We start from the raw sequence: 67,040 nt of genomic DNA on the forward strand, positions 1-67,040 counted from the left end.
ACAAAATTTCTCATAGCCAGTATCTTTTCTTGTGGTTTTGTGTAGTTCAGGTACTGTCGCTTAAAAACTGTTCTGAGCATGTAGGGCTGTTAACTGTGTCCTAACTACACGATGAAAGAACACTGCTTAGGAGCTTTTTGTTTTTGAGGGCAAAATTCAACTCTAACGAATCAGTGTTGGTTCTGGCAGCTTGCTTGCTTCTGCCTTAGGAAAAGGGGACCAAGCTGGCACAAAGTGGAAGCACAATTTTGTCCTTCAGTTTTAACACCACCACAGAATCTAGATGAATATAGGAAGCAGCAATCAGACTTACTTCTTAAAACTTGGATATATATCTATATATAAGAGATTTGAGGAGCAAGCTGCTATTCTGGTAGTTCTCTTACAATGAGGTTTGTGTTACTAACAAAGATTTTTATTGAATATATTTTTAAAATAAATTCTACTTGTCCTGTAGTGGAGATGTGGTCACATTCAGAGTTCTGACAGCTTTGCTGACAGGTGCCGTGAGCAACCTTGGTGGTGGCAGGTGGGATAGTGTTAGTTACAGCGTGGCAGCTGCTCCCACACACACTCGTGCTGTGATGAAGATGGAAGTATTCTACACGAGGTCAGTTAACAGAGCAGTAAACATGCTGCAGATCTATACCCTAGCAGACCCGTTTTTGTTAAGCAGCTGTACCCAAGACGTAGCTACTTGCAGTAGCTATTACCTTGGCACAAGTGACACTCCTTTAAAGAGCTAGGCTCTACTTAAATTCAGTAAAATCAACAGGACTCGCTCATCTACTAAAACTCAATCCATGGCACTTAATTGTATAGAATAGGGAAATTTATGGGAAGAGTGCAACTCTAATATGAAAACAGACAATCAAAAAGTAGATTTATATCAGTTGCTCCTGTATTGAAACAAAGCAGGGACAAGATGACCTGCCTAGGAAGGGTCTGTCTTTAGAATGTCCCCTTGCCCTGCCCTGCTTCTGTGGGACCTGAGGCCATGGGACAGGGTTCTCCCTGGTCATGCTGCTGCAGGCTGAGTGACAAATTGGTTTCAGTTGCACCTGGCTTGAACGGTTGCTGCTGTCCAGTAACGAATGCAGTACAGTCAGCCTAGAAGAAAGAGTGATACATAAATTTTAGATTATATTACTGACTAACACAACTTTAGTTTAGGATCCCAAAGCTCGTACTTACCCAAAGTTTGTTAACTTACCATAAACGAGTTCTCAAGTGTTGAATTTTCTTCAGATATCAGAGCAAGAATGGTGTGTGTGTGTATGTATATATGTACATATATATTAAAAAAAAAAGCTAATGCACTTTTCCTTGTACAAAAACAGTGGTAACACAATCCTTTCTATGGCTGTTGAATTTCTTTCCTTCTATGCTGTAAATATGGATTGTATTATGAAACACTATGACATTTGTGGTGCAATACATTTTGGATTGAAACTCTGATCTTGATTTCTTTCGCTTTCTTTGTGGTCCTGATTGTGTCCGCTGGGATGCTGTAGCTATTTGGAACAGTTTTAAAGCATGAAACAAAGCTTCAGCCTGTGCTAAGATTGGGTAGTCATGTAATTAAGGCCTGTTTCTCATAGAGAATTAGGCTGGGAATGAGGCAGGGTGCTTCTGCCTCCTGAAATTCTCTCTAGGGACAGCTGCTACTTGTGCTCTTAGCAGGTGCTACATACAGACTGGTTGGATTACAGCCTCCCTTTGCAGCTGTGTCAGGTGGTAGATGCAGTTGTGCCTAAAGGGAGCTAGGCCCAGGCTCTGTGCAGCTGCACTCTGAGTGTCAGAGATGCTGTAACCTGAACACTGAGCTAGGCTGCTGCAGCAGCCAGCACAGCTGCATTTGAAGACGAAGTTTGGAAGGAGTTGGAAATGAGTGCTCATGTAGAGGCAGGCACTTAGCTTAGAAATGCTATACTGGGGGCTTGATTTCGAGTATCGTGTTTAAGAGTAATCCAAAAATCAATGACTGACTTAACTTATATGACCCAAGAACTTTATTGATGCAGCAGGCACTTTACAATGAAACCAACCCCATAGTCCAGCTGTCCTCTGACCATATATATATATATATATACATAGAAAATCATCTTTCTAATAAACACTTCTCCCATTCATAAGCTGTCAGAATCTTGCATCTGCTGAGACCATAGCTCCCTCTTAAATAAGCAGTACAGACAGGATCTTGTATCACCACACTTTGATAAAGCAGCATCTGAAAATACCTGCTCACGTTCAGTAGTAGGAGGCAGGAGTTTGCCTTCTCTCTGCCGTAAAAGAAGCAATCAGGAGAACGTCTTGGCTCCTGTATGGGATAGTCAGAATATACAGGAATACCTTTACTCTTTCCCCACCTTTAAGGTTAAAAGCAGTCCAAGAGGAGGTTTCCGTAGTATTTCAGTAGATTGTAATCTCTAATCAAGAGGGACCAGCGTCACTTCAGCTATTCCTTCTTCTGGGTCCAAAACTGATGGTCGTCTTGGTTCGAGTTAGTAGTCTTTAAACAGTCTTTCTTGCTGTAAGAACTCTTACTATGGAACCTAGTCCACCTACTGCTAGTGCCTGTGGGGTGGGAGAAGGAGACAAGATTGGTGTTACAGTCACACGCAGCTCACACGTGGGCAGGCTGCAGCTCATCTTACCCTTTTTTATTCTCAAATCTTTAAAACATTTCCTTGGGGAAAACAAAGAGGTCTTCCCCAGAATATGCAGACATTAGAGACATTTCAAATAGTTTTAGATACTGAACTTCACTGCGCAGCATCAGGTTTCCATGATGAAACCTTCACTGTTCTTAACAGCCTGCAGGGCTGGCAGTGGTTCTGCCGGTACGACCGTTCCGTCACACAAACACGCGCTGTACTGGTTAACTCCTAAGCAATTTTTTTATGCTAATTGCTACCACCAGAGCAGGAAATTCAGTTCTCAAGTTGTTCCACCCCTCCATGCCTGCACTGCTGCCACCTCAGCTTCCTGCGGTAATGAGTTCTACGTTCACACACTTATTCCTTTGTCACATTCAGCTCCTTGCTTGTTCCTGTCTTGGGCCGTGATCTTGCGAGCTCTGTGCCCCCTACCCCCTCTGACCTTACAGACGAGTGCAATCTTTGACCCAGTACCCACAGTACTATTCTATAAACATGCTGTAAATGTAAGAAGTAAGTAAAGGGCAGACAAAACAGATCACGGTAACATGTCCCACTAAATCTGAAGGTTAAGGTACATTCTCCAAAACCTTACAAACTGACTTTTGCATCTAGTGAAGGACACGATGTCACTGGTGACACAGAATGCCTCACGTCTCTTCTGTTCCTGAATGGGGAAAGGAGGAAGGGCTCGGTTCGGTTTCATTTGCATCCTTAATGTAAATGACACATCCTTCTAAAGTATAGAAGGAGACGGATGTAAGGGATCAGCGCCAGACCTGACGGACACGGGGATGGCACTGGGCCTTTCCTGGGGACAGGCAGGTGCTGCTGCCCGCAGTCAGAGCGAGCTGCGTGTCCTACCTGTGCTGCTGGAAAGCAGAACACACACAGCTTTAAACACGGCAGACCTGCCGTGTTCTTTCAGAACAAAGGGGAAGAGATGCTTGCATGTGCCTACGTGTTCTGAGCACTGTCTTCTTTCCAGTCAGGGCAGTCTTGTGTAACATTACACATAGGGAGCATCAACCCACGGTGACCCAAAAACAGACTCCAGTGGGAAGAACACCCCAAAAAGTCAAGCAGAAACATGTTCCTTCTTGCGAAATTTCCTCCTCCTCCTGCCCATCAACATTCTGCAAGGCTGGGGACAGCTGCTAGTAGCTGGAGTCACTATTGCACAACTTCTGTCTTAACTCATCACAAGAAGCAAACATACCTCTTGCAAATGACATAGCCTCCGTGCGGGCTGTACTGCGCAGCACAGGCCACTCAATGAACAGCAGCATTCCTGAGAATCATTTTTCCTAGGAGAAGCACTGTCTGTCAGCACAGCTGGGAGAGACTGAAGCCATTTTACTGGGATTCCTGCCTGACAGCGGTGGCACAGCAACACAAAAGGAACAAAAGCAGCCAGCTGTGAGCACAGCACACCCCTCCTGCCTTGCTGTGACCATTCCACAGAAACACCACAGAGTGCCACTGTGGGTCCCAGTGGCATCTTTTCAGAGACATCCAAAGCCTTTACTGTGCAAACTAAACAGGTTTGCTATATCCTGATAAGCTTGGACGTGTACTCTGTGACACCACTTCACTGCTGAAAAAATGTCACACCTGAGCCATCCTGACCCCCAGGAGCCAAAGGGTTCAAACAGTTACACCTCCACTCCACTTTTGCTCCTTGTTGGGGGAAACCACTGCACCATCAGACAGAAAGCGTGATGCTTCCTGCAGCAGACGCTGCTCTGCCACACGTCCTGCCCCTCCTGGCTGAGGAAAGCTCTGAAGTACAGGCAGAGGCTTTGTAAGCCCAACCTCAAGGGACCAAAGACAAAAGGCAGCACCAAGCACTGCTCCTCAGGGAAGGATCGCCCCCCATCACACACTTCTCTTCCAGGGGGTTCTCCTGAAAGCACTGACAGAGACTGGAGAGCACATAGCAAGCACCCACCTTTTCATGCCATTGGAGTAATACTGCACTGCTATTTTCTGTTGGCTTTTCAAATCCTTTATAAATATACTTCATTAACAAGTCAATGCCGTTTCTGTCTAAGGAGTTCACTGCTTGTTCAATTTCACTGCTTTTAAAAGACGTGAGGACTCTGAGCATGGTTCCCTGTGCCTGCTCCTGCAGAGGAAAGGAAGATGACATCAGGACCAGCAAAACCAGACACGACCCCAAGAGCCGCGTGCAGCAAAGCGCTCAGGGCAGCAGCTGCGCTGACAGTGGCGCAGGTGCCGCAGCCGAACAGGAGAACATTTTACACTTCGAGTTTCAGTAGTGAGCAGAAAGAAGGGGAGAGCTCTTCAAAACTGGACTTATCGGTACTCCTACCTCAGGAGAGCCACCCAAAGTGCACTGCAGAACTGTCTGCTACGCTGCAACAAATCTACAGTCTGATACCAACATCGTGGTTCTGCAACACACTGCAAGATCCCCGCGGATGTACTTCGGGACTTGCTCTCTCAGCCATCAGTTGCTGCGCCGAGCGGAGCACGGCTGGGTTACAGCCCGGCGCGTTTCCCCACATCACGGGCCGCTCCCTGGGCGCTACGGCACGCAGCGGCACCGGGCTGTCCCCGCGCACAGATCACACCGCGGTTCCTCAAGAGCGGACGAACGGAAGGTGCGGCAGCGGAGCACGAGGACAGCGCTCTCACTGCCGGCGCGGGGCGCGCGGGTCCCGGGGCCGCACTCACCTTCAGGGCCGCGCTGCGCGTCTGCGCGGGGGCGCTCCGCAGGGCCGCGTGGAGTGCGCGCAGCGCTTCGCCCCTGCGGCGCGAGTCAAGGAGCAACGGCGGCACCGGGAACCCCGGACACGGCGCGACCCGGGGTGAGGGGGGAGGAGGGGAGAAGGGTGCTCTGCCGGGGGGACGCGGCAGCCGAAGCTACGGCCTCCGGGCAGCACCAGTGCGGGACGGGACGAGACGGGACCGGGGGCAGTACGGGGAGCAGCACCGGGCTGCCGCGGGCCGCGCTCCCGCCCTGGTAACGTTCCCGGGGCCCCCGGCGACAGCGCGGGCCGGGCCGAAGGATACTGCCTCAGCAGCGCCTCCACCTCGGGGCTCGCGTCGGTCTCGGCCGCCGCCGCCTCCTCGGGCTCCTCCACGAAGCGGTTCTCGTCGTACTGGTCGATGTCGAGTCGCCGGAAGCGGGACGAGAGCGTGCTCCGCGCCATGCCGCCGCCGCCGGAACCGGAACCGCTACCGCCGCTCCGCCCCGCCGGAACCGGAAGCGCGGAGCCCGCCCCGCCGGAACCGGAAGAGCAGAGCCCGCCCCTCCCCGCCCCGAGCGAGTGGGAGGGTAGGGCGCCCCCCGCCGGCCCGGCCCGCACAACGCCGCCCCCCGCCCCGGTCCGCCCGGCGCCACGGAGAGGACACGCCACTGAAAAATCAGAACCATTCCTTTAATGTACAAAGTGGGAGGCGGCAGCACGCGGCGCGGCCCCGCGCGGACGGCCCCGGCTGCGGGAACTTTGCTGCTGAAATCTCTTAAAATCTACAGAAAACGAAAAAGCCCAACAGCGCTCGGGGACCGAGCGGATCCCGTGCGGTACGATCGTAAAACGAACACGCTTCGCCTCCACCCAGCGGCACGCCGGGCTGCGGGCAGCACGCAGAATGCCGAGGGCGTGGTGCAGCTGCGCCGAAATCAATCCGGGGGAGGAGGGGCAAAAAGGAAATCGCTAGACACCGTAATGCACAATAAATTTAGATAATTTAAAAATAAAAAAGGCAAGAGGCAGCATTTCAGCAGCAAAGTGCTCAATAAAAAGTATATTGTCAAGGGGCAGGACGAGGGACGGGAGCAGCAGGCGGGGGGGGCTCAGAGGAAGTAGGGGGTGGTTGTTCTGGGAGGGATGACTCGTTCTGAATCTGGGACTGCGCGGAATAGCTTTGGTTCTCTTGTATTTACATCTTTAAAGACCATGATTGAAGCAATGTTTCCGCAGCGATAGCAGTAATTGGGAGCAGACCACACCGTTACCAATTTCTCATCAAACATGAATTTATAGCCTTCGTGAACCAGCTGATGTGCTCTGCAGATGAGTTTCAAGTTGTTGATGTGAACGAACTGCAAAGAAAAAAGGCACATCAGTACTGTGTGAGGGCCTGCGCACCAGCTCCTGCCCCGGCAGCGCTCCCGCAGCGCTGTGTGGGCTCAGCTACGAGCTCTGCAGCACTGACCTGCCCGCAAGTTTTTCCAAGATCTCTGTCAGGTGCAGGCTGTGCCAAGGACACTGCCCCGGCTCCCAGTGCAGCGCTGCTGCCCCCAGCCACATGCAAGGATCCCCCTGCGCCCAGCACCCCCAGCAGCACCCACGGAGCTGGCGCTAACGGTGCTGGGAGCAAACCTCTCAGAGCACAGAGAGGGCACTTCTGGGTTTTGAAACCTGAACAGAGAGAAACGCTCCTGCCCGTGACAGCCGTGGTGCCTATGCCTGCACTGCCAATGCTTTTCAATCCTTCCTGAATATGCTGCAGAGGACCACAGAGAACAATGCACAGCATGGGTCAGGAATTCATCTTAGGGTCGGTTCAGAAGCCTGGGAAGTTCAGTGGGTCTTAACCTCAAGAAGCCTGCTTACTACTTTGCAAAGTAACAAAAATTAAGTCAAAAATTGTTAAGAAAAATAGTATTTCTTCTTCCAAATCGTTAGAAAAGTATTCCACACAAAGCCTAGCAATACCAGTTAGTCTCACTGCATTATACTTTTTAAAAAGCAAGATCTGTGCCTTATCTCACTTGGCACTTTCTGAAGGGACAACAATAAGTCACAAGCAAACCTTCACCTCCACACCAACTCGCAGCTCCCTCACAAGGAAAGTTCCTGTCCCACAGTGCCCTTAATCCACTCAGCCCAGGGTAAAGCTAAACGCTTTATCTCACACCTGCAGTTATGGAATGCGGCACAGAACGGCATCATTACCTCATTTGTCACCTTAGCACCAAACAGCCAGCCCGCTCCTCGCGGACTGATCGCCCATGTATCTACATCTTCTGGATCAGACCAAACCAGGTCACAGAAGGCGCCTTTATGAGGAATTTCTTGATTACGTTCAATGGTTCGAATCTGATCGAGTGTCTTGATGTCTGGAGACAAGCCACCGTGCACACAGAGAATCTGCTCATCTATTAACTGGAGAGAAAATGAAGCACACAAAATACTCAGTATTCCAATCAAACCAAGAACTTCCCTAGCACGACCCTTAAAGGCCACCAATTCTAGAAGTCATATTTAGACAATCTACTTGTGTCTTTTTTAGTGAGGTGTTTACACTTACAGCTGCTATTGTGAGCATGTCAAAGACTTTGGTACAGTATCTCCAAGCATTAGCATTTCCGTATTTGGTTTGGCACTCATCTGTTAAATAGAGAATTTTTTTCTTCTTAACACACCGGAAGAAATTCAGACAATGTGATCAGAAACAAACAGAACAGAACTTGAAAAGTCAGATGTATAACAAAAAGCAAACAAACAAATAAAAAACAGCTGGGAGCAACCATTAAGTACTGGGTGGAAAGCACTCTTTTCATTGTTTCTGTGGTCCACCAGCAGGGAGAGGACCTCAGTATCTACTGCTCTTTCTTACTTCAGCAACAGAGAAAAAAGATCTCAAGCAACATGACTGACAGCGCCTTATCAGCTTCCCACCACTGGCTGGCTGGGAACGGACAAAGCAGACTTCAAAAGGGAAATACGAGATAGCTGTTTATGGCATGCTAGCCCCCATTCAGAAATCACTTGGATAAAGTCTTACCATAAAATCCATACACTTGCGTTATCTGCCTGCTTTCATGATTGCCTCGTAACAGCGTGATACGATCGGGCCATTTAGCTTTTAGTGCGAGAAGATAAGTGAAAGTCTCAAGACTATAGTAACCTCTATCTACAAAGTCACCCTGCAAAGTCAAAAAAATAATCATAAATGAAGAAACAGCGAAACTGAAAAATGCAAAGCCACACATCCATCTTTAACTCCTCGGTGCATAAAGAAACCTGATGCTGAATGGAACCTGCAGCCGACCGGAGAGGACGCGCTCTCTGCTCCCCGACAGGTGGTTCACAGCCCCCTGCACGGGACTCCCAGCTCTGCCGGCCCTGTGCTGCCGCCCCAGCTCGGCCCCGCGGGCAGCAGCCGGGGGAGGAAATGCACGGTGCTGCCGCCGGGGCTGGCACCCAGCACAGGTCCGGGCCCGACACGAGCTACGAGGAGTGAGGTGGCGCCGGCACGTACCATGAAGATGTAGTTGGTGTCAGGCACCTGCCCGCCAGTCCGGAACAGCTCGCACAGGTCATAGAACTGCGGGAAGGGGCACACGTCAGCGCGGGCGGCGGCACCGAGCACTGAGGTGTGTCCCGGCGCCGCGCCGTTACCTGCCCGTGGATGTCCCCGCAGACGGTGACGGGTGTAGAGACGGGCTGCACGTTGGATTCCTCCAGCAGCAGGTCGCACACGTAGTCGCACAGGCGCTGCGGGAGCACAGTGGGTAGCACCAGCAGCAACAGCACCGGGGTGCGCAACACCAGCAGCAGCACCGGGAGAGCAGCAGCACCAGCACCGCCACCGCCACCAGCACCGCCACCGCCGCCCGCCCCGCCGCGCCCCGCCCGCGCCCACCTTGAGGTCGTTCTCGGGCAGGTACTTGCAGAGCCGTGCGATCTCCACGTACTTGTCCAGGTCCAGCGGCGCCATCTTCGGACGGCAGCTCGGAGCCGGAAACGGAGCACTCCACTTCCGGGAAGCGGCGCGGGCCTCCGACGCTAGCGGAAGTTCCGGGCACTTCCGGTGGCGCACCGGAAGGTGGTGGCTGGAGCCGAGTGGGGCAGCTCCGTGCTGAGAGCGGAGTTCGGAGCGGCCCGGTCCGGCCCCGCTATGGGGCCGCGGGTGCTGCCGTTGCTGGAGCCGGGCTGCCGCCCGCAGCCGGGCAAGTGGTAAGCGGGCCGGGCTGGGCCGGGCCGGGCCGGGCTCGGCCCGGCTCGGCTGCCTCTCGGCGCGGCTGAGCACCGCCCGTCGCTCCCCGCAGGTACCGGCTGGCACCGCGCGGTGAGTGGCCCCGCGGGCGCGTGGGCCACGGCTGCCTCTTCGTGCCGGGAGGGCCGGGCCGCGTGCTCCTCCTGGGCGGCGCCGACCCCGCGGGCGCTTTCGCGGACGCCCACTTCGTGGAGCTGGGTGAGGGCCGGGCCGGGCGGGGCGCGGGGCCGCCTCTGCTCCCCCTAACCGCGCCCCGTCCTCCCCAGGCGCGCACCTCTGGGCCCCGGCTGCCTGGCGCGGACTGCGGCCGCGCTACGAGCACGCCACGTTCCTGTCCGCCTGCCGTCCCTCGCGCCTCTGGGTGTTCGGCGGTGCGCACCGGGCCGGGAACCGAAGCTGCGTGCAAGTGCTGGACCCTGGTGAGTGCCGGCCCCCCGTCGGATGCCGGACCCAGGCAGAGGGGACGTGAGTCCGAGTCGGTGGCACGGAGCGGCCCTGCGGAGCTCACGCGTGGCTGCCACGTTTGCTTTCTTAATTTAATGTCTTAATTAGAAATAGGAACCTGGGAGAGTCCTGAGGTGACAGGTGTTCCGCCGCTGCCCAGGACATTCCACACTTCCTCAGCAGCTATAGGGGACTGTCTGTATGTCTTTGGAGGGGGAGACAAAGGAGCAGAGCCGGTTAAAGACCAGCAGCTTCACGTCTTTGACACAGGTACCTCTGAGTGTGTCATGGGCTGTGCCAGCAGTGGAAATAACCACCCACTGTGCTAGAGGTCTGCCTCCCAGATGTCATCAGCCCCTGCCTTGGCTGCAGGTGTAAAGGAAGGGCTGAAGGTTGCTGCTGACACGTGCTGGGAGTCCCAGCGAGACTCAGGGGCCACTGGTTTGTAGAGCTGCCAGTTTTCCTCCTCATACACACACATTCCCATTTTTCAGTTGCTTTGACATGGACCCAGCCTGACACCCATGGTGATCCCCCTTCTCCTCGGCATGGACATGTTGTAGTTGCAGTTGGGACCAAGCTTTTCATACATGGAGGTTTAGCTGGTGATATTTTTTACAATGATCTGTTCTGCATTGATACAAGTAAGTATGGCCATAGGTACGCTAGAACAATAGCCGTGCTATGGTGTGTTTTGCTTTGTTGTTTTTTTTTTAATAATGCATAACAATATCTGTGTTCTTTGTCCAACAGCTGACATGAAGTGGGTTAGGATAGCAGCCACTGGTGATGTGCCAGGAGGACGGGCATCCCACTCATCGGCTGTGTTTAAAGACCACTTATACATTTTTGGTGGAATAGGTCCAGATGGGACGCTAGATACTACATACAAGTATCATATAGGTAGGGAGACTTCTCTCAGCTTTGTAATGGTAAATGCCAGTCTGTTTGAAAATACATTGTGGTTTTAGTTCCTGAGCTTCATTCTCTCAGCAATCAGTGTCACTGCACTGGAGATACACCAGTACAAGACCAAATAGTTAAGGCTGTATGGTGCTGCAGACTAGTGCATAATTAGCGAGGGTACTGTTCCAGCATGCTTTTTGAGACTGAAGCGATGTTTAAAGATGTGAATGTATTTTTGTACTGCAGAGGAGCAGCACTGGACACTCCTGCAGTTTGATTCTCCTCTACCTGCTGGGAGACTGGACCACGCCATGTGTGTCATTCCCTGGCGGGCTGGCAAGAATGGTAACACGGGAACTGTCACTGGGGAAGATAAAGCTGAGCCAGCTGCGTCAGCTAGTGACAGGGCTGACCACCTCTGCAGAGGCCAGGCTGAGAAGGGATGTACTGAAGACACAATGGTGCATCTGCTGTTAGTATTTGGTGGGATGGATACACAAGCGGAGATACATAGGGACTGCATTGTAAGTTTGATTGAATAGTCCAGCTGCAGTCCTTTGTGGCACCATCCCTTTCCTTAAAAGTTTTTGTAGCAGTGTCTGATTAAGTTCATTTTTCCCAATAAACAAATTCTTGCCCTCATAAGGCTGGCAGTGCTCCTCCATCCCTGTGGCATTCCTGCTTCGTGTGTGCAGTCATGCTTACAAGTAGGTATGGCAGACCCTTTGGAAGGCTGTAGCAGCTGTGGTTACAGCAGGTTCTTGGCTCATGTGTTGCTGGAATAGGAAAAACTGGAGGAGGTTGTAGTGGTTTTGGGCAGTTTTCTCCCTGCAGCCCACATTCCCCTACTTGACTATAAAGCCACTTCTACCTGCAAAGCTACATTATCTGCGAAGATTTGGGGTATAATTAAGGGGATTTGTCTTCTACCATTTTGAAAATAAGGGAATGAGAAACCTTGTAAGAGGCCCCTGCACCAGGAAGGCCACCTTTCAAGAAGGTAGAGCAGGTGCTTAGACCTGCCCTTAGCTACTCCTAGTACTACACTTGAGAACTGCTGTTGTCACATGTGAAGACTGACCTGCAGGGAACTGGTTTCAGTTTTTGTTCTTAAGAAAACTCAGTTGCAGGTGAGCTTTGTTCCCTTTCCTCCTGTACCAGCTTTACGAGCTCAGATCAACAACATACCTCTCCTTTTAGTGCTTGTTACTTATGAAGCTGCACACAGAAGTGATAACCCCTGCTAGTGGTTATCCACGTTAACTACCTTGCTTTTTGTTTTGCTCTGAGTGCATGATGTCATTAGCTTTAAGTGCAGTGCTGCACTGCAGAAACAGAATTTAGTACATAGAAGTACTTGTCATTCAAGCAGTGGCACTAAGTCCATGCTTCTGGAGCTGTTTGCTGCAGCCTGCTTGATGTAGAAAATGGCTGAGCAGAAATGGAGAAGGCTGGAACCATCTTTTGGCACCAAGGAGCAGCATAGTTGAGCTTTAATGCTTTTGCAGCCTTCTCTGCATTAGACTCTAGGATACCTAACCTGAACTCTGCAGACAAAGCTCACAGTTACATAATCCTGTTAGTCCTACCTTGAGGAGATGCTGTATCTACAGTTACTTGAACCTTAGTGTTTGGAGTATCATCTACCTTCTCCAAAGAACTAGAAGCTACTCATCAATACAAATTACAAGCTGTAACAAAAATCCAGTGTAAATAACAAATTTATTGTGGTCACTTCAGGTAGAAAAGTTCTACACCAAATTCACATGACCAAGCTGTTAAATAGAATGCTTCCATGGCCAGTATTTCTAAACCCAGTTCTCATTTACATTCCCACCCCTACTACCCTTCCCTCCCCAGACATCAAGCAACTGCTAACGAAAAGCAGTAAACAGCCACTTTGGGCTAGCATTTCCAGCTCCACTCACAAGTGAAGATTCAAAGTTACATTCCAAATTAAGAGTTCAATATTTTAACAAGTGTTCCTGAGTCCAATATATACACACAACATTCAGAGATGCCAGTATCTACAACTCATCCTTTTCTGCTGCTTCTTCTTCACCAGTGGGAGGGGGGCCTGCACTTCCATAGAGCTTGCTAACAATTGGCTGAACAACTTCCTCCAGCTCCTTCTTCTTTGATTTGAAGTCTTCAATGTCTGCATCTTGATGGCTTTCGAGCCACTCTATCTTTTCCTCTACTGCCTTTTCTATTGTTTCTTTGTCTTCAGATGACAGCTTGCCACCCAGCTTCTCTTTGTCCCCAATCTGATTCTTCAAAGAATAGGCATAGCTCTCCAGCTCATTCCGGGCATCAATGCGTTCTTTAAGCTTCTTGTCTTCCTCAGCAAACTTCTCAGCATCATTAACCATCCTCTCAATCTCTTCTGGTGTTAGCCGATTCTGATCATTTGTAATTGTGATCTTGTTTTTGTTCCCAGTGCCCTTGTCTTCAGCTGTGACACGAAGGATTCCATTCACATCTATTTCAAAGGTAACTTCAATCTGTGGGACACCACGAGGAGCAGGAGGGATTCCAGTCAGATCAAAAGTTCCCAGAAGATGATTGTCCTTGGTGAGGGGACGCTCACCTAAAAAACAATTGATAGTTTTTCTTTACTAGCTGTTGTTTGCACTTTGTGAAACACCTGACTTTGAGGTGCATGCTTTTCAAAAGCTGAGGTTTTAATTCCAACCTGGTGTCTATCTAGATGCCTACAGTATCTTACAGCCACAGAATAACCATTTGAAAAGATCCATGGAACAGCTTTTGATTGAGCTCATGCTGCCTGATTGGAGCTGTCCGAGTTGGTGAACAGTCTGTGCTAGCTCTGTTACCAAGCTTCTCCGTAAGGAGATGAGTGTAAGCTTCTAGGCAGCACCCACAGCCTTCTGACATGATAGCAGCAAGCATGAATCTGAATGAGAAAGTTCAGCTGCACTGCATGGTCCATCCCAGAGGGCACTTACCTTCATAGACCTTAATTGTCACAGTTGGCTGATTGTCAGAAGCTGTGGAAAAGATCTGAGACTTCTTTGTAGGAACAACAGTATTTCTTGGGATCAGTTTAGTCATTACACCTCCAACTGTCTCAATGCCAAGAGTCAGAGGACACACATCAAGCAACACCAAGTCACCTGCAATAAAGATCACACATCAGAGCAGGACTGACTTCAGCTCCTGTTTGAAGAAGCATAACAGCCCATCACTGTCAACAGCAGTCTGAGTTATTAGAGGTTTTAAGCTTCTTATCATTGCACAAACTCAGTTCTACCATTTACCAACAACAATACCCACTGTTCACTGTCATTTTCCAGAGACATTGGAGTTATTACCTGTATCTTGGTCCCCAGAGAGAACACCAGCCTGAACAGCTGCACCATAGGCTACAGCCTCATCTGGATTAATGCCACGAGAAGGCTCCTTCCCATTGAAGAACTCTTTAACGAGTTGTTGTATTTTGGGGATGCGAGTAGAACCACCAACAAGAACAATCTCGTCAATATCAGACTTCTTTAGGTCAGAGTCTTCCAGAACTTTCTGAACAGGCTTCATTGTTGAACGGAATAGGTCCTGGAAAGCAGAAGAAAGTTAGGACAGTCAGACTGTATTCCACATGCTTGTTTTCAAAACTAGGCAGCCTTAGAGTACCAAGAACTACAGACCATGATCATCAACAGGCCTTCCTAAGACATTAGCTGGCTTTTTTGTTCAAGTAGCAAGTTATTTTTACTTTGTTTACATATAACTAAGTTACAACATGAAACAGCACACCACCAGTAGCAGCAAGTCAGTAATTTAGAGCTGAGAGAATGTAGCTTTAGCTTTAAGCTTACCATATTCAGTTCTTCAAATTTGGCACGAGTAAGTGTCTCAGAGAAATCCTCTCCTTCAAAAAAGGATTCTATTTCAATTCTAGCTTGGTGCTGCGATGACAAAGCTCGCTTCGCTTTCTCTACTTCCCGTCTTAGTTTCTGCACAGCTCTATTATCCTTCCTGACATCTTTTCCTGTTTTCTTCTTGTAGAGTTTGATGAAGTGTTCCATAACACGTTGGTCAAAGTCTTCTCCACCCAAGTGTGTGTCACCATTGGTAGCCACAACTTCAAAGACTCCGTTGTCAATTGTCAGGAGGGAGACATCAAAAGTTCCACCACCCAGGTCAAATACGAGGATGTTCTTCTCACCTTCTCTCTTGTCCAATCCATAGGCAATGGCAGCAGCAGTTCTGTACAGGAATAAGCAGTTCAGAAAACTTCTGATTACCAGACCCCATTCCCAAATAACCAACAGGCAAGGTAGTTTAGGCTACTTACGGCTCATTAATAATGCGCATCACGTTCAATCCAGCAATAGTACCAGCATCTTTTGTGGCCTGACGCTGAGCATCATTGAAGTAGGCTGGCACAGTAACAACAGCATGAGTAACCTGAAGAAAACGAAACAGATGAAGGAAAACTATGTACCTTAGAAATAATCATATCAATGCTGAGACAGCAAGAAGGCCTATTAGCTGAGCCCATCCAATTGGGCTGCCTAAGAAGCCAACAGCACTGAACAAAGCCTGGGGACTACAAGGTCATCTTTAGTTTCTGTAAGGCTGCTGCTTTAAGTTCCTGTTAGTAGTATTCAGACTTACTTTCTTTCCCAGATAAGCCTCTGCAGTTTCTTTCATCTTTGTCAGGACCATGGCAGAAATTTCTTCAGGAGCAAATGTTTTTGTTTGTCCACCACCAACATCAACCTGAATATGTGGCTTGGCTTTCTTTTCAATAACCTGAAATGAAAAACAGACTGTCATATTGCAGAAATTCATAAACATGCTATCTATATATATCTATATATATCTATACTCTAGACATCACTGCACCCCTTCTTAGAACAAGCTGTAAAACCACATGCCTGTTCAGAACAGGACTGTTGTTTAACTACCACATCCGACCCCAAGACAAGAGATGAGCAGCTCCTAGAGCCCGCTCCTGACCACAAGTGGTAGGCCCCTCCAACCCCCCACTCCTAGTCATGAGGCACACCTTGAAGGGCAGATACTTGATGTCTTGCTGCACCGAGGGGTCATTCCAGGTGCGGCCTATGAGCCGCTTGGCATCAAACACAGTGTTCTCAGGGTTGGATGTCAACTGGTTCTTGGCTGCATCCCCGATCAGGCGCTCCCCTTCGGGAGTGAATGCCACGTAGGATGGTGTGATGCGGTTCCCCTGGTCATTGGCAATTATCTCCACACGGCCGTTCTTGAAGACACCCACGCTGAAAGAAAAGCGGAGCCGTCAGACGGCACAGGGGTATGCTCCCCCCACCCTGCTCTGGCCTTTCCCCTCCCCGAGGCCCACAGCTCTTTCATCCCTCCCGCCCCGCCTCTCCCTCCCGCCCCAGGCGCTCACCCCGGGACCCCCCACCCCCCGATCCCCACGTCCGTGGGGCCCGTCCCTCCACAGTTGATTCCCTACGCACCAAGAATAGGTGGTGCCGAGGTCGATGCCCACCACCGTGCCCACGTCCTCCTTCTTCTCCTCATCGTCCGCCCGTGTGCCGCCCAGCAGCAGCAGCGCCAATAGGAGGTGCCTCATGCTGCCCGCTCGCCGCTCTGCCAAGAGATGCCGGTCACAAAATGGAGGCGCCACATGCGCAGGGCGGACCGGCCCGGACCGGCCCAACCCGGCCTCATGGCCTCATCACCCCACCGTGCCCAGTACCCTCGAGCCGCCATCCCCCCAGTCAGGCCCCGCGGCCTGCGCAGCAGATCCCGCTGCCGCCCCTACCGTCACTAACGAACCGCCTCGCCTCCAACTGCCGCTGAACACCCAGGCCGCGCCGCCCGCCCTTATATACCCTCCGTTACTCCTTCGTGGAGGCTCGCCATTGGCCGCAGAGCCCTCGCTGGAGCGCGCCCATTGGCCGGCTGCTACTAAGCTGGCCTCCCTTGATTGGCGAGGAGCGGGTTGTCGCTCTGACATGCCTGGCGCGCACCCCTCCTGCCACCCGATTGGTTCACCCCGCCGGCATCGCGGGCCAATCAACAGAGAAGCGTGAGCCAAGCGGAAGGAGCCCATTGGTTGGGGGTGGCCGTGGCGGCGAGGCCAGAGCAGGGGACGGGGGGGAGGGGGACGTTCTGGAAGTTTCCATGGTAACCGACCCCGGTTCTGGGGACGGGCCTGGCGACGGCGCACCCTCTCGGCCGAGCGTAGCAGAGACCGAGGAGGCCGCGGAGACCCGGGCGGGGTGTGGGGGCAGAGCCCTGGCTGAACAGGCCCTAGGGTCGTGCCCGGCGGTCCGCCTCGTCCCTGCGGAGCTGTGGGGCCCCAGGAGACTGCGGGCCCTCGCTATCCCCGCAGAGCTCGGGTCGGGGCCTCGCCAGGGCTGTCCATGTCAGGAGTGCCTTGCTCAGTGCGCAGCCCGTGGGCTCTTGGCCTGGGCCCTATATGCAGCTGGCGCCTGGACACCGACTCACGGTGCCCTCACCCCGATGTTAATGCTGGGTTCCATCAGCCCCAGGCCAGGGTGGGGAACACCCTCAGAGCTGCCCTAGAGCCAGCAGGGCCGTGCCTCCACACGCCAGGGCCTGGGGCCATGCCTGCATGCTGACATCTACAAAGCTCCAATGTAAAGAAACAAGTGTCTTGATCAAGAATGACATGAGAAAACTGAAATTGTGAATTCATCTTTGGGTGATAGCAGGGCTGAATCGTAACAAAAATATTTCCAGGTTGTATAAAAGCGTGGCTCCAAATCAAGCACGGAGCTGTGCTCTGTCAGAAGACAGCTGTGGTGCTGCCCCTGTGCCAGGAGGCCCCGCAGCCTGAGTCCGTCACTGCTCCGGGGTGAGCGCCGTCCAGCACCGCACAGCAGAGCTGTAATTGCACTGTTCCCAATACACTTCTTTAAAAGCTGTTTTGGTCTGGATACTGTTCTTCCTATTCTGAAGTATATTTCAGAATCGTCTATATGTTGTTGTGGAATTGCTTTCTTTTACTCAATTATTTCTGCATTGAATTCACATCTTCTTTGAAAAATCCTGACAAGGGGACAGTTTGATGCTTCCAGGCCTCAGGCTCATTCCCCTCTGTTCTCTAAGGGCAGTCATGCTGTGTTCTGCGTTACAGCCAGGAGCACAGTGCGGCAGCTGGCTGTGTTGCAGAGACGTAGCAGTTTGCTGGTGTGGTGTGTGTTTGGGCTCAAGGAACAGTTTTTTGTTGTTATATTTCTGTTTGCCATAGTCATTTCTAAAATGTCATTTGGATATTTAAAATTTAATTATATAAGGCATTTTATCAGAGCAGAGAATTTGAGGCTGCACCTGCGTCAGCTAAGGAAAAGGCACATACATAATAGTTCTGAGATTGAGAGATACAAAGCATTGACGGATGGTTGCTGTGCTGAGCCGGCATTCAGAAGAGCTCTGCAGATGGCTTAGGCATGAAAAAGCAGGGACAGTGACTCAGGAGTGTTACTTTCCCACCCAAGTCACCGCTGCCCCATACTGCAGCCTGGATGCCATGCCCTGACCACAGCATGCTGAGGCTTGGATAATGCTGCCATTACGCACTGCAACAAGGTGCCCAAGCAAGACCTGGGCTGCAAATGGTGCCTCCAATTACCCCTTTTCTCCCTAAGAGAACAAGCTTAATAATTTTTCATGTAATAAATTATGTCCTAAGACGGAGGTTTCCCTGATATTTCTACTTAAGCTACATGTGTTATGAGGAGCATGGGTGGGTGAGGCTGGGGGTGGGTTTGGGCTCTGTACCTGTGCGTGCAGCTGTCTGATCTCAGCCTCCTGCTTCCCATGGTGAAGCTGTGCAAGGCCCCATCCTGCGCGCAGCCAGAGAGTTGTGTTTTCTGAGGATCCTGGGACAGCTGAAAAAGAAGGGCAAAGTTAAAATCAGTCTGTGACCATCAAGCAGTAATCACCTTTGATTGTGGAGTCGCACATGATGCTGGTTATGATTACACAGTGCTATTACGTGAGGCAGATTGCTCCACGCAGTGCTGTTACTCATTGCATACTCTACAACTTGTCACCGTGCATTTCGACCCGCAGGGCTGGCTGACCGCCACGGCCCTTCCTTGTAAAGCAGCTGCAGGAGAAGGGCAGCGTCTGTCTGGACGCAGCACAGGGAGAGGTGCCCATCAGTGCCACGCAGCGTGAAGCGACCGCTCCGAGCCCAATTTTTCCCCACGCCACCCATGAGCAGCCCCACATCAGAGATGCTCCGCTGTAATGCAGCCTTGGTGGGGGCTAAAGAAAGAATACGGGCCGGGGCCGTTTGGGCCGGGACTCCGTACCCGCGGGACTGCATGGCCGCGGGACTACATGTCCCAGGAGCGCGGCGTCGCCGCCCGCCGCCTGCGCAGTGCCGCGCCGCGCCTGGCTCGGGGCCGCAGCGGAGCCGGGCGGCGGTGGAACCGGGGCCGGGTAGGGGAGAGCTCGCAGCCCGCGCGGCGGGGGCCGCCGCTCGGCTCCCCCCGGCGGTGCGGGGGAAGGGAGCGGGGGAGGGGGAGGGGAAAGGGAAGGGGAAGGAAAGGAAAGGAGAGAGGAGCCCGGGCCTGACCAACCCCTCTCTGCTTTTTCAGGGAGCCGAGTGGGAAGCGCGGCTCGCAGCGCGGCGAGGAGCAGGCCGACGCCGAGGTGCCGATCTCGTCTGCGTTCCCTGGGTGGGGGGAGGCTCCCAGCGCCGGGCGGGGGCCGCGCTCGCAGCCCGCGCCGTGGGAGCTGGCCGGGCCGCGCTCCGCCTCGCTCCGCCCGCAGCCCGGCGGCCCTGCTGCCATGTTAGCACCCGGCGGCGCCGGGCTTCGCGGCGGTGGCCGCAAATCTGGAGCGCTTCGTGGCCGTGGCCCTTCGTGCTCTGCTGCGCCGGGACGGCGCCGTGCGTGGCTGCGGAGCGGCGTGAGCGCCGGGACCGCCAGGTTTGCGGGTTCCGTCTGACGGAGGTTTAGAACTTGTAACTTGGGCAGCGTCGGGACTTCCTTTTTTTTTTGTTACTGATAGAGGCTTCGTGCCGGAGGACTTTGGTCGGACGAGCGTCTCTTTTCTTGCAAAGTCATGACAGCGTGTTCTGAAGGAACGGGCCGTGCACGGCGGTAAGGCGGAGCGCTGCGCTCAGGTGCGGGCTGCCCCCGCCGCGGGGCCGTGCCTTCGGGCGCGCAGCTGCGCCTTGGGTAGGAGCTACAACTGGGGGGGCACAGACAGCGCGTGGGATCCGAGAGAACCACACTTCTGTAAAATTGGTGTCAGCTGCGGTGGTGGCTGCAGGAAAAGGGCATCAGAGCGGCTGCGCTGCGGTGGGTTCCAGGACGCTGCGGGCGCTGCGTGAGGGTTTGGCTGTGTGATACATCAGGTCCTGCAGAACTCGCGCTGCCCTTGGGAGCAGGCACCCTTCGTGGAGCTGGGATGTTTCAAGGAGTCGGTCTCGAGATAGGAGCTGGGAACTTCAAGTTCTGCACTTCTGCCTGAAAGTTAATTAGTGTGACTCATTATGTAAGGGGAACAACTCTTTCTAACACATGAGCAACTGGAGTAGGCTTTAGTGTAGTTACGTGCCCCTGTTGACTCTTGTGCACCACAGTAATACCACAGCTGACAATTTAGAAGGCAGCTGAGCCTGTGCGTTCCTGATACGCCCTGTTAATAAGGGACCCAAGAAGTGAAGTGCTCGTTGCACGTAGATCTTGTGTTCAGTGTTAGCTGTGCAGCAGCCACTGAGCAGAAACAAACTCAAGGTATGTGTTTCATATTAATGTTAATTAGATAGTTGAATTGCAGCAAATTGAAATGCATTTTGCATGTTGTGTGTGTTTTGATGCGGTGGGTATTGTAATGTGAGGGTTCAGCAGATAAATCCTAAGTCATGGTGAACTGAAAAATGTGTTTTTTTTAGCTCAACTTTGGGAGATAGGTTGTTAGCTTATGTAAAGAAGGCTTGTTTGTTGTTACTGTAAATATTAATGAATACGAGATATTTTCATTTGGGGTAAATTAGCATGGAAGCTATTCAAGCTTGTTTAATTCTTTCTCAGTAAGACAGAACGATCTCAGTTGGGCCTTACCCTCCCCTGCCTGCAGTAGATCTGCCCAAACTTGCTCTGGAAGTTGAGTCTCGCTCAGCCAGATGCAGGAAGAACAAATAACCCTGAGCAGGAAATGTTGGAGGAGGAAGAAGAATTTGGTGTACTGTGGCAGTATTTGCTGCTTTGCTTAATCTCTTTTCTGTCAGATGGGCTGCAGAAATGTGTAACAGAGGTGCCACTTGTTTCTGTGTGCCATAATTCAAAACACATGTTCTGTGTGCTGCTATTCAGCACCCAAAGATTAAAGGGAGTGCTTTACAGGACTTCTAAATACAAGAAGCAGTCTATGTCCCGTGTTTACCAAAGGCGTAGATTGCCTTGGATTCTGAAGAACTTAGGGCATGCTGATAGTGGGGCAAAACATCTTAGATACTGTCAGCTCACACAATCTGTTGTTGTGGTGGGGCATCATGAGGTGAAATTGTTTGAATTGCTGTGATAAGTTTTCCAATTAGTGGCTTATTAAGTGGTCTTACAAGAAATGAAGTATTTTCCTATCAAAATGAAGTTACCAGGGTTGAGAAATAGTTTGCAGATAGCAGGAGTTATTTAATATCTGTTGTTTCTTCAGATGCATCAGATAGTTGGATTTCTAAATTTCCTAAAACTTCTCCTTCATGCAATTACACATTAGACATCTTTTATTTCAAGTTTGACGAATGATCGTTATAAAGTAGGTAATTGGGTAATTATGGGTGGCTTCTTTATGAGAAACTGATAAACAGGAACTAGTAGCAGCTGAAGCTGCTGCCGTTCTCTGTTCTGTTACCGCCTGCTGCAGTGCATTACCAAATACGTAAGTGTGGCTAATTGCTTCTTAAAGCTCTTGTCCTGAGCGCTGGCATGGCGTGAATGCCGCGCAGCGTGGGAAGGGTAGAGAATGCAGCTGCTGTCTGCTTGTACTGATCGTGAAGGGAAGAGGTTTTTGGAGGGGAGCGGTTCATCATATGAGTATATTAACGATGGAATAGTTTCTCCTTTCAAATATAGGCTATGTGAATACGAGCGTGTGAAGACAGCAATAGCACGTGCATCTTGCTTAACTGGGTTGGTCGGTTTGTTTTTGACTGTGCTGTATGCTTTCTTCAGAGTGAGTCTGGAGTCTGCTGAAGGCCTGTATGTGTCACGGTTCCAGCTTTCCATCTCTAGTGTTCTCAGACATCTGCCAGACGTGGAAGGTGAACACCCACTTGCTTGCACTGTTATTTGCTGTGCTTGCATGACTTTGGAATAATTCGTTTTAAAAACTGGTAATAGGAGTGAATGAGGTGTTCCTCATCTGCAGAGGTATATTTTGGTAGCAATTGGTAGTTGCCAGCAAGTTTAATGTTTTGGAGGACTGTAAAGCCAAGGAAGCTGCTGATCCCTTTCTCGTGTACGTAGGGCACAAACTGCTGTCAAGCAGTCTGCATCTTGCCCTGTGGATTTTCACAGTTCCTGAGAAAACAGCCGTGCTTACTAACCTCCCACAGCTCAGTTTCGAAGCAGTTCTCCTCTCACTTTCGTTACGTTTGTGTTCTGCAGTGGAGATAGAGAAGAGACTCAAAGATAGTGGCAAGTTGATAGGGTATTGATAGGTGACATTACAGATTCAGCAGTGTTGTTCTGTGGAAGTCTTTTCTACTGTTCTGTTGCACTTTTTGCTTGCTGACCAGACATGTTGTATGCATGCGTATTCAGACTCCAGGCTATCTGGGTGTTGTACTTGCTTTCTGAGTATTAACTGATTTTTTTTTTTAATTTCTCCTTTGATTGATTGCCCTTAGCTCTAGAAGAAGTTATTGGTGATCTAAAAGCTGCATCAATGATTGCTTACTAAGAAATAGTGTGTTCTTTCCAGGCTGCTGTTGTCTTTTGTGCTGACTGGAATTCTGGGGGAACCACTTGAACTAACTTTCTGTTCAGAAACATAGAGCCTCCAAGTGAACACCTTCAGTTAATTAAAACCATTAAGGTTTGGGGAACTATGAGCACCTTTAAATACAGCCTTACACTGGAAAGCATCTGAAAAGACGGAAGATAGTTCTACAGATCTCATAGTAGGTACAGTTAAATGGATTCCGCTTCTTTTCCCTAGTTGATATCAATGGCTGATAATCCAAAACAAAAGTTATTTTTTTGCAGACAGTATCAAGTTTGGTGCTATTTTCCTGCAAGCCCTAAAATTCTGTGACTAAAAATAAAAATGAGTTGCAAGAAGTTATTGTTCGTTTCTCAAAGAACTTTAGCAGTGATGTCAGTGTTTCTTTTTTTCTAATCATTTGTCTGAGACTGCCCTAGTTAAGTACATCAGAATCACTGCATCCTTGAAGTTCCGTGCTCAGTCTCATCTTTGAGTAGCATAAATGCATGAGCTGTAACCACTGCTTACGGGGTCACTGTTTTTTGTTTGCTTGCTCTTCTTTTTTTTAGAAGAGCTTTATATATGGGTTTGTCTGTATTTGCTAGGAACGGCATTTGAATTATCGGGTGTAATAAGATGTATTTCTTTATGCATAAAGATGTGGCAGTATCTGTTTCTGTCTCTGCTAGGGTTTTTGTTCTTTCATTTATAGTTTTAACCTGACATAATTACACACCCAAGGAGCGGCCATCACTGCCAGCGTGCCTGTTTATCAGGCTCTCACACTGGGGAAAAAAACCACCAGCAAACACCAACAAATGTAAAACCTTGCCTGATTAGGGAACTAATCTGTATTCTTCAGAGGAAAATTATCTCCTGCTCTGCTGAGCAGTGAACCACAGATCTTTAAAACAGTAAAAAGAGAGGTAAATTATTTGTAGTTTCTCAAGCATGGAATAAATGGTCTCGTAGAGCTGGGCTTCTCTAGGATGACTGCAGATTACGGAAGTAAGTTTTCTGTTCAACTGTAGCACAGCTTTCAAGGGTTCTTCACCATGTCCCTCTGACAGCCCTGACGTATAGCCATTGCCAGTGTATCTGACAGCTGTGTATTATATCTGGATCAAACCCTTTTTCTTCCCAAATTATCTAGTATTGCTGTTAATTGTGGTGATGAAGAAGCCCCGTGGCCTACTATTAATTCTATGGAGACATAATTTGATCTATGGGGCTGTACCCTCTCCCATGTCAGCATTATGCAGTTGATGTTATTTTTCTTCAATGGAGTTAACTTTTAGATGGATTTGCTGCTTGAACTTGTTTTGCGTGGTGTGGAACTCTTCTGCTCACGTAGTGGTAACAGGCGTAAGCTCTGACTGTACAATTAGAAAACACTGAGACAGAACAGTGGCTAGTGTTGATTGATTTATTTTGTCACTACTGTGATAGGAAAACCTCTGGTTGTTTCAGTTTCTCTCTTTAAAAAACACTCTTGGATTGGCTCTCCAAAAATACTCTTACAAAAAAAGTATTTGAGGAAATTTTTCTGAATGAGACCTACAGCTGAGCAGCATCCCCAGACTTATTTCCGGCTGCTGCCTTGTCTAGCTATTGATGCTCCTCAGTTTCATTCATTAATTCATCTAGCAAAAAAAGTCCAGTTACGCATAGGTGAGAGGTGGTATTTGTTTTAGCGGTCTAGAGATAACCGTGCCTGCGTGCTTGCATAGCGCTATGTTATGTGGCATGCTTTAGGGGAAAGTAGAAAGCACAAAACTTTTTTCCCATCCGCCACGCAGGTGGCACAGTGGGACTCCTCCTCTCCATCTCCCTGAGCTTGCATCACCCAGGCTGTGACACTGGGCGCTGCTCTCCTCGTGCCCATTTCTTACCCTGTGTGCTGGAGTGAGGTGTAAGCCTCGTGGCGTGGCACTGTGTCGCTGCTTCAGTTGGTGAGTGTGAGCTGGAGATACCATTGGCTGCAGTGCAGGCATCCCTGATGTGCTGACGTGACAGGGGTTAATGAAACTGACAGCCAGGGAATCTTGCGTGGAGGCAGAATGGGCACAGAAGTATCAACTGCTAAGCTTATGGCCTTCTTACTTCATTACTTATGCTTATTACTTCACTGGGGCTGACAGAACTTGTGTCCATTACTGGTGAAATTCACCGATTTCATTCCTTTTTTCCTTTCTTTCAGCAAGTACTGTGTAGTCTGCTGTCAAAGATGGTGAAGCTGGATATACACACGCTGGCTCATCACCTCAAGCAGGAACGACTGTATGTAAACTCAGAAAAGCAACTGATTCAGAGGCTGAATGCAGACGTATTGAAGACAGCTGAAAAGCTGTACCGCACAGCATGGATTTCCAAGCAGCAACGGATTAACTTGGACAGACTGATCATAACAAGGTGACTTGGAGGGGTGGTGGCCCTGGGGATAACAAATGCCTAAACTTCTGTGAATTGCAGCAAGACTACCAGATTTTTCATGCTTAGTATCTGGAGTCCTTTGCTGTACTAATTCTAAAAATAGTACCTTTTTAAAACAAATCTAAACTGGGGTATCTGACTCACCAGAGACTTGTTTGTTGTCTGTTTAAACTACCATCTTTCTAATATGTGTATTGGTTTTGCTTCTCTTTGTGGTTTATGGGAACAAACTGTTCTTATTCCTGAATTTGGAAATCATTTGAGTTAACTATATGGAAAGACATTTTTCCTTTGTGGTAACAGATTGACTATGTGACATCTGGTAAATTTGTTTGCTTAAGAGTTACTTAGAGTGTTTCAATGTTCTTCTTTAAGTGCGGAAGCTTCTCCTGCTGAATGCTGTCAGCATGCTAAAATCTTGGAGGATACGCAGTTTGTGGATGGATATAAGCAGTTGGGATTTCAGGAGACTGCTTATGGAGAATTCCTAAACAGACTGAGAGAGAACCCTAGGCTTATTGCGTCCTGTCTGGTTGCTGGAGAGAAGCTCAACCAGGACAACACTCAGAGTGTCATTCACACGGTCTTTACCTCCATTTATGGCAACTGCATTATGCAGGAGGATGAGAGCTACCTCCTGCAGGTCCTTCGTTACTTGATTGAGTTTGAACTTAAGGAAAGTGACAACCCTAGGCGGCTGTTGAGACGAGGCACTTGTGCTTTCAGCATCTTGTTCAAACTTTTCTCTGAAGGACTTTTTTCTGCGAAACTCTTTCTTACTGCAACTTTACATGAGCCAATCATGCAGCTTCTGGTCGAAGATGAAGATCACCTGGAAACTGATCCAAACAAATTAATTGAGAGATTCTCTCCAGTCCAACAGGAAAAGTTGTTTGGAGAGAAAGGCACAGAAAAATTCAAGCAAAGAGTTCAAGAAATGGTTGACTCCAATGAGGCGAAGCTGGTGACCTTGGTGAACAAATTCATTGGCTATCTCAAACAAAATACGTACTGTTTTCCACATAGCTTGCGATGGATCGTGTCACAAATGTACAAAACGCTCTCATGCGTAGACAGGCTGGAGGTTGGGGAGGTCAGAGCAATGTGCACAGATCTCCTTCTAGCATGTTTCATCTGTCCTGCAATTGTTAATCCAGAACAGTATGGGATAATTTCTGATGCTCCTATAAACGAAGTGGCAAGATTTAATCTGATGCAGGTATGACTCTTTTTAAACTAGTCTGAAAAAGACGTGGAGAGAAATGTTCTTGGTGTTTTTTTCTCTGCTGCAACAGGTGGTACTACATTAAAAGGTAAAGAGTATTGTCCATCCTATATATATATAACACAAATGCTAATATAACGTTTGTGTCATCATTGCTCAGAAGGCATGTTTAAAGTTAATGTGCATGTTTGCTTAAAATATTAACTTTAAAAACGCTGTAGCATGAATTCCTTTCTCTCCTACAAAAGTCGCAAATATACTTAATGAGAGCTACTCTGAGGAGTGGAAGCTAAAGTGTAAATGTAACTGTAAGATGAATTCTGGAATGTGTGTGAAGTAACTTTGTACTATGCCAGGTATTTAACAAAATAATATTTTGCCAGCAAAAAATGTTATCAGGCAGTAGCAGGCAGTTTGTCTGCTGGTAGTGATCTCCTGTTTTATTAGACCTTAGGGCATTCCTCAGCCCTCATGAGAAATGTTTGTGTAAATCTCAAACAATTTAATGACAGAATATAGAACTGTTGCCTGATGGTATTAGGCATCATTATATTTAGTGGGGGATATTCCCCACGCATGTAACAGAACCTACTTTTAAATGTCTATGAACTGGACAGTAAGTGGTTACCACAGAAAATTACTCTGGCGAATTTCACTTGCTACACTTCTACTAACAGGACCTTGCAGTATTTTTCAGAGATACATGAGTAATCTTGTCCAGTGTTGCTGTCTGCGTGTTGTAACAGAGCTTGCAATTGACAACTCTTTAAAACAGAGAGTGGTTTGCAGTTGGTGATTAATAAGGATTATTTTCTCTGGTCTTGACTTGGCTCTCTTCCTATTTTTTTTTTTCCTCCAACTTTCAGTTAATAAAATATATACAGCCATTCAAAATGTCTAGGTTTCAGATGTCAGAATTGAGAGTTGAATCTAGGTCATGTTGTAAAAACAAATGTGCTTTGTTCCTAGGAAGGAGTTATGGATACTCATAGTATACCGTGTGTGCAGATTTTCTAGTTAAATGCTACAACTGCTTTTGATTTTTTTATTATTATTGTTTGTAGAACGGAACAGTTGTCTTAACTGATTGCTATAACAGGGTCCATCATGATGTTGTTTTGAAAGGCTTATTCCACACAGTTCTTCTCTTTCCAGGTTGGGAGACTTCTGCAGCAATTGGCAATGACAGGTTCTGAAGAGGGAGATCCACGTATGAAGAGCAACCTTGCGAAATTCGACAAAGTAAGAGTCTAGTCTAAAAAAAGCTAGGACTCCCAAGCGCGCCTCATCCTTCTGCAGCTTCTTTGTTCTGACACTGCAAAGGACTTGCTGAGCAGTTGATTTATGAGTTACATGTACTGAAAAGCAGACTAAATCCTGCACAGAGCTGGGAACAAAATCTTGAGTACTAGATTCAAGGTTCAGGGATTCTCAATTCTACTCTGGCATAATGCTGCTTTTTAAAAGGAAGTACAAAAAAGACATTAAAGCAAGTTGCATTTTCCACTGAAATGCTGAATTGCTGTCTGTGTTTTTCTTCTGAATCTAAAGGAAAACCTCAGATCTGCAGGCAACTTCTATGTAAAATGTAGTGTTGGAAAAAGTAATTTGTTAGCACAGGGAACTTCTGTTCCTTTCTTGCTTTTTTTGTTCACCTTTTCCCCTGCCAGTGTCAGTCCTCTGTAGCAATTCTGCAATTACTTCATCGGGACAGTGAAATGAATGGGTTTTGATTTACTGCTGTATAGTTTACATAAACAAATCAACTTTTTTTTTTAACTTGAAGGCTTTCACTAATTACAGTTGTGCAGTCATCATACAAAGTGACACATTTATTATACAAGTAACAGGTTAGACAGCGATGCTGCATGGTGTTTCCTTGTTTCACTTTTAGTCTGTGCTTAGCACTTTCTTCAGGAAAGGTGCCATAAACAGTGTAATTCCTATTGAAAATCTGAACCTGCTCCTATGCGATGAAACGCTTCAAAACTGTAAAAACACTTAACTGAGCAGCACTTCTGAATGTGGTCAGAAAGGGGAACTGAAACTGCAGGCTTTCCTTACGTTACTTTCAGTGGTTTTAATGATATGTGGTATTTTATCCTAAAGTCTTAAAAGTTGGAAGCAAAGCTTATATTACTGTGTAAAATATTTAGCTCTTGTGTTAGTGAACTGAAGTTCTTTTCGATCTCTGGTAAATGGTCTTTCGTTTCCAAACTTCTTCCCTTGCAGAGCTGTGTTGCAGCTTTCCTGGACGTCGTTATTGATGGGCGTGCAGTTGAAACTCCTCCCATGTCTTCAGTTAACCTTCTGGAGGGGCTGAGTAGAACAGTGGTTTACATGACGTACAGCCAGCTAACTACTCTGGTAATCTCTTAAGGTTTTAAATAGAAGTAATATAAACTTGCCCCCGTATGTTTGCAGGTAGTCGTCAAACAGAGCTGATAATTTACTCTGTAATTCTTAACAACACTAATTCTAAATTTGTAGGTTGGTTTTATGCGAAATGTAATGTTGAGCGATCAGCTTAAGGAAGATCGGATGGCTTTGGAAAACTTGCTAGCAAACTTACCCCAGAACAAACCAGGGAAAAGCAGCAGCCTTGAGATGACTCCGTATAACACCCCACAGCTCTCTCCTGCTACCACTCCAGCTAACAAAAAAAATCGATTACCGATAGGTAAGGACAGCAAGCAGACTTCTTGTATGCTTTTTGATACCATGATGCATTCTTCTTTCCTGTTTTTTCAGTCTTCTTTTAGGTGTACTCTTTGCCTGCACCTTCAGTTCTACTTTTTACGTGTAGATGGTGAAGTGTTTTCTTTTGCATAGACAGGCATCTGTACTACTTTCTGATGCAAGCATGGTGAGCTTCTCCACGCTGGATTGAGCTGGAGAAAAATGCTGACATAGCTGTTATTCAGGCCAGTGCGAAGGGTAATAAAGGGAAAATTTGAAGATGGGAAGTTTGCTGAGGAAAGTGGTAAGATGGAAGCTCTGACACTTAGTAGGACAGAATAAGATTAAAATGATTGACTCTTAGAAGGGAGCTAATGTGAAGGAGGAAGAAGGAGTAGAGCTTTTGGAGTATGTGTTAAGAAGACTGTTAAGAGACTGTCTCTCTTTTTTTTTTTTTTTCTCCCCTATCTGCCTGATCTAATTCTGGTAGTATACTGTAATGTAATTTTATATTGTTTTTTTTTCCCCTTTTTCAATATCATTTCTGAATCTTGAACTTTTCCATTTCGGTAATGTTTTCTGTTAAAATAGGAAGTGTGGTGCTCTTCTCTGGTGTAGATTAATGTTGGTATGACCACATGGGATATTTTTGTTCATTTGATGGATTTGGTGTTAGTTTGTAGTCGGATCCAACTATATGGAGCCAGTTAAGAGGCACAGGAACCCAAACCCCCAAACAAACCTATCCCATGTTGTTTTAACTCTGCATCTGAATGGTTCTGGTCTTAGATATTTAAAGTATTGGCACGGTAGCATTTATTTTATGGTAAAAAATAGTGTCATTGCTCAACATTTTGATTTTTTTTTTTGTTTCATTTTAATGCTTTCGAAATCCAGGACAGCAATTGGCAGCCATTACTGCCTGGGATACCTCTGCTACCAATCTTTCAGCTCATATAACTCTAGTAACCCCTTTTGGTGGGTAATGCCCTCTTTCCGTTCTTTTCTGTGAAACTTTTGTTTGTAACACGATCGTGATACTTCAGCATGCCTTTGGTTTTCTTTGGCAGTTATTTGCTTTTTCAGATTTCTTCACTGATTTCTGTATGAAGCTCCTTTTATATGTACATGTAGTCTAAAACAAACAAACCAACCTTATGTGCATTTGTGTGATAATTTTAAAATCAAAGTTTGTCCTGTTAGTTCCGCACACTTGTCTGGTTTTTCCTAGATCAAATAAAGAAATGGCTGGTGTCATGCTACTGTACTTAGCAGCCTTAATTCCATGTGGGCGTTTTTCCTTTCATGGTGCCAAAGGGGGGAAATGAGGCTACTTGAAAATGCTGATAAGGAGTCACACAACAGTCAGACACCTGATGTTGAATTTTTGCATCTGTGTTTCAGACAACTGCTTGAATTACTTTTCTCTGCTTCTTATGAGAAAAATTTCTGAACGAATTACAGTGTTAAGCCACAGAAACCTCGACCTTATCAGTTGGTCACAGACTTCTTAATGTTCTCTACTTACTTCCAAAGGGTCTTTCTGTGATTGGAATGTACAGTTTCACAAATGCAGAATCTGTTTTTCAGGAGATCTTTTTGTTTCTTTTTTGGTGCTTTGTAAACTTTTCCCTATTTATTTAGACCAGAGGCAGTCTCTTGTTGAGGATACGTGGTTTTTCCTAGGTTTCTGTGGGTGTGAATGACTACTAGGTATACTCAAAGTATATTTCGAGATCCCTTTGAATTACATGGATGGAGTAGTCTTTTTAACCAAATAAGTGCAGACGATATATTCCCACCTCCAAGTACAGCTCCTAAGTTGCTCTTCTGTGGCCACCACGTTAAATCTGCTGTTACTTCTTGGTTTTATTTTGACTTCTCGTGTCAGAAGGCTGGGCCAATTAAAGGTACTGAAATTGGTGCTGATCTTTGGTGTAGAAATTTGTGTAGACAAACAGGATGTAATGTACCGTGTTTCTCTAAACTTTTCTGTTAAAATTGCTTTTTCACAGCCCAGTATTCGATTTTAAACAGTAGCTCCTTCTCTCAAATTCTAGTAAGATTCTGTATTTTATAAGTTTCTTAGCATGCATGTTACCAACTGAAAATGTTACAGCTCAGTATTTCCATTTTATTGTATTTTTTTTCTCCCTGAACAAGGAAAAGCTTTCTAATGTTGACATTTCAAAATACTTTCTTAGCAACTCGTAGCAGAAGTAGGTCAAATATTCTCATGGATCAGCATGGGGATCATGAGGGGTCCTCCCAGGAGACCATCCCAGAAGTTCAGCCGGAAGAAGTGCTGGTGATTTCCTTGGGAGCAGGTCCACAGATTACTCCAGGCATGATGTCAGAAAATGAGGTATGCAAAATCATCGAAGCTCAGATATTTTGAAAAATACAGTCTCCATGTTCTCTAGTAGCAGAACAATGAACTTGGGACACTTCAGTTTGGGCAATAAATCCAGAACAGGAATTAACATACTCACTTTGTTTTACTTGTCTGTTTGCTTTACTGAGCTTGGGTATTTTTGCTGTCAATCCTCCCTGCGTTAGAAGTTGTTTTCCAGCAACTTCATACATCTGCAAGGTCTGAAAGTCAGTATATTAACACAGGAAAGATGAAGCTGGCAGATTTATGTAGACACTTTGTCATCTAGCATCCTTAAGAGCAAACCAGGCCTGCATAAATTAATTCCATTACCTCCACATGTGCTTTGTCCTTTGCGTCGAGTGGCGTATGTGAATGACAGCACTGGAATGCCGATCCCAAAGTTTTTGGCAGCTCAAACTTGCATCACACCAGCCAAGCTTCTTGTGAGGTGGAGCCATGGCCGTGCTGCCACGAGTGCCCTCAGACCGCCCCGAGGACAAGGCTGCTCATACAGCCTCCTCCTTCAGCAGACACAGAACAGCGTTCTGCTTTCATCTTTGCCATCTTGCCCGATAGGTCAGATTATCTCCTCTTCCAGCCTTGTTTAACTGCGGGTTTACATGTTAGGTGAGAGGGCCAGGATTAGGAGGGAGCTACAGCTTCTGTTGTTAGCAGGATTTGCCTTGTGTTCACGTCTTGGTTACCTAATGTTTTCTCCAGGCACTTTGGAGATAACTTTATTTTTTTTCAAATGGAACGTTAGAAATTTGGTTGTACCATTAGCATCTAGGAAAAAAAAGAACACAAAAATGTGTGCAATGTTTTGTTTACTGTGTAATTATCAGGAAAAAAATAGATTATTTTAAGGATGTATTGCTTCATTCCCCCACTCCCCAGGTCTTAAATATGCAGCTTGCAGATGGCGGACAAGGAGATGTCCCTGTTGATGAAAACAAACTCCATGGTAAACCTGATAAAACCTTGCGCTTTTCACTCTGCAGTGATAATCTGGAAGGAATATCTGAAGGTGAAGGGTTACTTAAGTCTTGAAGAAGTTTTGTCCCTTTTTTTTTCCTCTCCTTAACTTTGAAAGGAACTTCTGTTAAATATAGCATGTCATCTCTGCTGTTTTAAAGGTCATGCTATGTTACCCTAAGAGCTTTTCTTTTCTGTTAGTCCTTCAGAGAAAAAGGTCTAGAACTGAAATTTGACCTGCAAATACATAACTTAGACTGAGAATTACGGCAAAAAGAAGTGTATTTAAAAGATGAAAACAGAGGGATTTTTTTTAAGTTAATTGCACTACTTACGTTAAGGTAAACTGGCTTATCTCTAATTTTAGAGATCTCAGACTTTTTTCATCATGTTTTAATTAACTGTTGCGTATCTCAGAGTGGTTTCTGGACTCAGGACAGTTCTTCTGTATGAACCTCAGACACAACAAAGCAGGGTTTATCTGTGGTATTGAAGAGGTTTGTACAAATTATTTAGTGGGCATTATTTTGTGTAACTTCTGTCACGTAGTTTTTACTCTTCTCAAAATGAGCAAACAAGCTAATGAACAATTAAATGTGTTAATGTCAAAGTCTGTATTGACTCTTAGTCAAAGTATGGTGATGGTGAGATTCTAGTCTTCACTGGTAACGTATTTTTAGATTATTATAATCAGTATGGTCCTTTATGCGTGTCGAATACAAATCAGTGCAGGTTAAGTAGCTATAAAGTAGAGATTAAGAGTAGAAGGACACTTAGCTTATCTGTTTGATGTTTTATATTGGAACTACTACTTAATTTCATGTTTTTGTTTTCGTCAATTGTCTTCTGGATTGTTAATCCTGTATATTTAGGAACTGGTATTCAAATCGGATTTACAATAAAATATTTTTCACAGGTCCTTCAAATCGTTCCAACTCAGTATCATCTTTGGATTTGGAAGGGGAGTCTGTGTCAGAGCTTGGTGCGGGTCCCTCTGGGAGCAATGGTGTTGAAGCTCTGCAGCTGCTGGAGCACGAACAAGGTAGATGCAAATTCTCTGAAACAAGTGCCTGTGTGGTGCTGTAGGTGGTAAAGCCAAAGTTCTGTGGGAAAAGATTGAGAAATTGACTAGTTTGGGGCAAAAATAAGTAAATACTCTCCCTGTACAAACAATTTTGCATTTATTTTTGTTTGGATTTTTTGTTGCTGCTGTTTTGTTTTTCCCTGGAAATATTTATTGTGGTCCATAGGAAAAGAACGGGATTTTGAGACTTAAGTCCTTTATAGGAAAGTGCATTTAAAGTTTTGCTGGATACATGACTTTTCCTTCAAAGGAATAGGGAGGTCTGGATTGGCGTTGTCTTAAAGCACCTGGCTGGCTTTTTTAAAATATGTATTTGTCAGACACTGGAATGAGTTGCCCAGAGAGGCTTTGGAGTCTCGAACATTGTAGATTTTCAAAACGTGACTAGACGTGCCCTTGAGCCAAACTGTAATTTACCATGTTTTGAGTAGAGGGGCTTGGACTTCAGTTACCCCTTCCAGCCACAGCAGTTCTGTGAGAAGTTCTTTGTGGAGGAATTGTCTTAAGTTTCCTGATAGCGTGTTAGTTTTATCTGTAACTTTGTCTATTAGTTTATGTCACCATATATAGTTCAAGATTTTTCTTTATGCTTCAAATGTACTTGAGTGCTTTTAGGCACCAACTCTTGCATACTGTAAGAGTACTTTACAAGCAATACTTTTAAATGCTATCTTATCTGACAGAGTTAGAGATTGTGGTTTTGTTTTTTTCCTTTAATGTACTCCTCTACATTTTCAATTAGAAATAATTGGAGAGGCCTTTCGAAAAATTCAGTACTCTTTATTTTCACATAGCCACAACTCAGGATAATCTTGATGACAAGCTCCGTAAATTTGAAATCCGTGATATGATGGGGTTGACTGATGACAGAGATATATCAGAAACTGTGAGTGAAACTTGGAGTACAGATGTCTTGGGTAGTGACTTTGATCCAAATATTGATGAAGATCGCTTGCAAGAAATTGCAGGTAACTCAGTAGTACACCTGATACATTAAAATGCTTCATGCTTGCTCTAAAATGGTCAATTTGGAAAGCTCTTCTCATCTCTTTCTAAATAAGTGTTTGCATTTGTTAAAGCAAATCTTCTCTATAGGATGATTTTGTGCACGTGACCTGTATTGCATTTGGTCACTCATTTCTATGTTTACAATATTCTTTCATAGTTACATTAAGTACACTTAAAATGTATTCCTATTTTTCTCTTGCATTAGATCTGTCTTGGAAGCGTATGTGCCGCTATACATTTCTGCTTTACTTTTGCAGGTGCAGCTGCAGAGAACATGCTAGGCAGCTTGCTGTGTTTACCAGGTTCAGGATCTGTGTTGCTTGATCCTTGCACAGGTTCAACCATATCAGAAACCACAAGCGAGGCCTGGAGCGTGGAAGTATTACCAAGTGATTCAGGTCAGAATTGTGTCGTTCGTGTTTGTCTCTTTAGTGTGAACTAGAGGCATAATAATAATTCAAAGCAACACCTTCTGTCTCAGATTCCTCAAGAAACTATTGCCCTAACACCCTAACATTCAACAACATTACCTTCATGTTTGTGAATGCTTTTAGTATTAAAGGATGAAGTATTCCTAGGCAGAGAGACTTACTTTTACTTACAAAGTTCTTAAGTGCTAAAAAAGAGAGAGAAGGGATTGCAAAGCAAAATTCTGTTTGCTTTCTTTTCCAGTGATGCTAAGTAGTGCTATCTTTGATCACAATTTATATTGGTTAACTTGTATACCATCGTCTCTAGGTAATAAAATACTTAATCCAGTAAAAACTTGCTAAATGCTTATGCACTTAGGGTGCTGCTATCTCGCTGAATTGGTTCCGTTAGCTTAAAACTTAGTATGCTAAATCAAGCCCCTCACTCTTCCTTCTGTGGGTGAGTTTTAAGGGAGCCTTGCATTGAGTAATGGTACTTTTTTCTCTCTTCTCTCTGTTCTCTCTGTTTGTAGAGGCCCCAGACCTAAAACAGGAGGAAAGACTGCAAGAACTGGAAAGCTGTTCTGGGCTGGGCAGCACATCAGATGACACAGATGTAAGGGAGGTCAGTTCTCGACCCAGTACACCAGGCCTCAGTGTAGTATCAGGTGGGTTTAATTGTCTCTGAAAATACCTTGCTGTATTAGAACACAATTAGCATCTACTTTGCTGCACTTGCTTTAATTTAATGAGAAAAATTAGTTATAACTTTTTATATTCATTCATGAATTTTCAAAGCAGTAATTCTTACAAAAGAAATAAAAAAATGGTAGCAGTGCATCAAATAATCTGTGCTACAGTAGGAATGGTTAGCAGTGGAGTGTTGATTTGGAAGAAATATCTACTTTCTTGCATTTTGTTTATTATGATGACTTTAAGTAAATCAACACATATATACACTTCAGCTCTCAGTTTTCCATAAAGTATTTATCAGAATGAAGCATTTTTCTGATGCCAATTTTCAAAGTGTATTCATGGCTATGTTAAAACCATTGAAGATATAAAGCAGAGACAATAAAGTCTTATTGTAGGAGTATAGGAATTGAGAATGTCTCTAGATACTACGGTGAGTTAGGACTTGATTATTACTGTGCTCATCAAGCATTTTAGCAGCTTCAGGGTTTTGCCTCTTTGTCTGAAAGACGAATAAAGATGCTTCTTTTTGTTATATGGAAGGTATTAGTGCAACATCTGAAGATATCCCTAATAAGATTGAGGATCTCAGGTCTGAATGTAGCTCTGACTTCGGGGGGAAAGATTCTGTGACAAGTCCTGACATGGATGAAACAGCTCATGGTAAGTAAGATACCTGCAAATGTGTTCTCAGAACATTGGTTAAAATCACATGTTTAAAGTCCTTACATTTTACATCTTAGTAGGAGCGCAGTAGAAATTGAGAATGAAAGAAAACTTCCTCTCATTTTTTTCCTATTTCAAAGCTCTGCTGACCAAGAAGCTTAACGTTTTCCTTATTTGCTAGCGCTGTGTTTGTTTGACAAAGGGGCCAGTATTCTGTAGCACTAGAAACTGATCTTCCAATCTAAGATCACCTTTTGCTAATTCTGTTTGTTTACATCGACTGTGATCCCTCTCACGCATTGGGATTGGTCTGCACCTCAAGATTTCCCATTTTTGTGATGCAGTCCTTCAATCATTTTTTGCATCTTTCAATATAATATTTTAAAAATATATACACTTCAAGCATATTTAAGTATTTCTAAAATATTTGTAAACTGTTACTGAGGGCGTTTTCCAGTTTTTCTTATGTGCAGGTAGTTCTTTGCACAGTGCTAACTTTTGTTTACCTGTATTTCAGGAGCCAGTCAGTTGACATCTCCTCCTTCTCAGACAGATTCTTTGCTTGCATTGTTTGACCCTCTGTCGTCAAATGAGGGTAAGCTGTAAAGAAAAGGCTGAAAATTGGCATTCAGTACTTCTGTGCTAGTATCAGCTTATTTGGATGAGTGTTAACAAAAATGTGTGTGGCTTCCTTTATTACCGCAGGTGCATCAGCTGTCGTACGGCCTAAAGTACACTATGCTAGACCATCTCACCCACCACCGGATCCGCCAATTTTGGAAGGAGCTGTGGGAGGCAATGAGGCCCGATTACCAAACTTTGGGTCTCACACTTTAATTCCAACTGATTTAGAAGCATTCAAGCAGAGGCACTCTTATCCGGAGAGGCTTGTACGCAGCAGGAGTTCAGATATAGTGTCGTCAGTTCGGAGACCTATGAGTGATCCTGGGTGGAACAGACGTCCTGGTAATGAGGAGAGGGAGCTTCCAATGCCAACCACCAACACAGGGACAGCTGTTTTGATGGCTACATCTCAGTCATCATCTTCATCTCCCAGTAAAGACTCCTCTAGGGGAGAGGTGAGGCTCCTATTTATCATTTCATGTTTTTTTTTCCCAGTGTGCCCAATATAATTATTTCTCTCGTGCCAGAAAAAATGGTATTAAATGTGTTTAACCAAGGAATTACAATATACTTCTGCAGTCTTTTTTAAAAATTGACCAATAATGTTTTACAAGTGAAAACTACAGATGTTCAGGGTGACTTAAATATGCCTGGTTCCTCTTAAATTTACTGGAAAAGATCCTCATGACTTAGTGGGACTTCAGAAATAGTTTGGTTGAATTGTTTAAGTTTAAAAGGCTGCAGGTCCTGAGAAACAGTTTAAAAAACAAACAAACAAAAAAACCACCTAGATTTCTTTGCAGTTCTGGCTTTTCATACTTATACTTCCCTCTTCAGGAGGGATGATTCTCAATTCTTAATCTGCTCTGGCTTTCTGTGCTCTGCTATAGTTCTGTTTTTTTTTCTATCTATTGGTAGAGTGTAACCTGTAGATGTCAAGGAGAAATTCTGTCTTTACATGTGATGTGATGCGTATTAAAATATAAACTCCATCCTTCCACAGATTGATGAGCGAAAAGACAGCGATGATGAGAAGTCGGACAGAAACAAGCCATGGTGGAGAAAACGTTTTGTGTATGCCATGCCCAAAGGTAGGATCATGTCTGTCTCGTTTGGGTACCGTAGGGCATGCTGCCTTTATTATATCTTCAGTGACTTCACTAGAAAACATTTATTGTATCACTTTGAGCAGCTTATCAGACTGACATTGGGTTGGTACACAGTAGTAGCTGTCCTCTTAAAACATTTCTTCAATCTGGCCATTATCTCAGCATAGTCCCTGATAAGTTACCATGTATTTTTCAGCTCCAATTCCATTTAGAAAGAAAGAAAAACAGGAAAAAGACAAAGATGATATGGTACCTGACAGATACTCAACACTACAAGGTACGTGAACAACATCATCATAGTAATTTTCTCTCATAATGTGCCCTGTAGATTTCCACAGTGCCCATTAGGTGTCTGTTTACAGAAAGGTATGGGCTATTGTATTTAATATTCACAACTGGCTTTCCGAATAAGAAAGTGAATGATGATTGTTGCCTTGAAGACTGGTTTTAAATTGTCATGCTTCAGTCGCTATGGATAGTGCTGGGATCTTGACTAAAGTCTTCACTTATTTATTTTTTAAAACGTTCATTAAGAAGCTTATGTCCTTATCACAGCTGAGCTGTAAGGATAGCTGCAGACACGTTCCTATGATAATTCCTGAAGTGCTAAATTGAAGTTGATTTGGACCTGGGTGTTTTCTGTTCGCTTAGTTGTTTCTAGAGGACTTCAAATACACAAGAACTGTTTGTGTATACACTATAAATATGATAACGATCTGATTTTATTTGCTCACTTTTATAGTCCTTTTTTTCTCCTGCTTTTGCTTAGGACTTTATAAGTACATTTGAATTGTGGTTACATGGAACACAAATAGCTGTTTGTTGTGGATAGAATCTGAATGCATGAGTGTAAATTTTTTGTATTTTGCTTTCAGTTGGCATAACTCAAGGTTTACTCCTTTTGTTCATAATGGCTTTTTTCAGATGATCCGAGCCTGAGGCTCAGCACGCAGGCTCAAGCTGCGGAAGATATTCTGGACAAGTACAGGAATGCAATTAAGCGAACCAGTCCTAGTGAAGGAGCTTTAGTAAACTATGACAGTGGAGGTGAGAACCTGACTTTTATAGTCCTCACCGACATAGTTTCTCCCTCTTAAAGATAAAAAACACTTCAGTGTTCTAGGCAAACATAGTGCTAACAGCATAACAGTGTGAGCTCTAAAACAGGAATATTTTCTCATGTAACCTGTGGCATAGTCCCTCTGAGACTGGGAATGAAACTAATGTTCCCAAGAATGGGTCGTCTGTGTTGCCACTGAGGTGGTGATTTGTTACTAGCACATCTCTTACCAGTTCGCTTTTTTAATGGAAACTGAAGAAGTGTATTACCTTTGAAAACGGATACAATTTCTTCTTAGGGACTTGCAGATGGTGTATTTTAATATGTCCTTTCAACTTAGAACAAATGATCTTACTTACTGTCTCCATTTTTCCTCTTGTACTAACAAGAACAAAACAGAGGATGTTAGTCTAGGTTCTTCTGGCTACTCAAGTGTAACTTTTCCTTCCCATAGAGACTACAGGGGATGGTGAGAGTGTGCATGACTCTCCACGTGATGAGGCTTTGCAGAACATGTCTGCAGATGATCTACCGGACTCTGCAAGTCAAGTAGCTCAGCCACAGAGTTCTGCTTTCTCCTATAGGTAAATGCATTTTCAAATTTAGGCTTACCCACAAAGATGATTTGAAAGCTGACGCCATGTGATCGATTCCCCACAAAAAAATATTAATGTGAATAATAATGTCCTCCTTAATTGTAAACTTCTATATGCTTTCAGGTTTAAGCCTCTCAAACTGTTGTATTTCCAGTGAGGTGGGAGGGGGATAGGAAAACAATTCAGTGTTTAGGAAAATTCCTGTGAAACTGGTTTAGATGGTATATCAAAAGAAGTGACACTCTTCTGTCTTGACAGTGTTGGTATGTTCAAATTATGTTACATAACTTTTAGTCAGTATTTTAGAAAGAAAAAGAAAAAAGTATAGATAACTTAATGAAGAGGCAGTCCTCGCAGCAACCTTGTTAAGGAAATGTTTTTTCTCTTTAAGGGATGCAAAGAAGAAATTGAGGTTGGCTCTCTGTTCAGCAGATTCTGTTGCCTTTCCAATGCTGACACATTCAACGAGGAATGGTCTACCAGATCACACGGACCCTGAAGGTAAATTTTCTTTATACATACAGAAGTTTTGTATTGTATGCATCTCCTTTTTTCCTCTGTCTAATGGCACCTGGACTGCGCTACTTACGGTAACTTCCTGTTTGTCGTCGCTGTGGAAGACACAGGCCTTCTTAGTCACCCAGAAAGTTGACTGCCTACTAAATCTGGTCTCTCTCTTTTTTTTTTTTCATGAAGTATCTCATTACAGTCAGAGCCTGAAGCTATAGAACAGACTCCCAAAATACGTGCACTGTTGGGAAGTACTCTGCAGTAGCAAGATGGAGGCTTGAATGACTTACTGAGTCTTCCCTTATCACATAATTTGTATGTCTTGTGTTTGCATCCCTCCACTGTATGTTTATTTGCAGACAGGTGAATCTGTCTCCTTATCTACTCCTCTCTACGTTTCAGAATAGTTCTCAATACTAGATAAAATAATGATAGAAAAATGTATTCCTTGATATCTGGAAGATTCAAAGGCTTAATAAATGAATGCTTATTGCTTCGTGTGCAGAAGTTTTTGTTTAAACTGTTACATCTGTGTTTCCCATAGTCAAGAACATTTTTTTCTGTTTTGATGGTGCCTATATTTCATATCCTTAATAATTTTCCTTTGTTCTGTATTAGATAATGAAATCGTGTGCTTCTTGAAAGTTCAGCTAGCTGAAGCTATTAACCTTCAAGACAAGAACTTGATGGCCCAGCTGCAAGAAACAATGCGATGCGTAAGCCGGTTTGATAACAGGACCTGTCGGAAGCTGCTAGCCTCTATTGCAGAGGACTATAGGTAGTTTATTCTGTATCTTATTATTAATGGGTTTCTGAATGTATACATTTGTTCACTAGTGGATTAGAAAGATACTTTATTTAAACTGTGTGTTACCAAATAAGTTTATTACATTTCTACTTTCCCACAAAACAATGAAGTTGTCTCTTCCTTCTGGGAATGACTTATAAAAGCTTGAACCTCAGGTCAGTTCAAGTAGTGATAGACTTGAATTAAATCAGCTTGTGGCTAACATGCAGCTCCAACACATGAAGAGATGCAGTTCAGAATTTGCTTTAGTCTTGCATTCTGCAGTGCTGCGAGGGCAGTGAAGTCTGTGTAAGATTGAACTTCCTAATTCAGGTGTTATCTTTGTTTTAAAAACAACAGATTGAGGATTCTTCTTGCACTACAGCTTAGCAGTTTATAAAGCTATTATTTTCTATCTTTTCTATGAACCTGATTTAGAACATTTCTTTTAGGAAAAGAGCTCCATATATCGCTTATTTAACTCGATGTCGCCAAGGCCTGCAGACAACGCAGGCACACTTGGAAAGGCTATTGCAAAGAGTTCTGCGAGATAAAGAAGTGGCCAATAGATACTTTACAACAGTGTGCGTGAGGTTACTGCTGGAGAGCAAAGAAAAGAAAATCAGGGAGTTTATTCAAGGTAAGATTAATGCAGACTGGATTATTTTTGTTCCTTCACTCCTTACTTACGTGCTAGCTTGTATTAGTGTTTCAAAGCACAACTTCCAATCTGAGGAGCAGATTCCTAAAATAGCCTTCATTTCAGCTCAAATGTACGAATTGCTGTGATTTAACGGTGTGTTGTGTCAGCTGTGGTAACTGTGTTCTTCATAGGCTAGGAGAGTGAAAGTAATTTGACTTTACCTGTCCTAAAAGGTTATGCCAAGTCATATTATCTAGCATCTGCTCCAAGCATGAATACTGTTAATTACTTCAGATCAACTTACAAATTAAGAAATGATAAATTAAGTTGCAGCATTCAGTTATCAGTACAGATGCTGTGGTTGTACCTTGGAAGATGTGGTGAGAATATATAGTACTTTGAATCACATGTACTGAAGATACAGAAATGTTTTTCTGTGCCAATATTCTTTATGCTATGACAACTCTCAAAACAGAGTTTCTTGAAATAATTTCTATGTTATGTATGCACAAACCTGATGTAATGAAAATTTAAGAAACTTGGAGTCAGTTCTTGCTCCTGGAGTGTACAGTGCTACGTATTAAATGTGTCTATATAGCCTGGTCTTTAGTAAGAATTTGTGTCAACTGACATTAAAGTTCTACTAGTAAGATTCAGTGACCAAGGAAGGAGTTAAGCCCTTTGATTGGGCTGAAAGGAGGCATCTATTCCTGGATGACCTAAAAGAGAAATTGGCAACTGTGGCATTTAGGCTGCTGGCAGATGTGAGTGGCAGTTGTCTTCTGGTACAGAATGCTATAAATATGATGCTGATGAATTGCCAGTGATTTGGTCATGCTGCATTAACTTGGCTGCACCACTTGTCCTGTATTTTGTACATAAACATGAGTGTTGCAGCTATACTTATTTAATAAAGGTAGGGCTAAAAAATGATACACGTGAGTTTTCTTGATTCTTTTTTGTCTCTCCTCTACCATCTGACAACTTTGCACGCGCTGATTCCTACCAGCAACTGTTGTAGTGATTATTCTGGGTGTTATCTCTGTGGGTGGCAAGAATTGGTACTGCAAAGGAAGTGATTAGCATAGTATCAAGTAGGGTATTGTGAGCCTATGCTTAGCTGACTGTGTTCTACATACTTCTCCTTTAATTCCTGTATTTACTTCAAGTGTTCTCACTTGAATTTTCCTGACTAGGGTGTGGGCAAAACAGAGCCCCAGTGCTGCCAGGCAAGAAGTGCAACATGGATTCTGAGCTCTTCTTTCCAGAAAAATCTATTGGAAATAATGTTTTTCACCTTAACTGAATGTGTTCTTTTTATGTTTTATCAGATTTCCAGAAACTTACGGCAGCAGATGATAAAACAGCCCAAGTTGAAGATTTTCTTCAGTTCTTATATGGAGCAATGGCTCAGGATGCCATATGGCAGAATGCCAGTGAAGAACAGCTTCAGGATGCACAATTAGCTATAGAGCGCAGTGTAATGAATCGTATTTTCAAACTTGCATTCTACCCTAATCAGGACGGAGATATTTTGCGTGACCAGTAAGTCACAGTAGTTTGAAATGTGTGGTTTCTCTTTTGCTGTTGGTGCAGATGGCTGCTTTTTGGTCTTAATGTGACAGACTTGATTCTCTTAAGGCAGCCATGCCATACAAACTTATGTTTCATTTCAGAATGTCTTGTATGAGAGCCAAGAAGTGCTTTGGCATTATGTGCGAAAGTTTGTGTTTGCAACAGACCACAAGAGCAGAATAAAATTAAAAATGTAATGACTTAGATACAGGCTTTCAGTTCTGTATGCATGCTGAGAGAATGAATAAAATCTGTTTCAGGACTCCTTCCTTCCATTTTCTGTTTTGGTACAGTACTTTCCATCTAGGGTTTTTGTTTTATTTTACAGAACATCTTTTTTGAATGCTTTACCAACTGTGTAGTTGTACTTGGTTGTATGGGAAAATCCTCTGTGTTGCTTATTGACCTAATGTCCATTAGCTGGGACCATCATGATATGCATTCCTGAGGATCTCTCTTGTAGTATACCAAACTAGTGGGAAACCCCAGGGGACTGCTGGCTGCTGCTTACTTCTTACTCTTCTTTTTTGTTTGTTTTTAGGGTCCTTCATGAGCACATACAGAGGCTATCTAAAGTGGTGACTGCAAACCACAAAGCACTTCAGATTCCTGAGGTAAGAACTTCTTCTTTCCTTCACTCCATATGTTGGGGTTCTTTGGGTTTTGATTGTGTTTGTGATGAGGAGAGGGTCACTTTGCTCTACGTTTTGAAACACGGCTGTTTTAGCCATGCAACTGAAATACCCTGCAGGAAAAAAAACACACTGCACCAATACTTTGGGATCATCCACTGATCTTTTCAAATTCTTTTTTTTTTTCTTGAAATTTTACCACTTCTGTCCTGATGGTAAGATTGAAGCAGTAATACTCTACTGCACTAAGATGCAAACTTTCTGATAGTTTCCTTTAAAAGACAAGATTTCAACCCTTTATATTTCTAATGTGACTTACATTCTCTGGCTGTGGTTTGTAGTTACCAAATTAGCTTTCAGAACTGGCCATCGCTAATGGAACTTTGACACATCTATGAATTTGCCCAGTGTTTTCACTTTTCTCAGGGTAAGAAGGTAACTAAAAGTAGATTGGTAGACTTAAGTCTGTGAGAGGCTGAATGCTTGCAGTCTTCCTAGTTCAGTGTTTGAGCTGTGTGACTGAAAATGGTAAACATTCATGAAGCTGCTTATATATGGAAGACAGACGTGCAGCTCTACGTTGTTTCAAAATAGGGTACTGTAGAAGTCAGGAGAAAGTACAGTCTAATTATGTTAATTGCACATACAGTGCTACCTCCATATGATCTTTCATTATAACACAGCAGGAAGCCACCTTTATTCTGTGTGCAGTGGAACCTTATTGACCTAGAGCTTTCCATTTATCTGGAGCCTTGCTCCTGCCTCTGGTACCGTGGATCCTCTGTGGTGCACAGTAGTAGCCTGGATAGATGAAAACTGTCGATGGGTTTCTTTTTCCTAGGTATATCTCCGGGAGGCACCGTGGCCATCTGCACAGTCTGAAATCCGCACAATAAGCGCTTACAAAACCCCCCGAGACAAAGTGCAGTGTATCCTGCGAATGTGTTCAACCATTATGAACCTGCTTAGCCTGGCAAATGAAGATTCAGTGCCTGGGGCAGATGATTTTGTTCCTGTTCTGGTCTTTGTTCTCATAAAGGTGAGTTCTTCTGCAGAGATCACAAACTGCAACTAATTCTTTTAATGAGCAAGCAAATTTTAGGAAAAATGATAATGCATTTGGGTAACTAGGAGCATGCTAGACTTTAGAAGCAGAGCTAATCCAGCAGGCTTAAATAGAAATGTGTCGCAGTTAAGGTTTTAGAGTCCAAGCAAACTTTGCAGTTGGATTTAGAGGGGTGGTGGTGGTGGTTTTCGTTGTTGTTCTTCTTTTGGGTGGTTGTTTCTCTTGTTTTTTTTTTTATTTTTTGAGAAGTGTCTGCCAGCACCTGTCACTTGGGCGTGCTTAATGTTTTTCTCTTTGATGACCAAGATCCACATTAGTACTGACTTGTATTTTTTTGAAACATGAGAGTTTGGAGAATGGTCTATGATGTATACAAAGCTAAAATAATAGGTTAATGTGCTGAAGTCTTTGATGACTTTATAGATTCTGCCTGTGATTTCCTTCTTTTTCGTGGCCTGCATGTCATTTCTCTGTGTTAGACAAATGCTTCTTTCATTGAGTCACATTCCTCCTGAGGGAGTAAAGTGGGGGTGCTCAGGATAAACAGTCACTACCCTGCACTGTATTACATAATCACATGTTAGGTGTTTGTGAGGATCACTGCAGAAATAGAATTGTACTTTTATTCTGCATCTTGTAATTCTCTAAGTTTAGTTTTGAAAACAAACTGTGTCTTTTTCTTCTTTAACCCTCAGGCAAATCCACCTTGCTTGCTGTCCACTGTTCAGTACATAAGTAGTTTCTATGCCAACTGCTTATCTGGAGAAGAATCCTATTGGTGGATGCAGTTCACAGCTGCAGTTGAATTCATTAAAACTATTGATGATCGCAAGTAACTCAGCACATACATGGGCAGACTGTTAGCAGAAGAGTCTGACAGAATGTACAACAGCTGCGAAAGCTAAGAAGAGACTTTCCTTGTATAATATTGTACAGAATCGAGGCATTTTAAAACACACCTTTACTAATCAAATTAATTTAACAGGTTTTCCTCTTCTCTTTTGGTTGCGTTTTTCTCCCCTATAGATACTGGCACTGCAAAAGGGACCACAGTTTTCAGGTATTTTGGAATCTCAAAACATACAGGAAAGTCTTTGTGGTTTTTCCACCACCCCTTTTCCTGAATTCTTACTCACATGGATAATTCACTTCATTTCTAATGGAACACTGAAACAAGAAGAATCAGGGCAACCACTTAGTGTACTTTCTAGCTTAATACACCTTTTCTTAATAAAACACCAGCCACACTGAAAGTTTGTAGTAGGTGACGTTAGTTACCAACTGTATTTCACCTAAATTGAAAATCAGAGAGGACAGTGTAAATATTATATAACTATATTTAATGCATTGCAATTATCTTTGGACTCATTATCCTTTGAATAAACAAGCGAAAGCCTCTCTGACCTCTAACAGGTTGTTACGTACTGCGTTTTGGTAAATGAAAGGACTTCCTCAAAAAGGCAAAGATTAAAAAAGGGCAAACGGAACTATTTATTAAAATGTAATTAAGAGTACTGAAATTCCCAAAACTGGAATTTATAGTAGACAGGGCTTGTTAGATAGCTAAACACTTTTTGGCTAGGGCATTAGGGCACTATAAAGGTTTGAATATGTAAAGGAGAGGGTCTGTAAGTTACAATAGATAAGCCTAATATAAAAGAGGAGTAATAAAGTACCTTACTGTAATATTTTTTCTGAAATATTGTGTATACTGTACAAACCCCAAACAGAGATCCTTAACAGAACCTTGGGCTGTAATATATATTTTGATTAGTGACATTAAATACATATACCAGGGGTTTCAGTGAATGTTTTTACTAAATGTTCTTCATGTTGTCTGCTATGCAGCAGTGCAAGTTTTACTGTTCATATAAAATATTTTAAAATATAACACTGTTCTTTATGAAACATATCATGACATCAGTTCAGGGTGTTTTATAGATTTCCCACCCCACCTTTCCCTTAAACTGACAATTATGAATTCAAAGAAGTTTTTATGCACAATACCACGTGGATTTTTCATGAATGAAGTGGTCTGAGTGATGGCCGGTGGCTGTCACACGTATACAAGCAATTGCTGTTCTTTTTTTAGCTAGAATTACACTGAAAAAGGACAGCGAGCCTTTATGTTTTTCATGTCAGTATTATTCTTTGCTCTTCCCGGAGCGTGGAGCGCACTTCTGACAGAAGGACACGTTAAGATGTGGTGTCTGTGAGTGGCAAAGGAAAGAAAATCTTTCTCACGTTCTTTGCAAAATACGTTTGTTTTGGTTTTGTGTTCGTGTGTGTATTTTGATGATTAAAACCTGTAAGCAACTAGTACTCCAGAAAATAATTTGGTTAACTGAAATTAGAACAAGTTATTTAAATTATCAAGTGCTTGGTTTGGCTGTGCTACTTGTCAAGGCATCATTAAAGAAACTTATTTACTAGGACTCTTCTAATATGTAATTCGGTATGGCACTTTTGCCAAGCTAATCCTAAGTGAGAGAGTGGAATGGAAACTTTTATTTAGAGTCTTTCTGCTCTGTGAGAGACTTCATTCTGTGCAGGAGCGATGCTCGATAGAAACGGAATTCTCTGATTGCCTTACTGCGGTAACTCAGTGTGCAGCACTGCAATACTCCGGTTATTTAGCCTTGATGGGTTTTTGGTGCTGAACATGTAACTTAATATTGCAAGCACAGCCCTGACCAATAACACTCAGAAGCGAAGCACAAATATGCCCTGGAAGAAATGGCCAGATCATATCTAAAAGCAATATAAACTTATTTATAGTGAAGTCTCCTTAATATTTAATTATTACTTGAGTATTAGAGATGTTAAGACCAATGTATGAAAGTTCCTTTAGTCCTGCAGTTTGGCTTTTAGTTGAGGAGAATATCTGATCCTTAAATTGGTCTTGTTCTGAATTGTACTCGTTTAAAGGATGGCACAAAGACACTAAGCTGGTGGTCGCCCTGTGCATCGCTTCCCTTTGCCTGCTGGCAGACGGGGTTTAATCAGCATCATCACGTCTTTCAGATTTGCTCTCCTTTATGGAAGGGGTAAGAACCATTTCCTTTGCAATCTGTATTACGTTGTGTGGGAAAATGCTTAAAAGAACTGGAGTCATTCTGAAAAATTATTTTAAAAACAGTATTTGTTTCGATGTGCCCCAGATTAGGTGAGAGTCCTCATTGCAAAATTGTCCTTTGCTTTTCTTTTTTTTCTTAAACAACTCCAAAAGTTCCTTAGATAGCATTGCTAGGTGTAGTTAGAGAATTAGGTTTTCTGAAGAATTAAAAATCTTCCTGTAATATTTTCCCCTGGTGTCCTGTAATGTTTTATTTTAAAATTATAAATTACATGTATAGGAAGTGATGTTGTTAGATTTTGGTGTGCAATAGTAAATGTGAAAAGACAGCGCATAAAGGACCAAAAGTGACAGAACTGTTGCCAAAAGGTGCCAGCCAACCACGTACACCTGTTTCTGTAAACTTGGTGCTTTCTCTTAAAATGACTTCAACAACCGAAGGACAAATGGGACATTTGGAGGGAAAGGTTATGGGGGGGTCATTCGCAGTAGGTTGCATTTGTAGACTGGAGGCCTGGCTGCTGACTTGAGCTCTGGTTGTTGGCTTGTCTGGAGGAACTGCCAAGTTAAACAATGGCATAACTGTCCCTGTTAATTTTGCTAAGGTGGTGGTTTCCTTTTTTGGGGGAAGAGGAGTGAAAGAAAAGGGCTGGTTCTTTCACCCCTGAGAAATTACCGTTTTTTACTCTTAAGTAAGAATTCTCTTTAAGGCTTTTTTAGATCCTCTTTAAGGAGAATTGGAATGGGTATGGCCTATTAATTATTTGAGTTTAGAGGTTTTTGTTTTGAAGACCTTATACTACCAAATGCTGAATGTAACTGCCATAAATTTCAGGAAAAAAAGCCACGATCCTGTTTCCTGTAGGTGAGTTTCTGGTGAGCACAGTGTCGGTTCGTCGTGCTTGGAAACGTTAACGTTCTTTAAGCCAAATTAGAGCGGAAGTTTGAGAACTGACTGCTGCGTTAAAACGGCAGCGTGTAGAGGAAGGCTGGTGGGGCAGAAAAGGAGCAGCAGGAAAAGGCAGACCTGTTTAGCAGCAAAGATTCAAGCAAGTGAAGCATGTGTGTGTGAAATCGAGTGTAACTTATGTGGCTGTGCTGCAGCACCGACTGTGCAGCCTTAGGCTGGCAGCAGGACGGGAGAGCCGGAGCAGCAGGACAGGGCGGGCGGGCAGCTCTGAGCTGGGTAACAGCTGGTGCCTTGGTTGAGCCTGTACTACTGGAGAATTAACCTCTGCTGAGTTCGTAGTGTGTGTTCTGTACCTTTTAATTGTGCTTTACCTCTATTTAAAAGCTTTGTACTGCCTCTCCTGTTTGAAACTGGTAAAGCCTTTATACGTCTAAATCAGTGAGCTTGCACAATCTTGTACACAGGAAATCCATCTTGTCTCTAACGTGATTATTCATGTATTATTCTGTAAAATCTGATTAAAAGGAGAGCAGTTGACCTGGCTGGAGTCCCTGTTTCTGTGCTGTGCCCGTGGGCCTCTGGCGCGGGGACAGCACAGCGCAACGCGCCGGGACCGGGAGCAGCTGCTGGAGCAGGGGAAAGCCGGCTGCCTGCTGCTGGGGAGCTGCTGCGTCGGTGGGAGCTTCCTGCAGTCACCGTTCTCAGTGCTGGCAGCGGGCAGGAAGCAGCGCCTGAAAGAGCACTCTGCTACGTGCATTCCCTTTTTCAGCTTTGGAAAAACGGCAGAATTGAGTAATTAGCGTTCTCTGGCGGAGGGCCGGGTACAGAACTGCAGGATCCCGTGCGTAACGCGGGAACGGAGCAGGCCCAACAGCGCGCGGCGCCCGAGCCCTCCCGGCGCGCGGAGGCCGCGTTCGGGGCGGAGCTGCCCCCTGGCGGCCGCGCGGGGCGGTGCAGCACAGCCCGGCTCTGCGGGCGGCACGGCGGCGGTCCCCGCACGGCCCGGCCCGGCCCGGCCCCCCCAGCGGCGCAGCCCCGGGAGCGGAGCGAGGTCGGTTCTGCCGCCCGGTGCGGCCGCTGAGCGCGGGGCCGCCGTGAGCGCGGTCCGCGCCGTGTTATTGACCTTGATTCTCTCTCATTTGCATCCGGCATTTTTCATCCTCTGGAATATGGTGTTTGGGGACCTTTCCATCATTAAGTGGATTTACAGCAATTTCCTTATGTGTTTTCTCCAAGGGATTCTGTTATGAGAGGCACATTAAATCTCCATTAATACCTCATTATCCGACTGATAAGATTACCATGATAATGAGGCAGAAATTCTAATTGTTTCACTTCTTATTGTGCCTTTCATTAAATCATATACCTGGAAGTTGCCGTTGGAGCGAGGAGCTGCAGCCCCTGGGTTGGAGCCCGTTCCTGTGTGCTGCCCGTGGCCCCTGGGGGTGTTGGCACAGCGGGGACCCCCCGGCCTCCTCCTCCTGCTGCTGCTGCTTGCCCATGGCTCTTGGGCTGCATAGGGCCGGTGCCCGCCTGGCTGGCTGAGCACAGCACGCTGTGGGGCAGTGCAGCAGGATGAGAATAGGCTCACAGGGGTTGGTGGCTGCCAGGCTGCGGGACTTGGGCTCTGGTGATGCTGGCACCACTCTCCTCTCCGTCAGTAACTGCAGCGCTCTCTCAGAGGCTCAGGCGTGGGCCCTGTCCCTGGCAATTACCCTCCCCTGGGCCTAGCATGGCCTTAGCGCCTGCTCACGTGCCAGGGCCGTGGCTTCTCACTGCTCTTTCCTGAGGGCTTCCAGGTGCAGGGGTGTACAGCGTGTCACAGCCTCCTTTGAGCTGTTACAGCCCATCAGGTCAATGATCCATGAACTAAAAAGTCTCTAAGCAGGAGCAATTATTGTCTATCATGTGTCAAAGGCGCCTGTATTGACCCCGATAGATGGAGCCATTATGGCCTGTTGAGTCAACGATCCATGAACCTCAGTCCCTGGGAGTGGAGGTCCTGCCTCACTGTGCTGGCACGGCCTGTCCCCCGAGATGAGCTGCGTTGTGTCCGCGTGGCCAATCCCCCTGTTCTGGGTGGCTTCTCTCCCTCTGCTGGGCAGGGCCTGGACCAGGCTGGTGGCAGCTGTGGGGACAAGGATGGGGAGACGGAGCCCTGGCCTCGTGTTAGTGCCCCTACCCGTGCTGCTCATGTCTGGATCTGTAGTGGCAAATAGTGTTATCCTGCACAAGTGGAATTGGTTAGGCTCCTCCTGCGCTAACAAGGCGATGTCTCCATAGTAACCAGCGCATTTGGAGGGCAGGAGGCACAGGGGAGACAAAGCCTGCGCAGGAACGGCGGCCGAGCCCACAGCACACGGCCCAGCAGGGGCGATGCGTTCCCCCGTGATGCTGCTCCGGCCCCGCTGCAGTCCTGCAGGGAGCTGGGTCCAATGGTGCAGCCCTGGTGCTTGTTGTGGCCGCGCAGCAGCAGGGCGATGGCTGTGGCAGGGTGAGGTCCTGGCACTGACCTGCTGAACCACGGCCACCCACGTGCCTGTGGTCTGGCTGTGCTGCAGCAGCTGTGCCAGGCAGGTGTGGGGCTGGCGGGGCCCTGCCGTGCTGCCCACCCTGCCAGCAGCATGGCCACGTCCCCGTGTCGCCAGCAGAGCCACTGGGCTGGGGTTAATCAACATTCATTCATGTTTCCAAGTGTAAATTGAGCATTTGTTTAATTACGTGTAAGTAGCAATACATTCTGGCCATTATCTAAATCACTATTTTATTTCCTGGATGTGGTTTCATAATGCTGGGTTTGTGCTCCAGCCTCTGCATCATTAACAGAGAAGAGTTAATGAATATAAAAGCGTAAAGGCTAATTACACTTTAATTTACAATCATGGTCTCATTTTGGGACCACATGAAATCTGTTTTGAAAACAATTAAAAAAAAAATCCCAGTGAAGGTCTGTCTGGTGAGCAGCGGGGTTTTGGCACTCAGTGAGCGGTGCCAGCAGTGGGGCACGGTGTGCGGGGCCGGGGCTGCCCTGGGTACAGAGCAGAGAGGAACGTAAAGCTGAGCCTGAGTGGAGAGCACAGTTCACCTGAAGGAGACAAAGATTTATAGGGCTGCAGATGTTGAAAGCAAAATTCAGCAGGACTGCTGACTCGAGCACTTTGCAGTATTTACAATTACTGGAGATATAATGGTGTGCTTTGCGGGAGCGGGGCTGGAGCAGAGGAGGAATCGGAGCCCAGATATCGCGGGGTGACGCGATCTGAAATTGAGGCTTGTAGCACAAGAGGCGAAGGAGAGCAGCTTAGGGCTCCAGTTCTGCTGTGACACCTGCGGGGACTGCGCTTGTGGACTGGTGTGCATGTGTACATGCGGGTGTGCACCTCCACTGCTGTGGTGGCAGCAGGTGAATATCTCTGTGTTTCCTTCATTGTTCTGATTCTCTCAAAAATGAAAAAAAAACTGAGTGCCGACTTCAGGAGGGAGTGGGGCCTGTTCTTCGTGCTGGGCTGGCTGCCTGCAGCGGAAATAAATCTCCCCAAGAAAACCACTTTGCTCTCACAATTTCAATCCAGCAGGGCATAGTGGCATCACTCACTTCTTGTTTTATTTAGCTGATAATCCTTTATTGGGCCGGCAGAGCTCTGTGGGAGCACAGTGCTGTTCCAGGGCTGCGGGCAGTGATGTCTGTGAGCAGATCTGTGCTGGGGCTGCAACCCGAACAAGGACAGGACATGTCCTACTGCTCCCAGGCAGTTCTGGAGGCAGCTCTGGGCCATCTGCTCAGGGTTTTGAGGACTCAGCACTCACGGTGGCCCAGAGGCTCTGCAAATGCCGCTGCTGGTGATGAATGTGCTGAGCCCCGGACGAGGGGGCTCCGCCAACACTGGGGCATGGTGTGGGGCCGTGAGCTGCTGAGCCTAGCGCTTGGCCATCCCCGCTGCCCTCCCCCTTCTGGCACCAGAGCTCTGTGCAGCTGAAACCCTTCCGAGTCCCTCAGACAGGTTTGTCATCCACTTGTCACTGAGCAGCAAGGCCGTGTCACTAATGAACACATCCAGCGCTCTGAGTGCCTGCAGTTGCTAATTGAAAGCATTCACAATTGGGAATTAATGTGGGTTAGGCGCACTCACTGCACTAATAAAGATTTGCCTTTCAAAAGCCTCTGTCTGCTGAAGGCGGCAGCGGGGCGGTGCTGGGGAGCAGCACTGTTGGCCCAGTGGCACCACACTGCACAGTGTGCCCCATCCACACCATGTCCTGCTGCGGGCAGTGCTGCAAAGTTCTCGGTGCTGTGTGGGCAGCCTGTGCCCTCCAGCAGCAGCTGTGGCTGAGGTGGCTGCTCTGCACAGCACAGGCCGTTCTCCCAGTCCCCACTGCCCCGGTGTTACTGGTCGTGGGTTTGTATTTACTTCAGATCGCGGATGGAAGTGTTGAATGTCACCATTCGATGACGATTCCCCATTGACAGCCGCTTTCTGAGAGCTGTCAGTCAGTAGGTTCCTAATCCTTTTAATATGTGCTCTATTGATATTACATAGAGCTAATTTTTTAATCAAAACGTCATGTACTATTAAATCAAATGCCTAACAGGACCTGCGCGTACCGCCGCTCCTCAGTGACTTTCATTAGTTACACTTTTAAATTCGGAGAACAAACCCAAATTTTTTGATGAGCCCCAGTTAGCTGCGAGCTGTGCTAGCGGGCACCAGCAGCACTGCCTTCCTGCAGTGACTGGATCTGTGCTCAGCTCTTCAGCTGCGTTCTGCAGCACTGGTGTTGGCTGGAGGGGATCCCAGCGCAGCGCTGGTGCTCAGGAGCGCGGCGGGGGCCCTCGGTGCTGCAGGCACTGTGCTGCGTGCCGCAGTCTTCTGCTCCATGGCACCAGTAGCTCTAGGTGGGCTTCTGCAGTGAGGTGGGTCCTGAGGCTGTGGTACCCACGTGTCCAGTGGTGGATCCCGGCCACAGGGATATGGGGACACGGACACGGGGCTGGGTGAGTGGCGTGGCCCCGCTGCCACCTGTGCTGGGTGAGGAGCGGGGCAAGGGCACTTCACGGTTAACGGCCCGGTGGGGAAATGGGAATTTTCTTCCTGTATTGGATGCAGCCTCTGACCTGAAAACAACCAATCCAGCCTCTCCTGGACGCGGAGCACGCACAGGCGTGCAAATGCGAGATGACAGCCCATGGCACACCAATATGGTTACCAGCTGTCCGGCCGCCATGGGCCGTGCTGTCCTGGACACAGGTGCAGCCGGGGAGGGGATGCAGGTGGGGGCAGGGAGGGGCGGGCGGGGGCACACTGCCCATTGCCACGGGCTGAGCATCCACACCGCCCCCACATCTCGAGGGGCCCCTGGCAGCCGTGCCCCCGGCTGCACAGCAGCCTCATGAAAAGCTCTGATTCTGGAGAGCAGCCATTGTTTGTGCACCTCCCTTAATTCCTGGGCTAACTTCTTCCTCCCATCCCCTCGCAGCATCTCCCTGCTTGGTCTCTGAGCTGCGGGACCCGCGGTGGGGGTGGTGGAACCCCATGCTGGGGCTTTGCCATGTCTCTCCTCTTCAGATCAAGCAACTCTTTGTAAATCTAAATTAATAAGCTTGCCCGGCTATAGACAGAGGAACACGTACTGTATCTTGTCTTTGTCGATCAATGCATTATATCATCCCATAAAACTGATTAAAAAGCAGAGCAGTTCATCTCGCCAGGTTCCACGTCTCAACATTATAAATTTCATATTATGGTTAATGATTGTCAGTGCAGACGGAGTACATGCAAGCTGATCAGTATTGTAGTTTATAATTAATTATTGAAGTGTTGCTGCAGAGGACACCAAGGAGGGGGTGGCTGCTGATTAGCAATTTGTTCTCTCTAAAACACCGAAGGAGCGATGGGAATGGTGTGTGCCTGGCACTGCTGGCAGAGGGGTGGCTGCTGGCACACAGAGCTCCGCTGGGACCAGCACCACCGCTGCGTGCATGTGGCCCTGTGGCAGTGGGCGGTTGGCCATGGTGCATGCTGAGCCCATTCCCCAGCCCTGCGTGAGTGGTGCCACATTTGTGCCCGAGGCCCAGGGCTCTGCTCCGCAGCCCCACAGCCCCGGCCCTGTCTCACCGCTGTGTGCTCTTCCCACAGCTGGCACCGGTTTTTATCCAGAGATGGGAAAGGCAGAAATTCTGCAGGAGAGGAAAAAAAACAACCCCAAAGTTCCATTAAAGGCGAACTACCATTGGCAAGTGTGCACTGTAATTGGATTAGGTCTTTATCAGATCTTCCCATTTGCGGAGGCGTGAGCAGTCCCGGGGCTGCGCAGAGTCAATCAGCGAGGCCGGGGGGGGCCGTCTGCTCCTCCGCGGGGGTGCCGGCTGATCGAGGGGATTTAGCTTTTATTGACTAATAATAATGTTTTACAAAGGGAGAAGCGGGGCCCTGCGCCAAAGGAAAGTGTCTGAGCTCGCAGAGCGACTGGCTCACAGCGGCGGTTTGTGTTTGTTTATTTTCCATTCCCGGGTTTATCACGGTGCTGATTTCAATCCCCCAGCAGCGAAGCAATGAGAAGCACCAAACTGGAATGCAAACGGCCACGTTTCCCCAGAAGACGGTTTTCTGTGTGAGTGAAAGCTTCCAAATGGCATGGTGGGAGGGCAGCGCTCGGAAAGGGGCATCTGCAGCGCCCGACTGCAGAGCAGCGCGTCCCCGCATCCCCAGCCCTTCGAGCAGCCCAGTGTGTGAGAACGTATGGTAAAAGGATATTAAAGCCTAGGACAAGATTGACATGGAAATATAGTGTTTAAATATTTTCTCTCAGAAACCCAGATGCTTAACAGTTTGTAGTACAGACAAATTTTATCATTTTAGAAAGAATTAGCTTTGAAACGTTCTTTGTGTGTACCCACTGGGTTAACACATGGGTCAGCAAGGCAGCAGGTCATGGTACTAGTGTTCATGGTACCCCCACTCATGCCACTGCCGTGCTGCAGGCTGGGGCAGGGACGGGACTGTGAGCACACGGCTCCCCACGGTCCTCCTATCCCCTTGTGCCGCTGGGACGAGTGTGGAGTCCCCGCTCCACCCCACATGGAGCTGCCCCAGCCCCAGGCATGGGGACGGGGATGGCCGGAACAGGGCCAGGATGGGGTCAGGATGGGGCTGTGGCACTGTGTGCGCATGCTGTGCGGTGCCGGAGGGCTGCAGGCAGCGGCCTCAAGGTGGCACGCTGGGAGTGGGAACCACGCTGCAGAACAAAGGCGGCTGCGTGCAGCCCAGCCTGCAGCTCATCCTGCCGCTCATCCTGCACCTCACCCCACAGCTCACCCTGCAGCTCACCCTGCAGCTCACCCTGCAGCCCCAGCCTGGCCCCAGCTGCAGAGCCAGCACCTGCTCTGGGCAGGAACACGGTGCAACGCTGACAGCCAAACCCCATGGTTATCTGGATGGTGTCATCGCAGATGAGCAGCATGAAAAGGAGCTGTCCGTGCACGAGGAATTGGGTGACTCTGTAGCACCCGTGCTGGGGCACTGGCATGTGCTTTCCTGCTGGTGCCAGCGTTAGTCCCACATCATTCCCTCCTGTGCACACATCGGTGCAACGTGCTGGCTGCTGGTGGGGCCGTGAGCGGTGCGCACTCTCAGGCAGAGGTGGCACAGCTCCAGGCAGAGCTCCCAGGCTGTCTGTGTCATCAGCGCTCGCATGGCCCCGTGGTGGCAAAGTTTTGCCCATCTCATTTGGTGCCAACCCGCGCCTGCGGCCGCCCGCACCATGCCAGCTGTGTGCCTGCTCCATGCCGGGGCTGTCCTGCAATTACTGCGTGCTGGGGGGAGCTGCTTGGTGCTGCTGCCTTGACATTGAGACCTAAATTTGCCATAAAACCAAATGGATGCATACACCCACATTTCTGAGGCTTTTAGTTCAGCAACAAGTGAATCCATCAAAGCCCAGCACCTAATTTAATAGCAATAATGAAAGGTGTGCGTCACTATTAATTTAAGCACTTCAACATTAGCCTTGCACTTAGAAACCAGCAAGGCAGAGCTATTTACAAATGAATGTACCGGGGCAATAAATTGAAAGTACTGGTTTGACCTGCGGTGGCTGCTTTTTCATTTATACTCAGATACATTTCTATAGAGGAATTTACTCCCGTCTCTTTAGCGAGGCCTCCCTAATTAAGTTGAAGTGGCAGTGGAAGTGTGGCAGTAAGTGTAGAAAGAAGCGGCTAAAAATGTATTTAATTCATTATAAATAATCTTTGATACCAGAAGGTTGGATAAAGGTTTGCAGTATCAGAGCAGGCTGCCGAGGAGGCCAAGGAGATTGCTCGTGAGCAGCAAAAGCATTTGCATGGCTGGGTTTGACCTCGTCACACCGAGGGAAGGAGCTGCGGGTGGAAGGGGGGGCTGCCGGCACCAGAGCTGGCAGTGGGACGGGTGGGGGCTGCAGCGTGGGGTGCCGGCTCTCTGCTGCGCGTGCCCCCGGGATGATAACGTATGTTAAGAGGAAGGTGTATGTCACCCACATTAAAGGAGTTTAATGCGCTCGGAGTCACATTATTGTACCCTTGTAGAATACATTATCTGTCATGCTGCCTTTACAGGCTGTCACCTCGCAGAAAGGCTACAGTGTTCCTGGAAACCATTATCAGACTGATGATATGATCAAAATTGGAGCGAGCTGCGTGGTGGGGGCTGCGGGGCAGCACCGCGGCGGCCGGGGCTCTCTGTGCTGCGCTGCAGCGCTGTGGGATGGGGCTGCCAGGGCTGGCAGGTCGGGGTGGGGGATGGGGACGCATCACCACGGGACCCCTCGGACAGAGCTCAGCTCCGAGGCCGTGCCCTGGGTGGCTCAGCACTGCTCAGAGCGGCACCGGCCGGAATGTGGCGGGAACTGGTGAGCGTCGGCCTCTAAATACCGCCCTTCCCTTTCGCTGTCAGGTAAAATTAAAAAAAAAGGAGCCTGCTTTTTTTGGAGTGTAATCTTCCGCCTGCGACAAGAAGACGCGTAAACTGATAAATTGCAGATTAAACGAGTGCCACACTCCACTCCAGTCCCCGGCTGTTAATTCCCCTGTTGTGCAATTCCCGGCTTTCAGGGCCTGTCAATTCCACCTAATCGCAGGCGGCACTAAAACACCCTGCCCTGACAGCCCGGGCCGCCAGCCCCCCGCTCCTCACTCAGGTGGATTGCATGCATCACTTATGCACAAATCAGCAATATGCCAGCGGGGAGGAATTATGTCGGATGACAGCCCCGACACGCGGTGCAGATTGCAGAGCGCGTGGCCGCAGCCGCCTTGACAGATTGCGGTGCACGGCTGCGCTGGTGCGGGAGTGGCTCTGGGACGCAACCGGCCCTTCTGTGCTGCGCCGGGCCACGGTGCCATGGGCACCTCGTGTGTGGGCAGTGCCCAGCCCCACAGCACGGGTCAGCAGGCACGGTAGTGCTGCTCGTGGGGCTGTTCTGCTGCTTGTAGAGCTGTCCTGGGGCGCAGGGCAGAGCCCAGAGCGGGTGCAGGAGGTGCTGGGCCCGGTCTGGCCGTGGGCTGGGGGTGGCTCTGTGTGCCCCAACGCCCGGCCATGCGTTAGCATTTAGATCGCCTCAGAAGTTTAAATTGACGACAACCTTGCAGTTGCTCATTAATAATTGCTTCATTACTTTATGTGATCTCATTCTCCTGACAATAATGGTATTTGCTGGTGTATTTCTAATCATCTGGCCTCTCAGCTCCCTCACCGAGCCCCAAACTCCTCAGTGTGAAGCCCACTCAGAGGCAGTGTGTCCCTGCCCAGTGCCAGCACAGCTCCCGCAGGGCATTGGTGTCACTCTGTGTCGGGGTGGCCACTGCCAGCCCCACGGAGCTGCTTCCCTCCGCGCACTGCGGGCACGAGGTCTCACCTCCCCAAGGCCGGGACCCCAGCTCTGCTCCCTGCCCTGGTGCTGTTCCTCGGGATCCGGCGGCAGCGCCCTGAGCTCTCTGCTCGCACTGGGCACACCGGGCACCGCTCCGTGCCATGGCGCAGTGGCACAGACTGACCCTGTGCTCCCACCCGGGGCGTTAAAAATCTGCTGTGACTTGTCAGAAAAATGAATAAATGAGCGCATTATTTTTTCATTTTGGAGCTCAGCATCTGTTTGTCTAATCAAGAAAGAGAACTGGGAAAGTCAACCAGGGCTGACGCACACATTTTATTTAACTTTTCCTCTGTCAAAGGAGTTTAAATGTGTAATGAACAGGCCATGGTGATTTGAAATATAATCCCATTACTCTGATGAGATTACCAAGGCTGTGAGAGTTCACAAATCATACTTAGGGTTTTTAGAGCGAGCAGCACCCCGCTGAGGGCTTTCTCCCTCTTTTGCGTTGGAGTAGAGGTGTGGTGTGGCACCGTGTGCAGCCCCGGTTTGTGGCCCTGCCCTCCCGTGCCCATTGCTAGAGGCAGAGCTGGCCCAGCTCTGAGCAGTGGGGCCGCAGTGCTGCCCAACACAGCCCCGCACCACCACCCCCGGCCTCGCCCTGTCCCCGTGCTGCAGTGGCCGCCCCGGGACATGATTTAAGGAGCATTAATTTTAGCAGCAACGGCGCCCAACACCACTGCCGCCATGGCAGCGCGCTTTCCTGAAATTCATGGGCCCATTACAAACATGTCTCCATAAATAACTCCCCCCATTAATCTCAGGGCTGCACCCAGGGCGGCGCGATGGCTTCTGCCCACTCGTCCCTGGCGTGGGGTGGGAGCAGCACGCTCCATGCAGAGCCCAGCCCCGGCCACACTGCCACGGATGTTCCCAGCCCGCTGCGCTCTCTCCTGGCCAACCCCTCTGGAGCCCTCAGGGAGCTCCATGCCCACCTGGGGCACAATGCTGCTGCTGGGTGCACCCGCAGCCCTGCACCAACCCCGGGTGTGCAGGGCCCATTCCCAGCGCATGGCCCTTCCGCGCCTGCGGAACTTAGGGCTCCTGGAATGGCTGGAAGGAAGAGCAGCTGAAGAGCCTTCCATTTTTATCTAATTTGAAAGTAGATACAGAAATGCATCATTCCAGTTTGAAACAGAAGCTTAATTGGCTGCATCAGGTGAAGAGGCTTCTGGCACAAAGCAGATTTTGCACATACATTATGTATCGCTTGAAGTAACCCCTGGCCACTGCTCAGCCCAGGGCTGTGCCAGCACAACACAGATGTTGCAGCACTGCAGCTTGAAAGCCGCTCCATTCCTTTGCACATCTCCTGGAGCAGCACTCAGCCTCAGCAGCCTCCCAGGGCCCCGTGCTGCCGCAGGTAGAGCTGCAGTGCACAGGAGCGCAGGGCTGCTTCGCAGGAAGAGAAAATGTAGACAACCTCCAACAGAGACTGGTGCACTTCAGGGAGAAGTATCCCTGCTCGGCAGCCAGCAGCCACCCTCTCTGCTGAAGCCCAGTAACACGGCATGGAAGGAACAGCTTGCTTCCCTGACCCAGTTGAATGCCCATCTGAATCAATTAAATCTACAACTACCGGGGAAAGACCAGCCGGGATGGCTCTGCGCTCAGCTGCGCACAGATTGCAGCCAGGAGCCCCGCTTTGACTCTTGCAGCAAGCACCAAGCAGTGGAAATGTGTTCTCTGCACCATGTTTTCTGGTCTGGATTTTGAAAGTAAATTCATTTCTTCAGTGTGATCGAGTGTCTTGGAGCAAGCAGACTCAGCCCCAGCCCCCTCGAGCTGCCCCGACCCCACCTGGTGCTGTGTGCTCAGTGGCAGTGGGTGCAGGTACGACGCAGCCCGGCCCGGCAGGGGAGCCTGCACCCACCAGCACTACGGCAGCACGGAGCGGGGAGGGCTTTTACTGTGATGGACTTAAGGTTTCACTGAAAGCAGAGCACTGCACCTACTGAATATCTCCTGAGAATGAGTAAACATGGCAACAGCGCTACGGCCACGAGAAGCTGGAGACGGACGTTGTTCCTGACACCAAAGTAGGGAACAATTTTAGTTGAAAAGAACTGAAACTGGGTGGCAAAAGCACATTCACATAACAACTTTAATGTTAAATAGTTCACAAAGCTGAATAAAGGAATAATTTACATTGCATTATTTGAAAGGTCTTCCTCCATTGCATCTGTGCTGCAATTGTGCATACAAAATACTTAAAAATGAAATATTGTACTATAAAATACGGTTTCTCTTGTTTATCCTTCGCAAACAGAAACTGTGGAAGACGTCACACAGAGACCGCACGGCCCCGGGGGGCGGCACTCGTGTGCTTCCAAAACTGAACCTTTAAAAACAGAGAACTTAAATGTAACAGACAGCTGACACGGAGCCCCCGCTGCCGTCCCGCTATCCCTACGCTGCGCATTAAGGCTCAGAGCGTTTTTTGTACAAAAGCAAGGTAGGACGCTGCTGGAGGCGGTGCTGAGGCAGCAGCTGGGAGGACGCACAGCCCCACACAGCCCCACACAGCCCTGCAGAGCCTGCCACAGCCCCACACAGCCCACGCTGCCGGCCGGGCTCCGAGCAGCTCCGTGGGTACGTGCTCGGTACAAACCCGCGGCCGCAGCGCAGGGCTCCAGCATCAGCAGCTTACACAGATTTGTGAAAGACACCTCTGGTGAGTGGAACCAAAATGCAGCTCTGGTTCCCTGAAATCCCATCCACGTGTTCCCTGATATGTTAAAGACAGACAAGGCCAGCACGGTTACAAGTCCCAGTACAAAGCAGGTCTCTGTTTTTATTCCTAGAGAACAATGGTAAGGAGGAGGGGCACCCCCAGCACCAGGTGCCAGCCATGGCCCCAGCGCTGGGCTGCGCTCTCCTCGGGCTGCAGACGCTGCCTCGGTGCTGGCTGCAGGAAGCGCCTTCCACAGAAGGGATGCAAAGCTGAGGTGCACAGTTACAGAAACCTGTTTCGAAAAGAATGAAGCAAAAAAGACCTGAACTGCCTCAGCGCTCCCCCACCAGTCGCTCCCTGCGATGGCTGCTGCTCCTGGCTCACAGTTGCCTCCCGCACGTCAGCAACAGAAGCGTAACCATCTGGGACTGCAGCCTCCCCCCAAAAGAACCGTGCATCAGATGGACCTTGAAAAAGATTACATCTGTTTATTAATAGTAAAAATGGATACATTTGTCCTACATTTTGTTTTTAGAAATTTGATCATGTCACAAGCAATACCTGTGTGTACGTGGGTGTATTACAGATGTATATAATTTATTTTAACCAGGCTGTGAAATAATATGTAATCACATCTCTTCTTGTGATTGTACATAATACAGTAATTAAATGATGCCAGTCTACGTCATTCTCTTATTTCTAATCAAAGGAACCTGAAGCGTAACAGTCTTCTTTCCGGCTGATATGGCTCTTTATTTGTGTCACAGGGGAGACCTCCCCTCACCAAGGAGGGATCATCTTGCAGCCGTGAGATGGGATCGTGCCCATTTCGTCCCCGGCTGCTCCTGCCGTCGGCAGCTGGAGCACTGCCGCTCTGCCCCGGCCGCGGGCGGCCCCTGCCCCGAGCACGGCGGTCAGGCTCTGTTTGAGGCCCGGCGCTACTGCTGTCCCGATTTCTTCTCCTTCTGGAAGCTAAAGCTTGTTCTCCTGTTCAGTTTTCTTTGTTTCTGAGCAAAATATTCTGCTCTGGCCGTACTTGCTCGCGACTCCAGAATATAGTTAACCTGCAAGACACGACAGGATTTCATTGCAGCGGTGCTTTGGCACGTGGCCCCGGGAGGGCACGGACCCTCACACCTCCAGTGGGGCATCAGGAAAAGGGCAAAACCACGGCGGGAGCGGCGCTCTGAGCGGGGCATCCCCAGCTCTGCCCCATCCCCAAGTCCGGGCAGGAGGGGCCGAGCAGCTCTGCCCCCGACGCAGCACATCCTGCCGGCCGCAGTGCCGCTCTGCTGCAGTAATGGGCTTCAATAAAAGATTTTATCAGCTTTAATAAAAATAATACTTCCATTATGATGTTTGCATACTCAGCTAATCTCAGAGTTTCCCCGTGTTTTGGCACATTTTACTTGATGAAAGCATTTTTAAATGATATTTAACAAGCCTGCTATTCCCTAAATTTATTATCTCCAGTGCTTTGTGATAATCACATAGATAATTTTAATGGAAGGTTAATGCAAGAATCAAAAAGATAAAAATGCCCTTTGGTCCGCCATTAGCTGGTTAATATGCTGTGGCTTAAAACTTGCACGATTTTATGCACTGTAGAGTGTTTCACTTTCATTGCATATTACGGCTTAAGGCGTAGAAATATAGGGAGTTTTCATGGTCAATAAAGCCTCGGTGTCTTGCACTTGATCATGTAAAAAGCCTAATTTGAAAAGTCTGATTTCTCTACATCTCTTAATGCCGGCAGAACTGAAAATAAACTGGTAACTCACACACAAAACCAGGAAGCGTTTTGTATAAACAATTTGCAAGGTAAGAAAAAAAAGTTCTGTTTGGTAATATTTGTCCCCTGAATATTCTCATTACTCAAAACAAAACTTTCTTCAGCCTTCTTGTGCGAGCAGCCTGGCTCTGCCACGCGCTCCGGAGACTCCACAGATGAAGTGGGAGCAAAAGAGCTTGGCCCGCCGGCCTGAGAGCCAAGGAAGAAGGCAGCACGCGCCTCGGCCGCCAGCAACAGCATCGCAGCGGGTCAGTCATCCAGCAGTGCTCTGGACTTCACACAGCAAAGCAAACACAACGGACGGATTCCTAAAATTACTATTTTTTTTGATTTTGAACTCATATGAGATATTAGATCATAGAAAATTAAGTTTAATCTTCCAATTTGTTTCAGGAAGTAGATCAATACGTGCATCAATGAGCCACGGGAAAAGCACGCAATTCTGGGTGAGCACCGGGGGAGGAAGCGGTCCTGCTGCCGCACTCGGCGCTGCCCTGGCCCAGCTCCGCTCCGCTCGAGCTGCACCGACACCGCACAGCCCTGTGCGCTCCTTCCTGACCGAAACCCAGCGCGGGGAGCGCGGCGGCAAACAGGTGGAGTCCTGCATGTCTGCTGGGAGTGAGAAGAGCTCGAGCAGCTGAGGCACCCGAGCGCTCCGCAGGCGCTGCGCCGTGCCCGTATTTCAGCTCCTCCCGAAGACTTTCATGTCTAACAAGTGGTACGACACTCAGAATTTTGGGTCACGTTAAAATTTAATACCCACCTTCAGTACAATTTCATTGACAGTAGCAGCATCCGATTCAAAGTACAGGTGTTTGTAGTCATGATTGCTTAGATATGTAAGTTTAAATATTGCATGACCTGCAAAGATAAGAAAAAAGGTTCAGAATATTCCTCTAAAGTTTTCCGCGGAGCTGTGTGCCTGACAGAAGCAAAACACAGATGGTGATCTTAGCATACCATCAGCACAACAGAAGGGAGCAATGAAACGCTGACAGGCTTCTCGTGTCATTTCAATTTAAGGCAAGTGGTGGCTTACAGGAGCAGCTGAACTCTTTCAATAAAGTTCATTTTCCCATCACATCCCCGCTGCAGGAAACGCAAAGATCTATCAAAGGGCTGGTTAGCTCGCAGCCAGCCCACGGCCAGAGCGGTCGCACCGCCACGCTGCAGCAGCTCACCTTGCAATTCATTGTGTAACTGGCACACATAGAACATAAGTGTTATATTTAAGAGAAAAGGCCAATTAACCCCAGAATTATTATAAAATCCTCTCCCTGAAACAACACCCAGACCTACTCTGTTGCTAAGGCAAAGGAAGATGTCACTGTAAAATACAAAAGGATATAGCAACGGTACGAGGAAACCAGGCACCTCTCCCTGCCAGCAGAACAATCAAAACCTCCTGCAGAACCGTGGTTGTGGTCTGCGCAGCGCTCTGCTGGCAAGCCTCCCCACTGCTCAGACCCCAGCAGAGGGTGGCAGTGACTGCTGGCCCCAGTGTGGTGGAGCTGGGGCCGCCGTGGGCAGCGGTGCTGGAGCAGCTGCAGGGGGTGGGGGTGCAGCACACAGCTGTTGCAAAGCACGTCGGGAGGCAGCACGCCCCTCACCCGCATGGGCATCTGCGGCTTCAGGGCTAAAATTAAGCACATTCCATACATTGCTCTTTTCCATCAGTTGTTAGAGAGTGCATTGGTTCAAAGGCCAAAGTTAGCAGTCCATAAAGTAACAGCCACGTTACTGTAAATTCACATCTTTCCTGCAGGAAAGCTACTTCAAAATCTTATTTACATGATCTAATTCAGCAGATTTCCAAAAAGTGACTGATATACGCTCCAGAGCTGAGGCCAGAAAATCTGAGGTGCGCATATTTTATTGTGGCACGTTAATTAAACACCATTATGATGCACTAAACTGGAAAATAAATTCTATATTGGAAAATCGGCTAATAATAACAATTAAAAACCCCTTTAAATCACTCGACAAAGACACCTCTCGGCACTACACGCACAGGACTCCCAGCCACACCAGTCAGGGCAGAGGTTTCTGTGCTTGGTGCTGGCACTTTGCTTGGTGGCTCCCCAGTGTGCGGATCAGCCGCAGAGCACGGCCCGGCCGTGGGCTGACACCTCCCAGTGCCCTCCTGGGCCGGGCGAGCAGGCCGGGTGCACGGTGCTGTGTGCAGTGCTGTGAGCAGGCCAGGTGCACGCTGTGTGGTGCTGCTCTGCTGTGCTGCGGGCAGCCCCTGCCTTGTGGGCAGAGGGCAGCGTGCTGACTGCCTGCTTCTCAGCCACGCATCACCAGGGGGAGGTGGGGCACGGAGCCACAGAGTGAGAGATTAACTCAAAAATTAAGGGAGACCACAGCTTTTGTCATGCCCGACGAAGGAACCCTCCCAGGATCCCCATCTTTCCTTTAAAGCAGTGATTTACTCCTCCTTCCCAGCAGAAGCAGTTACGCAGCTGACAGAGGCAGAACACAGAAGTTCATTTCCAACACTTGTTTTAGGATTGTATCGAGTCAGCTGTTTTGAAGACAGAGCTACAGATGCCAACACCAATTCTGCTGCATCCCACGGCAGGAGGCAGAGATCACCCCGCTGCTGTCCCTCCTGCAGCCAGCAGCCGGCACCAACCTGTGCCAGGGCAGCATCCCTGTGTCCCCACGTCCCCGTGACCCCACGTCCCTGCCCAGCCCAGCAGCTGCTCTGCCCTGGCCCCTGGGTCGGACTGCCCCGCAGTGCCCCAGCGTGGAGCGGGACGAGCCCCGCACCCGGCAGGTGGTGTAGTGGAAAGAGGCTAAAGAGACTTTTCTTTAGAAAGCTCCATTACAGCATTATGTTTATGTGCTCCCGCATCCACATTGCACTATTTACAGCATGAAATATTAGTTCATTGAAATCATAACTGGCACTTTGCTCTGCTACTGTTCCAGCCAGATAGAATTTATGAATTGTGAGATTGATTTCCATTTCCAAGAGTGCTTAAATATGTGATGTACCACTTTCCAATAGAGCACCACCTCTGACAATTCAGAGATCAATAGGAACTTCAGTGGTTTTAAATTTCCATACAAGAATATCTGGCAGCAAACAGCAGTGGTTGCTACCGTACATGACGGCAGAGTTAAAACAAATGCAGATCTTGTAGCAGCGACGTCACCACCATGACTCCTGCACGAGCAGCATGTCCTCAGTCTGTGCTGGGAACACAGCCGCTCAGCTCCAGCAGCTGTCAGCAGGACCACAGACAGGTTACGCATGTCACCTGTGCCAGGCGGCTGAAGGCAAAAGGAGACTGAACAGGGACGTATTAACACCTTGCAATCAGATTTTACTGGCTGCACATTGGAAAATATGGATTATTTTCAACTATATTTATCTGCTAAAACATTTAACGAAAGAAACAGGTTTTCAGACGCCGCCAGGCACACAGAAGTAGCACTGCAGCCGGCAGGACAGATGCCCAGCAGCACGGCCACGCACACCTCCACTGCTCAGGGCTGCACCCCCATTTTCCTTACGACATTTGGGGAAGCGGAGCTCGTCCCAACTGCACATCACCCACCCAGATTCATTGATCTTGTGTCAATACGAGGCCAAGGAAAAATTCTGC

At 47.2% G+C, this 67,040-nt stretch overlaps 8 protein-coding genes and 1 long non-coding RNA gene across 22 annotated transcripts in view; 4 read left to right on the forward strand and 5 right to left on the reverse strand.

Moving 5' to 3' along the window:
- Positions 1-1,458, forward strand: part of GOLGA1 (golgin A1) — a 17,012-nt gene extending 15,554 nt beyond the window's left edge. For both annotated transcript variants that reach the window (XM_021413994.1, XM_021413993.1), the window contains exon 23: positions 1-1,458. This exon is cut by the window's left edge and continues 1,064 nt beyond it. The gene's annotated coding sequence lies outside the window, so the exon portion shown is untranslated.
- Positions 1,990-5,908, reverse strand: ARPC5L (actin related protein 2/3 complex subunit 5 like). Its single transcript, XM_021414002.1, has 4 exons — positions 5,700-5,908; positions 5,361-5,433; positions 4,612-4,788; positions 1,990-2,577 (listed from the first exon to the last, which is right to left on the reverse strand). Exons 1-4 carry the CDS (start codon positions 5,837-5,839, stop codon positions 2,515-2,517), a joined length of 453 nt encoding a protein of 150 aa, XP_021269677.1. The 5' UTR covers positions 5,840-5,908; the 3' UTR covers positions 1,990-2,514.
- On the reverse strand, positions 6,047-9,445 carry PPP6C (protein phosphatase 6 catalytic subunit). The gene is made up of 7 exons (XM_021413998.1): positions 9,285-9,445; positions 9,041-9,136; positions 8,901-8,966; positions 8,424-8,565; positions 7,947-8,026; positions 7,592-7,801; positions 6,047-6,735 (listed from the first exon to the last, which is right to left on the reverse strand). Exons 1-7 carry the CDS (start codon positions 9,357-9,359, stop codon positions 6,487-6,489), a joined length of 918 nt encoding a protein of 305 aa, XP_021269673.1. The 5' UTR covers positions 9,360-9,445; the 3' UTR covers positions 6,047-6,486.
- Positions 9,453-11,633, forward strand: RABEPK (Rab9 effector protein with kelch motifs). Of its 2 annotated transcripts, none has more exons than XM_021413996.1 (7): positions 9,453-9,598; positions 9,691-9,836; positions 9,905-10,057; positions 10,191-10,352; positions 10,577-10,726; positions 10,836-10,985; positions 11,235-11,633. In XM_021413996.1, exons 1-7 carry the CDS (start codon positions 9,540-9,542, stop codon positions 11,528-11,530), a joined length of 1,116 nt encoding a protein of 371 aa, XP_021269671.1. In that variant the 5' UTR covers positions 9,453-9,539; the 3' UTR covers positions 11,531-11,633. The 2 variants fall into 2 exon arrangements, with proteins under 2 accessions (XP_021269671.1, XP_021269672.1); XM_021413997.1 differs by having other exon boundaries at positions 9,464-9,598; positions 9,691-9,710.
- On the reverse strand, positions 12,692-16,890 carry HSPA5 (heat shock protein family A (Hsp70) member 5). The gene is made up of 9 exons (XM_021413995.1): positions 16,765-16,890; positions 16,457-16,589; positions 16,021-16,252; positions 15,627-15,764; positions 15,304-15,416; positions 14,825-15,215; positions 14,324-14,561; positions 13,958-14,125; positions 12,692-13,578 (listed from the first exon to the last, which is right to left on the reverse strand). The coding sequence occupies exons 2-9, from the start codon at positions 16,570-16,572 to the stop codon at positions 13,016-13,018; spliced, it is 1,959 nt and encodes a 652-aa protein (XP_021269670.1). The 5' UTR covers positions 16,573-16,589; positions 16,765-16,890; the 3' UTR covers positions 12,692-13,015.
- On the forward strand, positions 17,518-17,892 carry LOC110406909. Its single transcript, XR_002443628.1, has 2 exons — positions 17,518-17,605; positions 17,709-17,892. It is a non-coding gene; the product is annotated as an uncharacterized LOC110406909 (long non-coding RNA).
- On the reverse strand, positions 17,605-19,985 carry LOC110406907. Of its 2 annotated transcripts, none has more exons than XM_021414000.1 (3): positions 19,559-19,985; positions 18,750-18,859; positions 17,605-17,921 (listed from the first exon to the last, which is right to left on the reverse strand). In XM_021414000.1, exons 1-3 carry the CDS (start codon positions 19,769-19,771, stop codon positions 17,627-17,629), a joined length of 618 nt encoding a protein of 205 aa, XP_021269675.1. In that variant the 5' UTR covers positions 19,772-19,985; the 3' UTR covers positions 17,605-17,626. The 2 variants fall into 2 exon arrangements, with proteins under 2 accessions (XP_021269675.1, XP_021269676.1); XM_021414001.1 differs by having other exon boundaries at positions 17,784-17,921; positions 19,555-19,985.
- Positions 19,348-49,588, forward strand: GAPVD1 (GTPase activating protein and VPS9 domains 1). Of its 10 annotated transcripts, XM_021413989.1 has the most exons (29): positions 19,355-19,418; positions 19,577-19,631; positions 19,992-20,083; positions 22,911-23,109; positions 25,114-25,325; positions 25,722-26,565; positions 27,727-27,813; positions 28,804-28,938; positions 29,062-29,251; positions 31,455-31,615; positions 32,525-32,654; positions 33,519-33,644; positions 34,481-34,654; positions 34,952-35,092; positions 35,638-35,772; positions 36,341-36,460; positions 36,981-37,058; positions 37,169-37,542; positions 38,091-38,178; positions 38,393-38,473; positions 39,121-39,243; positions 39,711-39,840; positions 40,244-40,353; positions 40,981-41,140; positions 41,602-41,789; positions 43,124-43,337; positions 43,909-43,981; positions 44,841-45,038; positions 45,761-49,588. In XM_021413989.1, exons 5-29 carry the CDS (start codon positions 25,141-25,143, stop codon positions 45,899-45,901), a joined length of 4,386 nt encoding a protein of 1,461 aa, XP_021269664.1. In that variant the 5' UTR covers positions 19,355-19,418; positions 19,577-19,631; positions 19,992-20,083; positions 22,911-23,109; positions 25,114-25,140; the 3' UTR covers positions 45,902-49,588. The 10 variants fall into 10 exon arrangements, with proteins under 10 accessions (XP_021269662.1, XP_021269660.1, XP_021269664.1 ...); XM_021413987.1 differs by lacking the exon at positions 19,992-20,083 and having other exon boundaries at positions 19,348-19,418; positions 22,911-23,113; XM_021413985.1 differs by lacking the exon at positions 19,992-20,083 and having other exon boundaries at positions 19,348-19,418.
- MAPKAP1 (mitogen-activated protein kinase associated protein 1) overlaps positions 62,099-67,040 on the reverse strand; it is an 84,849-nt gene continuing 79,907 nt past the window's right edge. For both annotated transcript variants that reach the window (XM_021414023.1, XM_021414022.1), the window contains 2 exons: positions 64,190-64,287; positions 62,099-62,698 (listed from right to left, as the gene is read on the reverse strand). In XM_021414023.1, the coding sequence (XP_021269698.1) occupies positions 62,573-62,698; positions 64,190-64,287 (224 nt within the window). In that variant the 3' untranslated portion in view covers positions 62,099-62,572. The remainder of the gene's footprint in view (positions 62,699-64,189; positions 64,288-67,040) is intronic.

Source organism: Numida meleagris, chromosome 16 (genome assembly GCF_002078875.1).
Source record: "Numida meleagris isolate 19003 breed g44 Domestic line chromosome 16, NumMel1.0, whole genome shotgun sequence".
NCBI classification, from domain to species: Eukaryota; Metazoa; Chordata; class Aves; order Galliformes; family Numididae; genus Numida; species Numida meleagris.

Bases quoted from the DNA above. Each gene is read 5' to 3' on its own strand.
- GAPVD1 (XM_021413987.1), top strand. From the start codon at position 25,141: ATGGTGAAGCTGGATATACACACGCTGGCTCATCACCTCAAGCAGGAA. The intron at 28,939-29,061 runs GTAATCTCTTAA...CTAAATTTGTAG, and splicing joins ACAGCCAGCTAACTACTCTG to GTTGGTTTTATGCGAAATGT. The intron at 35,773-36,340 runs GTGGGTTTAATT...GTTATATGGAAG, and splicing joins AGGCCTCAGTGTAGTATCAG to GTATTAGTGCAACATCTGAA.
- LOC110406907 (XM_021414000.1), bottom strand. From the start codon at position 19,771: ATGGCAGCAGGGCCGCCGGGCTGCGGGCGGAGCGAGGCGGAGCGCGGC. The intron at 18,860-19,558 runs GTTGGTCAGGCC...CTTCTTTTTCAG, and splicing joins CCCTGAAAAAGCAGAGAGGG to CTGTCCCAGGATCCTCAGAA. The intron at 17,922-18,749 runs GTACAGAGCCCA...AATATACTTCAG, and splicing joins TCAGACAGCTGCACGCACAG to AATAGGAAGAACAGTATCCA.
- PPP6C (XM_021413998.1), bottom strand. From the start codon at position 9,359: ATGGCGCCGCTGGACCTGGACAAGTACGTGGAGATCGCACGGCTCTGC. The intron at 8,967-9,040 runs GTAACGGCGCGG...CCCTTCCCGCAG, and splicing joins GCGGGGACATCCACGGGCAG to TTCTATGACCTGTGCGAGCT. The intron at 7,802-7,946 runs GTAAGTGTAAAC...TTTTCTCTCCAG, and splicing joins ACATGCTCACAATAGCAGCT to TTAATAGATGAGCAGATTCT.
- HSPA5 (XM_021413995.1), bottom strand. From the start codon at position 16,572: ATGAGGCACCTCCTATTGGCGCTGCTGCTGCTGGGCGGCACACGGGCG. The intron at 15,417-15,626 runs GTAAGTCTGAAT...CGTTTTCTTCAG, and splicing joins AGGCTTATCTGGGAAAGAAA to GTTACTCATGCTGTTGTTAC. The intron at 14,562-14,824 runs GTAAGCTTAAAG...TCTGCTTTCCAG, and splicing joins AATTTGAAGAACTGAATATG to GACCTATTCCGTTCAACAAT.
- ARPC5L (XM_021414002.1), bottom strand. From the start codon at position 5,839: ATGGCGCGGAGCACGCTCTCGTCCCGCTTCCGGCGACTCGACATCGAC. The intron at 4,789-5,360 runs GTGAGTGCGGCC...TTTCCTCTGCAG, and splicing joins CGCGCAGCGCGGCCCTGAAG to GAGCAGGCACAGGGAACCAT. The intron at 2,578-4,611 runs GTGGGTGCTTGC...CCCACCCCACAG, and splicing joins TACTCCAATGGCATGAAAAG to GCACTAGCAGTAGGTGGACT.
- RABEPK (XM_021413996.1), top strand. From the start codon at position 9,540: ATGGGGCCGCGGGTGCTGCCGTTGCTGGAGCCGGGCTGCCGCCCGCAG. The intron at 10,353-10,576 runs GTACCTCTGAGT...CCCATTTTTCAG, and splicing joins GCTTCACGTCTTTGACACAG to TTGCTTTGACATGGACCCAG. The intron at 10,986-11,234 runs GTAGGGAGACTT...TTTGTACTGCAG, and splicing joins TACATACAAGTATCATATAG to AGGAGCAGCACTGGACACTC.